We start from the raw sequence: 67,500 nt of genomic DNA on the forward strand, positions 1-67,500 counted from the left end.
TTATTATATCTTCAGGGTGAGTCCATCATCGTAAGCCGTCTACAAGATCTTAAGGGACAAACAGACGTACATCCTTTTCTATAATAGGATAGAAAAGGGACAAAGGGAAAAATATTAAGTATAACAAAAAGTAGAAAAGATAAAAGAAAACATTTTAAAGAGACAAACAGAAAAAATTCAAAATGGAGGAATTTTTTTCAGGTGTAACCTTGGCATAAACTGAGAACTCAAATCTACAGAAGGGATGATTTTATGTATCATCATTTACAATGTACATTAATTTATCGGCCATTTTCCTGCTTTTTTGGGGGGTCACCCTGTCACAAACTGAGAACTCCAATGTGCTGTTTCAAAGATTAGTGGTTGAAACGTTTGGACACTCAACTTATCGTAATTATAAAACTTTGGGGACTAGTATAATAAACAGCCCAATGTCCCCTCCCTCATTGTTACACTAGTGCCTAAAGTTTAAAAGAAACGGTTTCTTATACATTGTTGTTTTAACAACTTTGGGGACTTATTGTATTTTGAACTGTTGGTTCATTAAGTTGATTGTCCAAGCATTTCAAACACAAATTGTAGTCTACAAAGGGGGTAATTTTGTGTATCATCATTGGTAATTACATTAATTTATCAGCCATTGTCTTATCCCTTTAGATCCCTGTTTTTTTTTTTGGGGGGGGGGTGTTGTAACTTTATCGCGAAGTAAAGGAATTAATCACCTTGTCATAAACTGAGAACTCAAATCTACAGAAGTGGTAATTTTGTGTATCATCATTGGCAATGTACATTAATTTATCGGCCATTGTCCTATCCCTTTGGGTCCCCAAAGTTTTAAAATAACTAGTTTTTTGGGACACCCAGTCATAAACTGAGAACACAAATGTGCTGTTTCAAAGATTTACAATCCACTATATAAAGCAGGGACGCCAAAATGTAATAAGTTTCTGACGAATATAAGGTAATAGTTTTGTGGCGCTGAAATTTGATATTGTAATTTCTATTATCTTTCAAAATTTTCATTCTGCATAAAATGTCATCTTAAAATGCCTAAAACTTGTTTGTTATTAAAGCTGTAGGCTTTAAATTTGGGGTATAGGATATACTTGTGGAAATCTTTCAGCAGTTAGATCTATGTATTTATTCAAAAGTTATGGGTAGAATTGTATTTCTAGTTTTACTTTACAATATCTGGTGAATTAAAACCAGTTCTCGGCCATATGTGAAAAATAATGCATATCATCGTAATATTAAAATATAAATCATGATATTAAAACCAGTTTTGTTGGCCTAACCCATCAGCCCCACTAGGTCAACAAAACTGGTTGTAATATTAACATATTTCATTTTAATATCTGTGAAAAGCTGTCTGTCTATGACACAAGCACTACATAAATATTTTTTGTTGGCACCCCTGTCTGTGTCAAGATTTACAGCCCTCTATAAAGTCGCTGTACTTTGTTGTTTAAAACTTTTAGTGTCAAACTAACAACACCTCCCTCCCCCTCCTTAAGCCAGGGATCTAAAGGGATAAGACAATTTGGTTGGTTAATTATGTTGAGTGTCCAAACGTTTCAACCACTAATTTAACTCCACAGAAGGTGTACTTTGTGTAGACTAACTAACTAACAACACCCCCTCCCCCTAGTACCCAACCCAAATGACTTACCACCAGGGATCTAAAGGGATAAGACAGTAGCAGATAAATTGATGTACATCCCTAATGATTAAACACAAAATTACTCCTTTTGTATAATATGAGTAATGGTTGAAACGTTTGGACACTTGACTAAATGCATAAACCATTCAAAATTAAAGGAGAACCATATCGGTTCAGTGGTAAGCAAGTTCCTTGTTGTGTACAAAATGTAATTTTTATATAACATTACTTTATGGATCTAAATGGATAAGACAATGGCTGATAAATTGAAGTTCATCCCCAATGATGATAAACAAAATTAAACCTTCTGTAGTTACAATTAGTGGATGAAACATTATGACACTCAACTCTATAAACTAACCAATCAAAATTAAATAAAACTCCCCAAAGTTGTTAAGCCAAGAAAACGTTTTTTGTTGGACACACACATTACCCCTTCTGTAGATTAAAATTAGTGGTTGAGACGTGTGAACTCGTAATGAACCAACAAATTAAAATACCATAAAAGTCCCCAAAGTTGTTGAGCCAACGAATAAAAAAAAAACATATTTATAAAACTTTTGAGACTAGTGTAATAAACAGCCCAATGTCCCCATCTCTCTCTGCATATACAAACAATTGCTACAAAACAATAATATATGAAAAATCGGGAATAGTCCATTTCGTGGCAATGCTCCTTAAGGGGCGATTCATTGTATTTTTAAAATGGCTTTTAAAAGGTTATTTTAGGTTAGGTTAGGTTATATCAGATTAGGTGATTGTTCTGCAGGGTTAGAGCCCCCTGAAGGTGCTATATAGAAATAGGAGAAAAGCTACTCTGAGAATACGAAAAATTGCCCCTTAAGGGGCGTTGCCAAAAAAGGGACTATACCCGGAAAATCTTTTTTTTTGTTGGACACCATCCTCTCTCTCTTTCATTCTTTTCCGAGAAGACAAACTTTTATTACAATGGCCGATAAATTAATGTATATCGCCAATGATGATACACAAAATTACCCCTTCTGTAAGTAACAATGAATGGCTGAAATGTTTGGACACTCGACTTAATGGACCAACCAATCAAAATCAAAGTTGTTAAGCCATAAACATACAATAGCTACAAAAACAATAAAAATTTAAAATATTGTTTTTTGTTGGTCACCCATATTCTCTCTCTCTTTCATTTTTTTCCGAGAAGACAAACTTTTATTATAAGCTAGGTTGCCGTTTTTAAAACTTAATTTTCATTATTTTCTTTATTTAACAACATTTTCTGCCTGTAAAGTTCTCAACAACCTTGGGGACTCTTAATTAATTTTGATCGTTCATAAAGTTGAGTGATCAAACTTTTCAACCACTGATATTGTAATCTACAGAAGGGGTAAATTTGGGGCATGTACATCAATTTATCGGCCAATGTCTTATCCCTTTAGATCCCTGTGACTATATATTCCCTTCTTCCACACAAGCCCCATCAAGTTGAATAATTGAGTCGTTGAGTGTAAATGGGCAGCTCATAAATTTTCCAACACTCGGCCAGTGTGGCCAAGAGTGCAAGGGCCAGGGCCACAGTCCCAAAAGTATTTTAAATAGTCCTCAAAGTTTTTTAAAAAGTCCCCAAAGTTTTTATAAAAGTTCTCAAAGTTTTTAGAGGAGTCCCCAAAGTTTTTATAAAAGTCCTCAGTTTTATAAAAAGTCTCCAAAGTTTCATAAAAGTCCCCAAAGTTTTTATAAAATTCCCCAAAGTTTTTGTAAAAGTCCCCAAAGAGTTCATAAAAAGTCAATATAAATTCTAGTGAAAATTTTCCGACACTCGGGCAGTGTGGCCAAGGGTGCCAGGGCCAGGGCCACGCGCAGGGATCTAAAGAGATAAGACAATGGCCAATAAATTGATGTACCTTCCTAATGGTTACAAATACAATGTTGCCACGGGTGCCAGGGCCTGGGCCGTGCGCAAGGATCTAAAGGGATAAGACAATGGCCAATAAATTTCCAACACTCGGACAGTGTCGCCAAGGGTGCCAGGACTAGGGCCACGCACAGGGGACTAAAGGGATAAGACAATGGCCAATAAATCTCCAACACTCGGGCAGTGTGGCCATGGGTGCAAGGGCCAGGGCCACGCGCAGGGATCTAAAGGGATAAGACAATGGCCAATAAATTTCTAACACTCGGACAGTGTGGCCAACGGGTCCAGGGCCAGGGCCACACGCAGGGATCTAAAGGGATAAGACAATGGCTGATAAATTGATGTACATCCCAAATGGTGTGGTAGTGTGGCCAAGGGTGCCAGGGCCAGGGCCGTGCGCAAAGATCTAAAGGGATAAGACAATGGGCGTAAATGATGTACATCCCAAATGGTGTGACAGTGTGGCCAAGGGTGCCAGGAAGAGGGCTTTGCACAGGGATCTAAAGGGATAAGACAATGGCCAATAAATTGATGTACCTTCCTAATGGTTACAAATACAATGTTGCCACGGGTGCTAGGGCCTGGGCCGTGCGCAAGGATCTAAAGGGATAAGACAATGAGCGTTAAATTGATGCACCTCCCCAATGATTACAAATACAATGTGGCCATAGGTGCCAGAGCCTGGAGATGCGATCCTCAATTTTCAAATTCTTTGAACGTACATATAAGACTTTTACAGAAATGCTTCGCATCCAGAACTATCTATCTATGCTTGATATAAAGTTAACACTTTATAGAGCAGATTATGAATATTTGATTGATGTGTGCCCCGCAATTATCCAGTAGCAATCAGGCGCAAGACACAATTACTTTAGCTAGGCCCAAGGCATTATTTGTATCCTTTTATGCATTCATAGGCCTATCTCTACCTATATGACACCATATATGGGTAACGCTAGCCTATTCATGGTAATTTGTATGTGATTTGCTAATAGTATATGTTTATTAAAGACATTATGTTTATTGTTAAAGTAACCATGTAAATAATCAGTACAAATATGTATGCCTACAACCATGCCTGATTTACGTCACATATTAACATACAGACATTTAATTGCACAGACAAACACTAAGATCCTGGTCCAAAGCTAATGTTATAGCATGTACCTCTTAAATTTAGTTAGTTATTTATTGACTCTCCTACCATCAACTTCTCTTTCTGGCTTTAAAAGGTAATGACTTAGTTGTTTGGCATGCATTGTAGTTTAAATTTAGGCCCCTTAGTACTTAGCATGAATTGAGCTTAGGCCTTATGTTAGAATTCTAACACTTAGCACAATTCACTGCTTGGGACTTAGGGCACATTTCTGTCCTACTCTACTTATGATTTTAACACTTATCCTGTAAATATTTTCATACTTAACTTATGCACTTGTAATATAAATACACTTTATAAAAACATTTTCCTTCCTTAATACTTAATATACTTATATAATTCTGATCGAATATCAAAACCAACCATTTATTCTTAGATTAAAGCAACATAATACTTCGCGTGGGTCTTTTGTTGAGCTTCCACCAGCTCAACCAAATTCGTATTATACTTGTGGGAATAGAGGGTTAAGCATTCTAAACAAACGAACCGACGATGAGAATGTCTATGTGTATTGCAGTAAAAGTAGGTTTTTAGTAGTACTCATAGAAGAGCGGTCTCCATACATAAATTTGGACAAACGCCCCATTCGCACACACAAGCCAAGCACAAGGATCTAAAGGGATAAGAAAATGATTGATAAATTGATGTACATCATAGATTTTCCAACACTAGGACAATGTGGCCTAGGGTGCCAGGGCCAGGAAATTAATATCCACTGGATTAGAACCAGTCCTAAGCCATACTGAAAAACCAGTATCATATCATATTCATTTTTTTTATAAATATAAATTTAAAATCAGTTTTTATCATCATTGGGGATGTACATCAATTAATCGGTAATTGTCTTATCCTTTTAAATATCTCTCAACTTAGCCACCTTCATTAAGTTGAGCGTTTAAACATTTCAACAACTACTAATTTTAATCTTCAGAAGATGTAATTTTGTGTATCATCATTATGGATGTACATCAATTCATTGGCCATTGTCTTATCCCTTTAGATCCGTCAACTTAGCCACCTTTATTTAGTTGAGTGTTCAAACGTTTCAACCACTGATTTTAATCCACAAAAGGGGTAATTTTGTGTATCATCAATTTATCAGCCATTGTCTTATCCCTTTAAATCCCTGTGGACTTGGCACCTGAGGCTTAAACACTTAACAGATATGTGTAGTAATTTTATGTATCATCATTGGGGATGTACAACCATTTATTGGTCATTATGTTATCCCTTTAGATCCTTGGAGTATTTTAGTTCAAATCCACTTAACAACTTTGAACTTTGAAGACTTAAGTCGAGCGTTCAAACGTTTCAACCCCTTATTTTAATTTACAGAAGGGGTAATTTTGTGAATCATCATTGGGGATGTACATCATTTTTTATCAGCCATTGTCTTATCCCTTTAGATCCCTGTCGACTTGGCCACCTTCATTAAGTTGAGTGTTCAAACATTTCAACAACAACTAATTTTAATCCACAAAAGGGGTAATTTTGTTTATCATCATTGGGGATGAACATTATTTTGTCTTATCCCTTTAGATCCCTGTCTACTTGGCCACCTGAAGCTTAGACGCTTAACAGATATGTGTAGTAATTTTGTGTATCATCATTGGGGATGTTCACCAATTTAACAGCCATTGTCTTATCCCTTTAGATCCCTGTCCTACTTGGCCACCTGAAGCTTAGACACTTAACAGATATGTATATTAATTTTGTGTATCATCATTGGGGATGTACATCAATTTATTGGCCATTGTCTTATCCCTTTAGATCCCTGTCACACTTGGCCACCTGAGGCTTAGACACTTAACAGATATGTGTAGTAATTTTGTGTATCATCATTGGGGATGTACATCAATTTATTGGCCATTGTCTTATCCCTTTAGAACCCTATAGTTTTTTAGTTTTTATATCCACTTGGCAGTGAGGTAGGGGACAATGGACTGTTTATTACACTAGTCTTATAATAACATTTTCTCATTTGTTGGATTAACAACTTTGGGAACTTTTAGTCAATTTTGATTGGTTGGTTTATGAAATTGAGTGTTCAAACATTTCAACCCCTTATTTTAATCTACAGAAGTAGCAATTTTGTGTATCATCATTGGGGATGTACATCAATTTATCGGCCATTATCTTCTCCCTTTAGATCCCTATTCCACTTGGCCACCTTCATTAAGTTGAGTGTTTAAACATTTTAACCACTGATTTTTATCCACAAAAGGGGTAATTTTGTGTATCATCAATTTATCAGCCATTGTCTTATCCCTTTAGATCCCTGTCCAACTTGGCCACCTGAAGCTTAGAAGTTAGACACTTAACAGATATGTGTAGTAAGCCGGGCCATCAATTCTACTTTGGTCAGGGATAAGACAATGACCGATAATTTGATGTACATCCCCAATGATGATACACAAAATTCCCCCTTCTGTAGATTACAATTTGTGGTTAAAACGTTTGAACCCGCAACTTTATGAACCAACCAATCAAAATTCAATAAAAGTCCCCAAAGTTGTTATGAAAACATTATTATAAAACTTTGGGGACTAGTGTAATAAACAGCCCAATGTCCCCTCCCTCCCTGATAAACGTTACTTTTATCCATTAACTTTCAGCAGGGGGAGGTTGCGTGATTTTTATAAAGCAAAGGTTTCGTGATTCGGACAAATAAAAGAACTAACAAGAATGAAAGAAGGAGAGTAAATAGACAGATAGATAGACAGATAAATAGACAGAGAGATAGACAGAGAGATAGACAGATAGATAAACAGAGAGATAGACAGAGAGATAGACAGACAGATAGACAGACAGAGAGACTGAAAAAAAGCCAGACTGAACTAAAGACAGACAGATAGACAGACAGATAGATAGACAGAAAGATAGATAGAAAGATAGATAAACATATAGATAGACAGTTAGATAGAGCAGAAAGGAGAAAAAGTTGAACGAAAGAGACAGAAATAAGTAAAGAAAGAGTGAGAAAGAATAAAAGGAAAGGAGAGAGGGAGATAGAGAGAAAGAAAGAAAGAGAGAGAGTGAGAGAGTGAGAGAGAGACAAAGAGAGAGAGATAGAGAGAGGAGAGAGAGAGAGAGAGAGAGATAGAGAAAGAGAGAAAGATAGAGAGAGAGAACAATAAGAAGAAGCAGCTTATAGTGCCTATTAAAAATGACGTCATACAATACAAATGACCAATGATATGACAAAACATATCATTGGTCAATATGTACTGGCCTATCATTGGTCAATTGTATTGTATGATGTCATTATTTATTAGTCACTATAAGCTGCTTCTTCTTTTTGTTGTCTTTCTCTCTCTCTCTCTCTCTCTCTCTTCTTTCTCTCTCTCTCTCTCTCTCTCTCTCTCTCTCTCTCTCTCTCTCTCTTTTTCTCTCTCTCTCTCTCTCTCTCTCTCTCTCTCTCTCTCTCTCTCTGTCTCTCTTTCTCTCTTTCTCTCTCTCTCTTTCTCTCTTTTCTCTCTCTCTCTCTCTTCTTTCACTCTCTCCTTCTTTAATAGGAGCTGAGATAATAGGGTAGGAACAATTAATTTTGATGTAAATCCTATAATTTTAAAATGTAGACTAAAGAAAATCTTCTAAATGTAATTGCAAAAATCTTCTAAATATAATTGCAAAAATCTTCCAAAAAAATAATTGTTTTCATAAAATCTATGGATATATACGGGTATGTTTAATTTTAATTCTAATCAAAACCCATTTTAAAAATTCAATAATAGTTATTTATAGCATATGATATTATAGACAGCTTTACGCGGATATCAAAATCAAAATTTATAAAGGATCAAATCCAGTTTGATAACCCTTAGGGGCCGATGAAAGGCCATGCTAACAAAACTGGTTTTAATCTTATAATTATTATCTTAATTTCTTACAGAAAATTGTCTATAATTCGCTGCTGTACATGATTTTTCAGTATAACGGAGAACTGGTTCTAATCCAGCGGATATTAATCGGTTTCAAAGCCATATAATTAAAAAATATTGTCTGTTTGTTTATTATTATTTTGTAGCAGACATGGCTTTTAGTAAACCAATAAATGTTATATCATAAAAATTTACTAAAATGTATTTGTTTACAAAAATCCATGTCTGCTACAAAATCAAATTAAACGCGGCATTTCCCATTTTACGCTGTTTATGGGGTGGCAATAGTTTGGTAGATTTTTTTAAAAATAAATAAACAATTTTATAAGAATAGATAGATAGATAGATAGAACATTCGGCTACGCCCCTTAAAATCTAATAAAAACCTTACTACTTTATATAATAGCATTAGAGGCTTTGAAAAATAGCATAAAACCATATGTCCCAACTTAATTCTAAACAATAAAAAGGCCTAAAACCATCGCAGGGCCTATGTAAAGCTTTCATTAAAAGGAGAACTCAATCAGTTTAATTATAGAATTTTTAAGCTAAGGGCAAAAATAATTATATTACTATTATATAAAGTAGTAAGGTTCTTTTTTGTTTGTATTTAAGAATATAGCCACTGAACCGATATGGTTCTCCTGTACAATAAAGCTTCTTAAAGGTCCATGGAAGGTTTATAACTATTTTAAGGGAAGGGTATCATTACCCTCCCAATAGAATTGGCCCCTAGTTTTTAAAATAGCATAAATTATTCTACAGAACTATACAACCCCTAAATAGTATCTGAGTTCCATAAAAATTTATAGCATTAAAATAACAACAAAATAAATATCAAATCCGAACATTTTCCAAATATAATTGTAATCATACCTTATCCCTTTAGACATCGAATTTCGTCTGCTTTTTTTGGTGATACGTTGAATATGTTTATTTTATCATGATTTATTAAATTGTATGTGATTAAGCGATTATTTTACTATATTTATATTCTTATTTACTAAGTATATTTGCGATTACTTTTATTTAATGAAATCTTCCAATTTTTAACATGTACAAAACGGCCTGCTTAATTGCTTCAAGATCCATGTACGTCAGATCTATACAGGAAATAAATGTCTATAAACGAGCTCAAGTTTTCCAAGGAATATATGATTAAAACTCATAGTGCTCCAATAATCCATAATAAACTCTCATTGCCCAGAACGATAAGACCCATTACTTTACTTTATTGAAAATAAATTCATTTTTTTCATTTCATGTTGCTATTTACCTTATATTGATGTATTTAATATCTAATCATAAAAAAGAAAATTTAAATTTATAATTTGATAAATTTAAGAAAACTATGTTTTAAAAGAATTCGATTGTGGCGACATTTTGTGTGTTCAAATATTAAACTAAAATTGTAATCATCATCATTAACCCTTTGGTGATGGTAATGTAAAGAAAAAAATATAATTTAAAAAAATCTTTTAAAAATCATTTAAATTATTAAATATTTACTTTCTTTTAGATAGTAATGCCGGGTGCGGAAAATAGATTTATTGAGAAATAGATATGCATATAGAAAACTAGCCAATAGGGAGATAATTATATCGAGCCAACTCTAGTATATTATATTGGGAGGGGCTGTTTATTACACTAGTCCCCAAAGTTTTATAATAATGTTTTCTAATTCGTTGGCTGAACAACTCTGGGGACTTTTTATTGGATGGGCTAATTTTGTGTATCATCATTGGGGATGTAAATCAATTTATCGGCCATTGTCTTATCCCTTTAGATCCTTGTATATTTATACATGTATTAAGTTATAATTCCGGCGTTAATTGGCATTTGTGAAAAATTAAATACTGATATTTTTTAGTAACGAAGCTACCTACTCTCTAATCAACTTTGTATGTTCGTCAGTCCGTAACGCTATGGGGGAAACGTGATTTTCTCGGCTTCTATTTAAGATAGACAGCTGAAATGTTAAGTGGAGATTCCTTTGACATGTGAAGATTTCCTTCAACTAAACCCCGAACCACTTCATTATGCAATCTACATTTTCCTGGATATTTTGTCTACAGTAGTCCATAAGTGTACAGCTTTACAGTACATTGTTTCTATTTGTTAAAGCAACACATATGATAAAAGAAAAAGATTCTTTTTAAAGTAAAATGCTTATATTTCAATCAAAATCTATATTTTTTTATTTTTTACCGATCCACTTCATTATGCAAATCAAAAGAAAATCAATGAGAAAACGTTGGTTTTGCACTTTTCCCCACTTTTGAAAAATGATTCTGATAAAATAACAATTTTTAAACGGATTTATGCATTAATTATAATGAAAAACAGTTTTAGGTAGATTTTAATGATTTTTCTAAATAAGAAATAATTGAAAAAAAGAAATTCTATCCTTATCACTTTAAAGGACAGCTGCTGACCCCCAGTCTTTTGGATGAAGCTAAATACATGTTAAAGATAAAAATTACCCTGAAAAGTATACAAAAATGTTTTTTGATGTGTTAAAAAAATCCATTTTAAAATCTTGATTTTGAGGATGATGGCCTTTAAGATGCTCTTACTGGTGGTGAAGGTGAGCTAAATGTTATCTAAGTACATGACCATTACAACAACTTGTCTATTAACCTATGTACCATTTTTTGTAGTCATAGCAGCCTCCAGTGGAGCCTCTCGACATGAAATATAACTATTATCTAAAAACTACATTATTTACTTTATGAATTTTAGTAATTAAAATTGCAATTTTTTTCTTTTTTAATATTGCTTGGCTGGAGGCTGCTATGACTACAAAAATTGGACCATAGTTCAATATATAAGTTTTCTTCAAGGGCATGCACTTTGATAACATTTAGCTCACCATCACCACCAGTAAGAGCATCTTAAAGGCCATCATCCTCAAAATCAAGATTTTAAAATGGATTATTTTAACACATCAAAAAACATTTTTGTATACTTTTCAGACAAATTTTTATTTTTTACATGTATTTAGCTTCATCCATAAGACTGGGGTCGGCAGCTGTCCTCTAAAGTGATAGGGATAGAATTTCTTTTTTTTTCAATTATTTCTTATTTAGAAAAATCAATAAAATCTACCTTAAACTGTTTTTCATTATAATTAATGCATAAATCTCTTTAAAAATTGTTATTTTATCAGAATTAATTTTAAAAAGTGGAGAAAAGGGCAAAACAAACGTTTTCTCATTGATTTTCTTTTGATTTGCATAATGAAGTGGATCGGTAAAAAATAAAAAAATATAGATTTTGATTGAAATATAAGCATTTTACTTTAACAGAATCTTTTTCTTTTATCATATGTGTTGCTTTAACAAATAGAAACAATGTACTGTAAAGATTTACACTTATGGTCTACCGTAGACAAAATATCCAGGAAAATGTAGATTGCATAATGAAGTGGTTCGGGGTTTATTTACTGTCTATATTAAAGCATTTTGTATCAAATCAAAATAATGTTGTCATCCTTGTTAAGTTAATAAATTAAGTTTTGCCCCGTATCTTATTTCATGCAATATTAATTATATATCTTATACTTTGTATATATTAAGTGATAGAATTTCTATTTTTATTCCATAAAATTTATTTATCTTAACCGATAAGTAGGTTATTTTTTTATTTAGGTATTTTGCATCTTTGCAAAAAATAATTATTATATTATTATACTTATTACCTATTATATAAAGTACTAAGCTTTTTTTGTTTGTAGCAAAGGATCTCGCTCACCACTGAACTGATATGGTTCTTCTTTAGAGGGAAGCTTTTTATAGGCCCTGAGATGGTTTTAGGCTATTTAATTTTTATAAATAAGCCTGGGTGTTGTTTTAAGCTATTTTCTGCCCTTCCATATCCCTTCAAATGTAGAGAGTCCTTAGATGCTAGGGGCATAGACACTAGTATGTTATATGGATGATTGTTAATGTTCATAGATTAAAGGGGAATGAAAATTTGATCAAATAATTACTTAATTTATCAAATATTTCTGTGTTTCTCTACTATTTTCATCTTTTTTTGTTGATTAGTTATTATTTTGATTACTAGCGGCTTCGCCCCTAGCCTCTAGGGGCTTTGGCCCAAGAGGTATAATTACATCTTTTATTACCTGGAGAATGAGATGCCCCCACTTCACCTTTATTTTAAATAAATAAAAACGAAATTGGTGGGGGGAATTTTTGTTTTTTGGGGGGGTTTGGGGTGTCTCACCCCCCAAGAAAATAGCCTTAAACCACCCGGGAACAGTAGGTATACTCCCTGAAGAGTAAAATCCGATCGGTTCAGTGGTTACCAAGATCTTAAGGGACAGGCGGACAAACATCATTTTACTTTGTATCATAGATAAGGGGGGGGGAAGTTTGTACACTTATAGGAAATGAAATTCAGTATCAAAGTTTGGGAGGGACGTGTGGGCTTGTTTTTAAAGTTATCAACCTAATTCTTTTTGTAAAATCTCTTATATGACTGGATGTACACGGAAAACTTTGAAAATTGAATTTTGGTACTTTCCTTCAAGGGGCCAGTGGAGCAAAAGACCCCCCAAAACACTAAAAATATGAGTTCTGAGCTTATTTTTAGAGATATCAACCTAATTTTTTAAATGTAAACTTTTTAAAAATAACTGAACTTAGTAACCATTACACATTTCATTTTGGGACTTTCCTTCTAGGGGCTTGTGGAGCAAGAGACCCCCCAAAACTAAGAAAAGGAGTTCTGAGCTTATTTTTGAAGATATCAACCTGATTTTTTTCTAAGAAAACTTTTTTAAAATAACTGAACTAAGTAACTACTACACATTTCATTTTGGGACTTTCCTTGTTGGGGCTTGTGGAGCAAGAGACCCCCCAAAACTAAGAAAAGGAGTTCTGAGCTTATTTTTAGAGATATCAACCTGATTTTTTTCAAAGAAAACTTTTTTAAAATAACTGAACTTAGTAACCATTACACATTTCATTTTGGGACTTTCCTTCTAGGGGCTTGTGGAGCAAGAGACCCCCAAAAACTAAGAAAAGGAGTTCTGAGCTTATTTTTGAAGATATCAACCTGATTTTTTTTTGCAAAGAAAACTTTTTAAAAATAACTGAACTAAGTAACTATTACACATTTCATTTTGGGACTTTCCTTCTAGGGGCTTGTGAAGCAAGAGACCCCCCAAAACTAAGAACAGGAGTTCAGAGCTTATTTTTGAAGATATCAACCTGATTTTTTTAAAGAAAAACTTTTTTAAAATAACTGAACTACCTAAGTAACCATTACACATTTCATTTTGGGACTTTTCTTCTAGGGGCTTGTGGAGCAAGAGACACCCCAAAACTAAGAACAGGAGTTCTGAGCTTATTTTTGAAGATATCAACCTAATTTTTTTATAGAAAACTTTTATAAAATAACTGATCTAAGTGACCATAACACATTTCATTTTAGAACTTTCTTTTTAGGGGATTGTGGAGCAAGAGACCCCCCAAAACACTGAAAATATGAGTTCTGAGCTTTTTTTTTTATAGATATCAACCTTATTTTTTCAAAGAAAACTTTTTTAATGCAATTGAACTAAGTACCTAACTGTTACACATTTCATTTTGGGACGCTCCTTCCAGAGGCTTGTGGAGCAAAAGACTCCCCAAAACTAAAAATATTAGTTCTGAGTTTTTTTAAAGATATCAACCTGATTTTTTATAAGAAAACTTTTTAAAATAACTGAACTAAGTAACCATTACACACTCTTGATTACCACTACATTATTGATATCTTTAAAAATAAGCTCAGAACTCATATTTTCAGTGTTTTGGAGGTCTTTTGCCCAACCAGCTCCCAGTAGGAAAGACCCAAAATGAAATGTGTAATGGTTACTTAGTCAACCTGATTTTTTAAAGAAAACTTTTTTAGACAGAACCGTACTAAGTAACCATTACACATTTCATTTTGGGACTTTCCTCCTAGCAGCTTGTGGAGCAAAAGATCCCCCTAAACACTAAAAATATGAGTTCTGAGCTTATTTTTAAAGATATCAACCTGATTTTTAGCAAATTTGTTGTGGCTACGTAGTTCAGTTAAAAGAAAAAAGTTTTCCTTAATAAATCAGCTTACCTAATATCTTTAGAAATAAGCTCAGAACTAATATTTATGGTTTTCAGGGGTCTTTTGCTTTACTAGCCCCTAGAAAGAAAGTCCCAAAATTAAATCTGTAAAGGTTACTTAGTTCTGTTATTTTTAAAAAGTTCCTTTAAAAAATTAGGTTGATATCTTTAGAAATAAGCTTAAAACTCCTATTTTTAGTTTTGGGGGGTCTTTTGCTCCACAAGCCCTTAGAAGGAAAGTCCCAAAATGAAATGTGTTCTGGTCACTTAGATCAGTTATTTTTAAAAAGTTTTCTTTTAAAAAATTCAGGATATCTTTAAAAATAAGCTCAGAACTCCTATTTTTAGTTTTGGGGGGTCTTTTGCTCCACAAGCCGTTAGAAGGAAAGTCCAAAAACTAAATGTGTTATGGTCACTTAGATCAGTTATTTTTAAAAAGTTTTCTTTAAAAAAACCAGGTTGATATCTTCAAAAATAAGCTCAGAACTTCTATTTTTAGTTTTGGGGGGTCATTTGCTCCACAAGGCCCTTAGAAGGAAAGTCCAAAAATAAAAAGTGTAATGATTACTTAGGTAGTTCAGTTATTTTTAAAAAGTTTTCTTTAAAGAAATCAGGTTGATATCTTCAAAAATAAGCTCAGAACTCCTGTTCTTAGTTTTGGGGGGTCTCTTGCTTCACAAGCCCCTAGAAGGAAAGTCCCAAAATGAAATGTGTAATAGTTACCTACTTAGTTCAGTTATTTTTAAAAAGTTTTCTTTAAAGAAATCAGGTTGATATCTTCAAAAATAAGCTCAGAACTCCTGTTCTTAGTTTTGGGGGGTCTCTTGCTTCACAAGCCCCTAGAAGGAAAGTCCAAAAATAAAAAGTGTAATGATTACTTAGGTAGTTCAGTTATTTTTAAAAAGTTTTCTTTAAAGAAATCAGGTTGATATCTTCAAAAATAAGCTCAGAACTCCTATTCTTAGTTTTGGGGGATCTCTTGCTCCACAAGACTCTAGAAGGAAAGTCCCAAAATGAAATGTGTAATGGTTACTAAGTTCAGTTACTTTTAAAAAGTTTTCATTGAAAAAAATCAGGTTGATATCTTCAAAAATAAGCTCAGAACTCCTGTTCTTAGTTTTGGGGGGTCTCTTGCTCCACAAGCCCCTAGAAGGAAAGTCCCAAAATGAAATGTGTATTAGTTACTTAGTTCAGTTATTTTTAAAAAGTTTTCTTTGAAAAAAATCAGGTTGATATCTTCAAAAATAAGCGCAGAACTCCTTCTCTTAGTTTTGGGGGGTCTCTTGCTCCACAAGCCCCTAGAAGGAAAGTCCCAAAATGAAATGTGTAATGGTTACTAAGTTCAGTTACTTTTAAAAAGTTTTCATTGAAAAAAATCAGGTTGATATCTTCAAAAATAAGCTCAGAACTCCTGTTCTTAGTTTTGGGGGGTCTCTTGCTCCACAAGCCCCTAGAAGGAAAGTCCCAAAATGAAATGTGTATTAGTTACTTAGTTCAGTTATTTTTAAAAAGTTTTCTTTGAAAAAAATCAGGTTGATATCTTCAAAAATAAGCGCAGAACTCCTTCTCTTAGTTTTGGGGGGTCTCTTGCTCCACAAGCCCCTAGAAGGAAAGTCCCAAAATGAAATGTGTAATGGTTACTAAGTTCAGTTACTTTTAAAAAGTTTTCATTGAAAAAAATCAGGTTGATATCTTCAAAAATAAGCTCAGAACTCCTGTTCTTAGTTTTGGGGGGTCTCTTGCTCCACAAGCCCCTAGAAGGAAAGTCCCAAAATGAAATGTGTATTAGTTACTTAGTTCAGTTATTTTTAAAAAGTTTTCTTTGAAAAAAATCAGGTTGATATCTTCAAAAATAAGCTCAGAACTCCTTCTCTTAGTTTTGGGGGGTCTCTTGCTCCACAAGCCCCAAGAAGGAAAGTCCCAAAATGAAATGTGTAATGGTTACTAAGTTCAGTTATTTTTAAAAAGTTTTCATTTAAAAAATTAGGTTGATATCTCTAAAAATAAGCTCAGAACTCATATTTTTAGTGTTTTGGGGGGTCTTTTGCTCCACTAGCCTCTTGAAGGAAAGTACCAAAATTCAATTTTCAAAGTTTTCCGTGTACATCCAGTCATATAAGAGATTTTACAAAAAGAATTAGGTTGATAACTTTAAAAACAAGCCCACACGTCCCTCCCAAACTTTGATACTGAATTTCATTTCCTATAAGTGTACAAACTTCCCCCCCCCCCTTGATTTATTGCATGCTAAACTTATTCTAAACTTAGGCATATCATACATTTTAAAGTTCTATTCAAAATCTCTACATAACATATAGTTTTTAGAAGCGAAGCTACTCTATAATTAGCATTGTCTGTCCGTCTGTCAGTCAGTCCGTAAAGCTAAAGGGAGAAGTGTTATATTACCAGCTGTTTTTCAAGATAGACAGCTGATCTTATTTTGTGCGGAGCTAGATAGGTAGATAGTTTGTAGAATATATAGACATTAGTAATTTAGACTCATCATAAATATGTAAATATCCTCCTTGTAAGCTTGTTTCAACCTGGTCTCTATAGTTTTATTAAAATGTTTTCTTATTTTGGGGACTTCTATTAAATTGTAATTGGTTGGTTCATTAAGTTTAGTGTCTAAACGTTTCAACCACTAATCTAATTTGTTGTATCATCAAATTATATGCTATTGTCTTATCCCTTTGAGCTTCTAGTATGGAACGTTCTTTGTCCGTCTGTCTGTTATGCCACAAAATATAAATATAAAAACTTGAGAAAGATTTTTAAATTTTTTCTTTAGTACATACCTATAATTAATTTAAGAAATCCTCATTAAATATTTAAGTATAGTCCCATTCGTGGCAACGCCCCTTAAGGGGCGATTCGTCGTATTTTCAAAATGGCTTTTGATAGGATATTTTAGGTCAGGTTATATTGGGTTAGGTGATTGCCCCGGCCCGGAGGGTTAGAGCCTCCCCGCAGGGGCTAGAAATAGGAGAAAAGTTACTGTGAACATACCAAGAATCGCCCCTTAAGGGGCGTTGCCACGAAGGGACAATACCAAGATTTTTTTACTTTTTCTTTAGGTACCTAATAAATCTAAATCTATTCTTGAATTTAAGAAATCCTAGTTAAATATTCTTATCAATGAGGTTTATTACACTAGTCCCCAAAGTTTAATAAAGTTGGCTTAGTAACTTTGGGGACTTCAGTGCATTTTGATTGGTTGTTTCATAAAGTTGAGTGTTTAAACGTTTCTACCATTAATTTTTATCTACAGAAGGGGTGATTTATACATTTTCATTGGGTATGTACATCAATTTATTGGCCATTGTCTTATCCCCTTTTCTTAAAATGATTTATCGCATTTTCTTTCTTATTTTAAACTGAACATTAGCTCTATAACTTAATTTGTCCTTAATTGATTTATTGTGCTTTGCTACTTATGGATGTTGTCATCCTTGTTGTTTGTTTGTTTGGCCGTTACAATCTCGCTAACTTCTAAAAGTTTTGAGTAAGGCAAGGTTTTCACAGGTTTCGGGATAATTTTAGGCTATTTGAACTCTAAATTTATGTTTAGGATGGTTTTGGGCTTGTTAAAGTCTAAATTTAAGTCTTGAGGTTGGTTTTAGGCTATTTCCCCCCCCCCCCCTTTCACCTATGGATGCTTGGGGTGTAGCTCTCCGCGGATAGCCAGGGCAAATAAAACTGGTACTAATTTTATGATTTTTATTTAATTTCTCGTGGAAAATTGTTTTAAAATGATATGATACATGATTTTTCATTATGGCTCCGTTTTCGAAGCCATTCTGGAAAAATACAATGGATGTATTACTACTTGGATCTTGCACCAGATTTCCATTGGCTTTGATAAAGTAAAACTGACAGCAGGCTAAAATAACTTAAACCCTTATTCCCTCCATTTACCCCATCTCCTTCCCTCCCAATGTATGAACGAACTGACCAATAAAAGAAGTCTACCTACACCTATTGTTATTACCAGAGAGAGAGAGAGAGAGGAGACACTTTGGGCTGTTTATTACACTAGTCCCCAAAGTTTATAATATTTCTTATTCGTTGGCTTAACAACTTCAGGGACTTTTTAATTGGTTGATTCATAAAGTTGAGTGTCCAAACGTTTCAGCTACGAATTTTAATCTACATAAGGGCTAATTTAGTGTATCATCATTAGGAATGTACAACATTTATAAAGAGTTAAGACAATGGCCGATAAATTGATGTACATCCCAAATGATGAAACACAAAAATACCCCTTCTGTAGATTTCAATAAGTGGTTGAAACGACTGGACACTCAACTAAATGAACCAACCAATCAAAATTTGATAAAGTCCCCAAAGTTATAAAGCCAACGAATAAAAAAACATTACTATAGGGGATATTTCTGTGTATCATTGGGAGGGGTGGGGGGGGGACAACATATATTGGAAAAAAAATCTATTCTATATGTTAAGTGTAATCATAGATAAAAATTCAGAGACATTAATTTGTTCCAAAAATGCTTCGCCTCCCCCGAATTATTTCCTCATTTATAACACTGGAAAGAGTTCTAACCACTGCCAGGCATAATATACAATCTTAAACTTTGGGTACCTCTCTCTCTTTCCCTCTCTCTTTTTCTTTCCCTCTATCTCTCTCTCTCTTTTTCTATCTCTGTTTCTCTCTTTCTCTATCTTTTCTTCTATCTCTCTCTTTCTCTCTCTCTCTCTCTCTCTTTCTCTTACACTGGAAAAAGTTCTACCCACTGCCAGGCATAATATACAATCTTAAACTTTGGGTACCTCTCTCTCTTTCTCTTTTTCTATCTCTGTTTCTCTGTTTCTCTATCTTTTCTTCTATCTCTCTCTCTCTCTCTTTCTCTTACACTGGAAAAAGTTCTACCCACTGCCAGGCATAATATACAATCTTAAAACTTTGAGTACCTCTCTCTCTCTCTCTCTCTCTCTCTCTCTCTCTCTCTCTCTCTCTTTCTCTCTTTCTCTCTCTCTCTCTCTTTCTTTCTCTCTCTCTCTCTCTCTCTCTCTCTCTCTCTCTCTCTCTCTTTCTCTCTCTCTCTCTCTCTCTCTCTCTCTCTCTCTCTCTCTCTCTCTCTCTCGCTCTCTCTTTCTCTCTCTCTCTCTCTCTCTCTCTCTCTCTCTCTGTCTCTCTCTCTGTCTCTCTCTCTCTCTCTCTCTCTCTCTCTCTCTCTCTCTCTCTCTTTTATACTGGAAAGAGTTCTCTCTCTCTCCCTATCTTTCTTTTACACTGGAAAGAGTTCTAACCACTGCGAGGCATAATATTCAATCTTAAAACTTTGGGTACTTTGGAGTTTTGGGATCTACTGCAGATCGCGGTAAAATATTCCTGGTAACGAATATTTCCAAAAATCTATGAATTTTAAAGGCTGCTAGCTGCCAAACGGTAAAACGTACAGATCATACCCGCACACCATTTTAAGCGTCATAAGAAGGCCTACAAATAATCTGAAATAGCCATAAATCAATAATGCATAATTATCTCGCAGTGCTGAAAAATGCGCGAAAAAGACCTATTTTACGCGTTTTTTCATCAGTGAAGCTATCCCTGTGCATCATTGGATCTTGGCTATTCCAGATTATTTTAATATTTTATCGTGAACTGCAGTAGATCCGAGTTTTGTTATGAATAGGAATGAGATACATGTATAGTAACTTAGTTAGGTATATGGGTACCTATTGTATTTATATTAGGATGTGCTGTGCTTTTATGGATGTTGTCATCCTTGCAGGGGTGTATATTCTGCATATGATCGGTGGCTAAAGGATCCCTATATTAAAGTTTTATTATGAATAGGAATGAGATACATGTATAGTAACTTAGTTAGGTATATGGGTACCTATTGTATTTATATTAGGATGTGCTGTGCTTTTATGGATGTTGTCATCCTTGCAGGGGTGTATATTCTGCATATGATCGGTGGCTAAAGGATCCCTATATTAAAGTTTTATTATGAATAGGAATGAGATACATGTATAGTAACTTAGTAAGGTATATGGGTACCTATTGTATTTATATTAGGATGTGCTTTGCTGTTATGGATGTTGTCATCCTTGCAGGGGTGTATATTCTGCATATGATCGGTGGCTAAAGGATCCCTATATTAAAGTTTTATTATGAATAGGAATGAGATACATGTATAGTAACTTAGTAAGGTATATGGGTACCTATTGTATTTATATTAGGTTGTGCTTTGCTTTTATGGATGTTGTCATCCTTGCAGGGGTGTATATTCTGTATATGATCGGTGGCTAAAGGATCCCTATATTAAAGTTTTATTATGAATAGGAATGTAATACATCTATAGTAACTTAGTTAGGTATATGGGTACTGTACCTATTTGGGTATTTTGGGTACCTGGTGGAGTTTTGTTATGAATAGGAATGAGATACATCTATAGTAACTTAGTAAGGTATATGGGTACCTATTGTATTTATATTAGGTTGTGCTTTGCTGTTATGGATGTTGTCATCCTTGCAGGGGTGTATATTCTGTTTTGGATTGGCGGGAAAACGGGGGGGGGGGGGTTAAATATGTGGGAGGGGTAAAAAAATAAGTACCTACAGTAAAGAGTATTGAAAACATTTTTCCCAATTAATTTCACTTCTTTGGGAGAAAAAAATATGTGGGAGGGGTAAACAAAATGAGTAAATTAAATATTTCAAGTTTCACCCTCCTTGGAAAAAAACTAGATGGTTGGGGGTGGGGGGGGAGACATGAAATATTTTGTAGTCGAGGAAAAAAGAATCTTGTGCAGAATATACATCCCTGCATTTAAGTTGTGCATCCTTGTTAATGGAGAGAGGGGACAATGGGCTGCGTATTACACTAGTCCCCAAAGTTTTACAACAATGTTTTCTTATTTGTTGACTTACCAACTTTGGGGTCAATTACGGAATTTTGATTAGTTAATATAATGAGTTGAGTGTTTAAACGTTTCAACCACCAATTTTAATCTTCAGAAGGGGTAATTTTGTGTGCCATCATTAGGGATGTACATCAATTTATCGGTCATTGTCTTATCCCTTTATATTCCTAAGTTTTATATATTTATCTATTGCATCGCATTATAGACAGCTTTCCGCGGACATTATGCGGATAGTATGACTGAGAACCGGTTCTAATCCAGCGGATATTGATCGGTTATGGTATAAGATTGTATATTTGATGGCTGCAGGTTTCCAGTTTCCCAAGCTAAATTTACCACCTCAAGGAAAAATCTCTTGTAAAAACTAGTGATGGCAATCCGTCGAATTTTTGGGCCGGATTCGGATTCCGGATTCTTAAAGAATCCGTCAAAAAAAGTGGCGGAGTCCTGCGGATTCCGGATTCTTATTTTTGGCGGATTCCGGATTCTAGCAATATTTTAAAAGGATTTTTTTTTAAATTAAAAAAATTACCTAAGTGCTACATATATCCTAAAAATCAATGTTATTGGTGTTCTCTATAATTCACTTCCGAGAATCGAACCAGATTTTAAAAGATATTATATATAATGATGAAAATCTTTCCCTTCAAAGAGGAGGAGTTGAAAGAAAAAACTGAAGACGCTAAGTTTAGCCTATCAAATAAGAATCCGGAATCCGTTATTAAAAATGGATTCCGGATCCGGATTTGGATTCCAAAATTGGCCAAAAATTGGGCGGATTCCGAATACGGATTGCCATCCCTAGTAAAAACGAAGCTTTTCTATTAAAGGAGGAGAAGGTTGCGCTTAAAATCCGTAAAGGTTGTGAGTTTTAAGTTAAAAACAGTACCTAGTAGAACGATAAAAATTTGTCTATAGTTCTTTTCAATAAGAAATACATATATTTAGTGAATATTATCGTTCTGCTACTATTTTTAAGCCTTAAAACTCACACCTTTACGGATTTTTTAGCGCCATTTACTCCACCCTTGGTTCTCCTTTACAGGGTAGCTTCTCATAGACCATTAGAAGGTTTTAAACTATTTTTGAAAAAACTCTTCCACCAAATTTTTTTCTTTCTTTTAAATCTAAAATTAAAAATGAGGGATAGTTGCCAAAACCTCCCTCCCCCGTAAAATGTTTTTATATTTTGTCCCCCTAGAGGCCTCTAGGGGCGTAGCCGCTAGTAACAATTTAATTTGTCTTATCTTTGTCTTTACCACAATCACAATGTTGAAATGTTATTAGTTTAATCGAAATATTTCTGATAGTTATTCTTAGCATTGTATTAAAAACAGTTTTCCGCGGATATTAAATTGAAAAATCATTAAATTTAAAACAGAATTGTTAGGCCCGAGGGGCCACGGCTAACAAAACTGGTATGAACTTTTTTTTAGCTTAATTTTAATATTTGTTGAAAATTGTCTGTAATACGATGCTATTCATAACTTTTCAGTATGACTGCGAACCGGTTCTAATCCAGCGGATATTAATTGGTTTCGAAGCCATACTGGAAAAGTAAGTAGACAATTTGAAAGAAATCCCAACATATATATATTTAAAAAAATTTAAATGCAAAGTTTTTCTATAATTAGGTTCGGTCAGTCCTTTTGTAACGGATTGGTTTTTTCGTTAATTTAGGCATGTTATAATTGTCCTATAAATTTAAAACTTTGCATGGTGATTCCTGTAGTAGTTAGGTACGTTTTAGAAAGCGTAGCAACTCTGTAATCGTTACTATAATGTCCGTACGTCCATTTTAAACGTGTGGATTTTTTTACTTTTTTAACAACAAATTTTTATGTGATAAAATCATTTAATCGATCTGATTTTTTGTATTACTGATTCCTATTACAATAAGGTACAAAATTTTGAGCGAAGCATCTCTATAATCAAGCTTTTATGGATGTTGTCAATGTCATCCTTGTTGATATATAAACATTTTAAGATTTTATCTCACTCCCAGGGGATATAAAGGGATAAGACAATGGACGATAAATTGATGTACATCCCCTATGATGATAACCAGTATTACCCCTTCTGTAGATTACTGTTATTGGTTAAAATGTTTGGACACTCAACATATATAACCAACCAATCAAAATTCCAAAAGGTCCCCAAAGTTGTTCAGCCAACGAACAAGAAAACATTATTATAAAACTTTGGGGACTAATGTAATAAACAGCCCAATGTCCCCTCCCTCCCTGGCTTTTATCTCACTCCCTGGTATATCAAGGGATAAGACAATGGACGATAACTTGATATACATCCCCTATGATTATTTACAGTATTACCCCTTCTGTAGATTACATTTAGTGGTTGAAACGTTTGTACACTCAACACATATAACCAACCAATCAAAATTCCTATTAGTCCCTAAAAAGTTGTTAAGCCAGCGTACAAGAAAACATTATTATAAAATTTTGGGGACTAGTGTATTAAACAGCCCATTGCCCCCTCCCTCCATGGCTTTTACTTCACTCCCAGGGGATATTTAAGGGATAAGACAATGGACGATAAATTGATTTACATCTGAATGTTGATATACTTACTAATAAAAAGTTACCTACCTTTTTTGTAGATTAAAATTATTGGTTAAAAAGTTTGGACACTGCTATTTGGGAATAAAGTAATCAAAATGCAATAAAAGTATATTTTCCAGCATGGCTAAAAACCAATTAATATCTGCTGGATTAGAATCAGTTCTCGGCCATACTGAAAAATCATGTATAGCATCATTTTACAGACAATTATAGACAATATTAAAATAAATCAATATTAATGCCAGTTTTGTTAGCCCGAGCCTTTGGCCCTACAGGGTTAACAAAACTGGTTTTAATCTTAAAATTTTTCATTTTCAAATCCATGGAAAGCTGTCTATAATACAATGCAATAAATACCTACCTTTTATCTTATTCCTAAACTGGCGTCTACGCCCCTATAGGCCTTTAGTTTTTAATGGAGGGTGGTGGTACACTCCTCCAAAATAGTTATAAACCTTCCTGGAACTTATAATTAGCTACCCTGTTAAGAAGAACCCAATCGGTTCTGCGGTTAGCGAGATCATTTGGTACAAACAAACACACATCCTGTTTCTGATGTAATGTGTTTCAAAGAGATTTTTTACTCAGTTATGGAAGTGAAACATTTCTGAAGAATTATTATTCTTGCCCCTCACATTATTACCCCATGAGCAAAAACTATTTATCCACTATGTCAGGTAAGCATAACCGATTAGATATCCGCTGGATTAGAACCGGTTCTCAGTCATACTATCCGCACAAAGGCCGCGGAAAGCTGTTTATAATACGATGCTATAAATAGATATATAAAACTCAGGTACCTAAAGGGATAAGACAATGGCCGATAATTTGATGTAAATCCCCAATGATGATACATAAAATTACCCCTTTTAATTAGTGAAACATTGGGACAGTCAACTAAACGAACCAAGCAATAAATTCAATAAAAGTCCCCAAAGTTGTTAAGCCAACGAATAGGAAAACTGTGTCACAAAACTTTGGGGACTAGTGTAATAAACAGCCCATTGTCCCCTACCTCTCTGTAAATTAAGAGTAGAAAAGAATATCTTCCATGAATTAGAAAGATCATGTTAATTACCTACCTATTAAAATAAAGGGTGTCTTCCATAAATTAGATCATGGTAATTAACTACCTATTTAAATAAAGTGTGTTTTCCATAAATTAGATTACGTTAATTACTTACCTTTTAAAATAATGGGTATCTTCCATGAAGTAGATCATGTTAATTACCTACCTGTTAGAGTAAAGGGTGTCTTCCATGAATTAGTTCATATTAATTACCTACCTATTAAAATAAAGGGTGTATTTCATGAAATAAATCATGTTATTTACCTACCTATTAGACAAAAGGTTTCTTCCATGAATTAGATCGTATTAATTACCTACCTATTAAAATAAAGGGTGTTTTCCATGAATTAGATCATGTCAATTACAAATAAAGGGTACCTTCCATGAATTATATCATGTTAGCTACCTATTAATATAAAGGGTATATTCCATAAATTAGATTACTAGACTAAAGGGTGTCGTCCATGAATTAGATTTTTGTTTCTTTTCTTTTTGTCTTCTTTTCCTGTCTTGACTTGATATTTTTGTCAAAGTTTATATATTTTCTATTTTATTTTCATTATATTATACTGTTTTTTTCTCTTTTGCTATGAAATTTATTTTCCTTATTTAAGATAAGAAAATGAAGCCCGAAGGAGTTGTGAGTATGCTTGACTACAGACAGATGACTGGGGAACAGGTCATGCAGGAGGCAAAACAGCTGATTCAGGTACAAACAGCTGACTTTATATACAAACAGCTGTTTTAGATAAAAATAGCTGTTTTAGGTACTAACAGCTGTTATAGGTTAAAACTGCTGATATAGATACAAACAGCTGTTTTAGGTTCAAGTTTGATAAATTTAGTTGTTAGGTACTATATATATATATGTTTTTTTCTGCATTTGTTCCATAATCTTTTTGGTTGGTGCTTCTTATGGAGGTTGTCATCCTTGTTGTATTAAAGAGCAAAATTATTTGACAAGCAGCCTTGAATAGCCAATAGGGGACAGGATACATCATGAGATCTAATTTTTATGTATCTTAATGATTACATGGTCTAACGCCCTTCAAACAACCAACCTTTTGATTGCATTACTTTTGTCTGGAATTCATAACTGTAATAAGTTGTGCCTGTTTGGGCCAAGGAATTTTCTCCTTGTTGATGTCTCAAACCTGACATAGCAGCAGAAAGAAATTTTTACTTGAAAGATAACATCTTTTCTTGTATTTATTCAAAACCTAATAATATCCGGTGGATTAGAACCTGTTCTTATAGCCTCGGTCAAAATAGCCTCAGGACTAAATAGCCTTCAGACAAAATAGCCTTCCTAGCTACAGGAGCTCGTCTCCATATCCATATAACCTAACCTAACCTTACCTAAAAATTGTAAAAACAATATTAAAAATTGTAAAAATCTACCAAACACTTTTTGTAAAATCCACGAATTACTAAACTTGTTATGTATTAACATTTGAGGCTATTTTTCTTAGGTAAATATCCTGAGGCTATTTCGTCCAAGATCTAAAAGAACTGGTTTTAATCTTATAATTGTTCATTTCTTATCTGCAGAAAGCTGCTTATAATACGATGGGAGATATAACTATGCCTGATTTCAGGATTGTAAAGTGATCTACGACCGGGTTGGATCAGTGAAGCCCAGTGATGTCAGTTTTGATAATGTTCTGGCCCCCCTGCTAGAAGTTGACCGGGACAGCTACACAAGGGGTGTTACTTTACAGGTACTAATAGGTGATATAGGTACTTACAGCTGATACAGGTAGAAACATCTGACATATGTAAAAACAGCTGTTTCAGGTAGAAACAGCTGTTTTGATAATATTCTGGCTCCTCTGCTAGAAGTTGACCGAGACAGCTACACCAGGGGTTTAACTTTACAGGTACAAACATCTGATATATGTAAAAACAGCTGTTTCAGGTAAAAACAGCTGTTACAGGTAGAAACAGCTGTTTTGACAATGTTCTGGCTCCTCTGCTGGAAGTTGACCGGGACAGCTACAAGTTTTATTTAAGTCAATTGGAACATTTTACCACGTAGCTCCTAAACTATACTATATATGACTGACAGACAGACAGACAAACACTATAAATATAGAATATATTTGCATATGTGAAAGGAATAGTCACTCAAGATTTTAGCTGTTTATCTTCACCGTGAAAATCACTTTTCCCCCATAGCATTATTGACTGACAATTTTTTCTATAATTAGGTAGGTCCATCTGTATGTAATGGTGAGCTATTTTCATTAACTTACCCATGTTAGAATTGCACTATCATAGTGATTTCTGTAGAAGTTAGGTATGATTTATAAAGCATACCTAGCAACTCTATAATTGTCACTAGAATGTTGAAAAAAAATTGAAAGTTTTGAAAAAAGTACTCTAAGGTAGTATTTGGTTCTCCCACCAATTCAACATTTTTTTCTCTCAATGCTCTCTCATAATTTCTATGGCCTTGGGGTACCCAAAAATATAAGTTACCAAACTTGTTAGGTGGTGGGGATGGTGGCGCTGGCACAAGAGGTGAGAGACTCGAGCTCTTGTCATTTCTATGGTCTTGGGGTACCCAAAAATATATAGTACCCAATCTTTTTAGGTGGCGGGGATGGTGGCGCTGGGCCAAGAAATGAGAGACTCGAGCTATTGTCATTTCTAAGGTCTTTGGGTACCCAAAAATATAAGTCCCCAAACTTTTTAGGTGGTAGGAATGGTGGCTCTGGCTCAAGAGGTGAGAGACTCGAGCTCTTGTCATTTCTATGGCCTTGGGGTACCCAAAAATAAAAGTACCCAAACTTTTTAGGTGGCAGGGATGGTGGCGCTGGGCCAATGAGAGACTCGAGCTCTTGTCATTTCTAAGGTCTTTGGGTACCCAAAATATAAGTCCCCAAACTTTTTAGGTGGCGGGGATGGTAGCTCTGGCCCAAGAGGTGAGAGACTCAAGCTCAGAGGCCGAGAAGATGATGGATGAATTCAGGGACACATAGGGGACACAAACAGTTAATATCCGCTGGATTAGAACCGGTTCTCAGCCATACTATCCGCATAATATTCGCGGAAAGCTGTCTATAATACGGAGCGATTTATAATTATAAAACTCAGGGATATGAGGGGATAAGACAATGGTCCATAAAATGATGTTCATCCCCATGATGAAACATAAAATTACCCCTTCAGCAGATTAAAATTAGTGATTGAAACGTTTTGACACTCAACTTGATGAACCAATCAATCAAATTTCATTTAAAGTCCCTTAAGTTGTTAAGCCAAGAAAACGTTATTATAAAACTTTGTGGACTAGTGTAATAAACAGCCCAATGTCCCCTCCCTCCCTTGTTAAGTGGGGGGTCTAAAGGGATAAGACGATGGCCGATAAATCGATCTACATTCCCAATGATGATACACAAAATTACCCTTTCTATTTGTTCCCCATGTTGACTTGCTCACTCTAGTGTGGAGATGTCGATTACAAAATAAAGCTCTACCATTGGCTGATTTTTAGTCACGTGACAAAATAAAGCGCTACTATTGGCTGATTTTTAGTCACGTGACAAAATAAAGCGCTACTATTGGCTGACTTTTGGTCACGTGAAAACTATTTGTTCCCCATGTTGACTTGCCTACTCTAGTGTGGAGATGTCTATGAGAAAGGATATATTCGACAATCTTCTGGCATTCAGTGCCACTAATGAAGCTGCTAAACTAAAACCTGAATTAAAAAGGTAAAATTTCTTGGAGGCTATATAATATAAGATAGAGGTCTGATTTTTCTTGTGTAGATTCCTATAATAGCAAGGGTTGTTTGACCATTTGACAACATTGGCAGTCAGACTGCTTCTTAACTGCTTTGTAGCCGTTTTTATAAATTAAGTGCTTCTAATGAAGCTGCCAACCTGAAACCTGAATTAAAAAGGTAACATTTCTTGGAGGCTAGGCAAGATACAGTTCTGATTTTTTGTGTGTAGATTCCTATAACCTTAAGGATAGTTTGACCATTTGTCAACAATGGCAGTCAGACTGCATCTTAACTGCTTTATAGCTGCTTTCATAAATTCTGTGCCACCGATGAAGCTGCCAACCTGAAACCTGAGCTGAAAAGGTAACATTTCTTGGAGGCTATGAAAGACAGAGGTCTGATTTTTGTTGTGTAGATTCCTATAACCTCAAGGGTTAATTTACCATTTGACAACATTATTAGTCAGACCGCTTTTTAACTGTTTTTTAGCCATTTTTATAAATTCAGTACCACTAATGAAGCTGCCAACCTGAAACCTGAATTGAAAAGGTAACATTTCTTGGAGGCTATGAAAGATACAGGTCTGATTTTTGTTGTGTAGATTCCTCTAACCTCAAGGGTTGATTGATCATTTGACAACATTGGCAGTCAGACTGCTTTATAGCTGATTTTTAGCCGTTTTTATAAAGTCAGTGCACTAATGAAGCTGCCAACCTGAAACCTGAATTGAAAAAGTAACATTTCTTGGAGGCTATGAGAGATAGAAGTCTGATTTTTGTTGTGTAGATTTCTATAACCTCAACGGTTGTTTGATTATTTGACAACATTAGCAGTCAGACCGCTTTTTAGCTGCCTTTATAGATTCTGTGCCACTAATGAAGCTGCCAACATGAAACCTGAAATAAAAAGGTAACATTTCTTGGTTACTATATAAGATAGAGGTCTGAATTTTCTTGTGTAGATTCCAATAACCTCAAGGGTTGTTTTATCATTTGACAACAATGGCAGTCAGACCGCTTCTTAGCTGCGTTTTAGCTGCTTTCATAAATTCAGTGCCACTAATGAAGCTGACAACCTGAAACCTGAGTTTAAAAGGTAACATTTCTTGGTTGCTATGGGAGATAGAGGTCTGATTTTTGTTGTGTAGATTCCTCTAACCTCATGGGTTGTTTGACTATTTGACAACAATAGCAGTCAGACCGCTTCTTAGCTGCTTTATAGCTGCTTTCATAAATTCAGTGCCACTAATGAAGCTGCTAAACTAAAACCTGAATTAAAAAGGTAACATTTCTTGGAGGCTATGAAAGATAGAGGTCTGATTTTTGTTGAGTAGATTCCAATAACAGCAAGGGTTGATTTAACATTTGACAACATTAGCAGTCAGACCGCTTCTTAATTGCTTTGTAGCCGTTTTTATAAATTAAGTGCCACTAATGAAGCTGCCAACCTGAAACCTGAATTAAAAAGGTAAAATTTCTTGCAGGCTATGCAACATAGAGGTCTGAATTTTGTTGTGTAGATTTCTATAACCCCAAGGGTTGTTTTACCATTTGACAACAATGGCAGTCAGACTGCTTCTTAACTGCTTTGTAGCCGCTATAATAAATTCAGTGCCACTAATGAAGCTGCCAACCTGAAACCTGAATTGAAAAGGTAATATTTCTTGGAGGCTATGAGAGATAGAGGTCTGATTTTTGTTGTGTAGATTCCTATAATAGCAAGGGTTGTTTAACCAACACACCCCACCCGAAGGCGTGTTAGGTTAGAAAAAACCCCCCGTGGAAACGGTTTACACAAGCTGTACCGGGACCTTATGGTAGTCTCAGAACATGCTTTCCCTAAATTGAGTTAGTAGCTTCCCATAGTAGATAATTTTAAAATTACTTTTTGTGATCAAATTTTACTTTTATTTTTAGAGTACCTTCACCAAACCTCCTTTAATGTCTTATTTTTTCTTTCATGTTCATCATGCAAATTCCTTCACATCACGGTTGAACTGACAGATATTGGAGCTTTCTAAAAAGGTATCTAACAATTTTCTAGCTCTAATACTTTTTGAGATATCTTATTTCAAAGTATTGCTATTAAATCATCTTTTACACATGAAAAAGGTGAAAAATAAAATTAGATATTTTTAAGAAAATTACAAGTATCTTCATATAAATCTCTCTAGTATCGCTTAAAATTGACCAAATTGGACAGTTAAGGTACCTAAACCTATCTACATTCAATGGAAAGTCCAAATTCATACTTACAAAGACTATATAAGCCAATAGGAGTAAGCTGAAGTGATTTTTAAAAATACTAAAGGAAAAAAAAATTCCTGTTTTTTTAAATAAATTGATATTTAATAGACTTTAGCAAGGATTTTAAGGTAAGTTATGGTGTATAAAGTTGTCACTTTGTAATTAGAAAGCCAATAAAACACACTCATCTGATATTTTGAACAAATAGAAACATATCTAAAAAAATAGACATAATCATTGTAAATAAACTAAAAATTGATTAGAACTTTAAGCATTTCCAAGCAGTTTACAACTGTAATTTACTAATTCTAGTAATTTTTATCTAAGAATAGTTTATTGGGCTCTTAAATTCTTTACAACCTTATGAAACAAAATTATTTTTTGCCACCTTAACTAAGAAAACATAGTAATTAAAAGACTTTCATGGATGATCTCACATATAATAAAAGAAACAATTTATTCTTAGGCAACAATTTTTTGTTAATATACACCATTAGTTATTCTAAACTAGTACTGAGATGTTTTAAAATATTAAATTATTATCAGATATGAGTTTCGTGTTCCTTAAAACACCTTTTACATTCAAAAAAAATGTCCTACAAGTGATTTTTAATTAAAATTAAATTACTCTTGTTTCTTTAATATTACATTTTAGCATCCTCCTGTCAACTTATAAAGTGTTAAAAAGTATTTATTTGGATTGTCCATTGAATGTAGATAGTTTTAGGCACCTTAACTGTCCAATTTGGTCAATTTTAAGCGATACTAGAGAGATTTATATGAAGATACTTTTAATTTTCTCCAAAATATCTAATTTTATTTTTCACCTTTTTGTTGTGTAAAAGATGATTTTACAGCAATACTTATAAATAAGATATATCAAAAAGTATTAGAGCTAGAAAATTGTTAGAGACCTTTTTAGAAAGCTCCAATATCTGTCAATTCAACAATAATGTGAAGGAATTTGCATGATGAACATGAAAGACAAAATAAGACAATAAAGGAGGTTAGGTGAAGGTACTCTAAAAATGAAAGTAAAATTTGATCACCAAAAGTAATTTCAAAATTTTCTACTATGGGAAGCTACCAACTCAATTTAAGGAAAGCATGTTCTGAAACCACCATAAGGTCCCAGTACATCCTATGTAAACCGTTTCCACGGGGGGTTTTTTCTAACCTAACACGCCTTGGGGTGGGGTGTGCCAATTAATAACCCTGGCAGTAAGGCCGCTTCTTTATTCTTTTTAAAAAATTAATCTCTGGTGAGGCAAAATTGTTTTTTTAAAAAAAATCTTCCAAAATCACATTAAAAAATCTACAAAATCTTTTGTTAACCCCTTTATGATTTTAAAAATTTTTGTAGATTTTTTATGCGATTTTGAACGATTTTTTTACAAAACTAATTTTGCCTCACCAGTGAATAGCGAACCTAATTTTTTTTTATAAAGAATCCACCTCAGTTTGACTTAATAAGCGGATTTGACTAAATGCCAACACACAACTTAACTGAAAATACTCGAAACAAGGATGACAACATCCATAAAAGCGAAGCACTGAAACGGTAGGACAAACGGACATTAACACTTGTATAGTGTCAGAACTGAATAATAATAATATAAATGTATAGAAGTCAAAGCAAAATTGTAAGTAAATTTGTTGAAAAACTGCTTGATTCAGGATAATGTTTATGAACATACTTAAATTTTTAGGACTTGATTATAGAGTTGCTTCGCTTATTACATTATACTTTGTTGTCCCAGGAATCAATATATCAAAAATCAGATCAATCGGATGATTAGATCACATAAAAATTTGTTGTTAAAAAAGTAAAAAATCAACATGTTTAAAATGGACGTACGGACATTCTGGTAATGTTTATAGAGTTGCTATGCTTTCAAAATCGTACCCAACTATTAAAGGAATCACCATGCAAAATTTGAAATCGATAGGACAAATCTAACATGCCTAAATTAACGAAAAGAGCTATCTGTTACGGACGGACCGATCCTAATTATAGAAAAGCTTTGCTTTTAAGAATGACCTTTCTTTGTATAGATACCTGGACAAGATGATTATTGAGGGAAAACGAAATGGGTTGAATCTGCCTGAAGAAGAGAGAGAAAAGGTCAGGACAGGGATATTGTGTGACGTCATCAGATCAGCTGTTACATCACTTGAGCAGCTGTTTTTTACCTTTACCTTTAAAAAAATTTTATCGGCGGTAGAAAATGGCGGTTAACGGCAGGAGCGGCGGTCAAATAACCGTTTTTTAATTTAATCTATTTATCTGATCCTCCATAAAATGTTTTGTACCAATATCTTCAAAAGCACAGGTGAAGTACTGAATTTTTAAGATATACCTTGATAAACGAGAATTTAAAAAAATACACCCTGCATGGTTAGCTATAATGAAAACATTTTTTGAAATTAAATGATTCCAAATATCATAATTCGGCGAGGAATGTAAAAAGTAACTTAGGCTAGTTAGTATAGTTTTGGAGCTCAAAACCGAAGTTTTGGTCAAATGGTTCTTGAGTAAACTTTACTATTTTCATCAAATTTTCTGGATATTTCTGGTTTTCATTGCCTTTCAGGGAAAACTCTTAAATTGAATTAATTGCCCGTTGTCCCCTCCCTTACTCCCTGCATCCATAAATATCCCTTCACCGCATCAACTAGGTGAAGATAATCAAGAAGCGTATTTCTGAGCTGGGGGTCAACTTCAACAAGAACTTGAATGAGGATACCAGCCATGCTTACTTTACGGTAAATGCTGTTCTATTGGCTGATTTTTAGTCATGTGACAAAATAAAGCCCTACCATTGGTTGATATTTCTGAGCTGGGGGCCAACTTCAACAAGAACTTGAATGAGGATACCAGCCATGCTTACTTTACGGTAAATGCTGTTCTATTGGCTGATTTTTAGTCATGTGACAAAATAAAGCCCTACCATTGGTTGATATTTCTGAGCTGGGGGCCAACTTCAACAAGAACTTGAATGAGGATACCAGCCATGCTTACTTTACGGTAAATGCTGTTCTATTGGCTGATTTTTAGTCATGTGACAAAATAAAGCCCTACCATTGGTTGATATTTCTGAGCTGGGGGCCAACTTCAACAAGAACTTGAATGAGGATACCAGCCATGCTTACTTTACGGTAAATGCCTTTCTATTGGCTGATTTTTAGTCACGTGACAAAATAAAGCCCTACTATTGGTTGATATTTCTGAGCTGGGGTCAACTTCAACAAGAATTTGAACGAGAATACCAGCCATGCTTACTTTACAGAATGACTTTTTGTAAAAACAAGGATGTCAACATCCATAAAAGCCAAGCTATGAAATTCAAAGTCAATACACAAATATAGTGTCAGAACTGAATAATCAGAATATAAAGTAGAAACAAAAGTAAATTTGTTTTAAAACTGTTTAAATACAGGATACTGTATATTTAATAAGGACATACTTTCATTTTTAGGACTTGTTTATAGAGATGCTTCGCTTATAACATTGTACCTTATTGTAATAGGAATCAGAATGTCTAAACTTTTTCACCATTAATTTCTATGTTTAGAAAGAGGAGCTAGTAGGAGTACCTGAGGACTTAGTGAACAGTTTTGAAAAGAATGATGAAGGTATGAAGTCCCTTAAATATCTTCAAAAATCTTCAAATATGTAAATATGCATATTTTGTTTTATAAGTTTACCTCTAATTCTTCAAAAAAAAAATTTTATTTCATTTTTACCTGTGGATTCCAATTCCAAATTTTTTAAAGATAGGAAAACTACATCCCTAAAGGCAACTTTTTTTTGTAAAATAACCAATCCTCTCACTCCTAAGACAAAGTACCTATATAATCACTTTTTACGCAAAAGTGTAAAAACTTCCCCTTGATATCAGGGAGGGAGAGGACAATCGGCTGTTTATTACATTAGTTCCCAAAGTGTTATAATAGTTATTTCTTTCATCGTATTATAAACAGCTTTCCGCGGATATAGAATGTACAATTATAATGTTAAAACCATTTTTTTAGCCCCGAGATGCCGAAGGCACGGACTAAAAAACTGGTTTTAATCTTATGATTGTACATTTCTATATTCATAGAAAACTGGATATAATACGATGCTAGACATAGTTTTTTTTGTATGGATGAGAACCGGTTCATATCCACCGGATTCGAATGAATACGAGATTAACGATTTCTAGTTTTCATAAATTTAAAGGTTTTGTGATATTTAATGTTAATTTTTCTGACCCTGCTCTATAGTTAAAGATACTTGTTATTTTTTAAGGTAAACTAAAAGTAACAATGAAATATCCACATTTCTTCCCTGTGACTAGGTACCTACTTTAGTTTTTTGATTGATTGATGGATGGATTGATTGATTGATAGATTGATAGATTGATAGATTGATAGATTGATTGATTGATTGATTTATTTATTGATAGATTGATAGATTGATAGATTGATAGATTGATAGATTTATAGATTGATTGATAGATTGATTTATAGATTGATTTTTAGATTGATTAATAGATTGATGATAGATTGATTGATTGATTGATAGATAGATTGATTGATTGATAGATTGATTGATAGATTGATTGATAGTTACTGAAAGTTACAATGAAATACCCACATTTCTTCCCTGTGACTAGCTACTTACTCATTTTAGTTTTAAGTAGGGTTGGGCATCCGGATATCTGACCATTTTCAATATCCAGTTGGATACTGGATATTCAAACTATCCTGTTACCGGATATCCGAACGGATATCTGGTAATTTGCCAGATATCGGGAAATTTTCAATATCCGGCCGGATACCGGATATACGGGATTAGAAATCCGGTATCCAGCCAAACCCTTGTTTTTAGTAGTGAAGCTGCTCTATAATTCACTTTGTCTGTTCATAACACTAAGAAAATTATGATTTTCTCGGCCGTTTTTAAAGATAGACAGCTGAATTTTTTTGGGAAGATATAAATATATAAATATTCAAAAATATAAATACTTATTATTTTATACAGGTTCTGCTTATTAAGTTCGGACGCTCCACAATTTGTCCTACCAATATATTGCTTCACTTATAACTACTTTAAAATCGCGGTTGTGCTGAAAATTGGGATTATAGTCAGCTTTCCGCGGATATTATGCGGATTATATGGCCGAGATCCGGTTCTAATCCAGCGGATATATTCAGGAAATGTAAGAATCCGGACACAAGATTCCAAGCGGAGAAGTTGTTCCAGTCCAGATGTAAGGAAGAAAACACCAAGATTATTGAAGAAATTATTAACCTCCGCCAGGGATATATACATTCTTTCTGTTAGGGTTAAAGAGTTAAGAGTTAAGACTCTAGGGGGCTAGGTGTCGCTTCGGGTACTAGGTAACTAGACCTCTCTCCACGCACCTTGAAACATACATACAATACTTATGATTGCGGTGTAAAGCGTCCATTCACCCATCAGACAACCAACTCTCTGAGATGCACGACCTTTGTCTGAGAAGTCCCAACTGTGCATGGTAGCGAGTTGCGCCTGTTTTGGGCCAAGGCATTCCCCTCACTCTAACTATTTCCGTCGCGCATCTGACATAGTAGCAATGGGAACCATTTTTAACGTCTTTAGTTATGACGCGGTGTCGGGCCGAGATTCGAACCTATCACCTTCCCGGCGACGAGCGGATGCGCTACGTGTTGAGCCACGGTCGCGGGTTTCTGTTTCTGTTAGGGTTGGGCCGGATATCCGGCCATTTTTAATATCCGGCCGGATCCGGATATTAAAACTTTCCGGATACCAAATATCAGGCTGATATGTAATGCCAGATATCCGGATTTCTGGCTAATATCTTATGCTGGATACCCGGTTATCTGGTCGGGTATCCGATAATTTGCCGGATATTGGGCAATTTTAAATATCCGGTCGGATACCTGATATCCGGCATCATAAATCAGCCGGATATCCGGTATCCGGCATTATAAATCAGCCGGATATTGGGTATCCGGAAAGTTTCAATTTAAAGATTATTGAAGAAATTATTAACCTCCGTCAGGGATATATACAATATTTATCATTTTCCGACACCATTGGTTGATTTTCAATGACCCAGTTATCAGAGAAAGATGGGACAATGGGCTGTTTATTACCCTTGTCCCCAAAGCAGGGGTGTATATTTTCAAATTTGACTTTGCTGAGGGGGGGGGGGGTAAAAAAATTTAAAATATGTGGTTAGGGGAAAAAAATGTAAAAATTAAGAGAACTGAAAGCATTTTTTTCCATTTTTCTCACCTTTTTAGTGAAAAAACTAAAAGAATATATGGGAGGGGGGATACTATGAATTAAAAAATAAAGAGTTTTGAAAATATTTTTCCATTTTATTTCCTTCCTTGCTGGAAAAAACTAGGAGGGGGAAAAAAAATAAAACATTTGCAGCAGGGGAAAAAAAATTAATCTTGTGCAAAATATACACCCCTGCCCCAAAGTTTTATAATACATTTTCTTTTTCATTGGCTTGATAACTTTGGGGATTTTTATTAAATTCTGATTTGTTCGATCATTAAGTTGTGTACAATCATTTTAACCACCAATTTTAGTCTTTAGAGGGGGTAATTTTGTATATCATCATTGGGGGTGTACTCGACATCAATTTATCGGCCATTGTCTTATCCCTTTAGATCACCGGAAATGAATGTATATATATATTTAATAGGACCAGGCTAAAATATTAGGATATGAGAACCACGCTGCCTATATACAGGTGAGCAATCCATCCTATTGGCTGATTTTAAGTCACGTGACAAAATATAGCCCTGCTATTGGTTGTTATTCAGTCATATGATAAATATAAAGGCATCCTATTGGCTGATTTTAAGTCACGTGACAAAATAAAGTCCTGCTATTGGTTGATATTCATTCATATGATTAATATAAAGGTATCCTATTGGCTGATTTTTAGTCACGTGACAAAATAAAGCCCTGCTATTGGTTGATATTCATTCATATGATTAATATAGAGGTATCCTATTGGCTGATTAGGATATGAGAATCATGTGGCTTATATACAGGTGTGTCATTCTTGTGTGTGTGTGTGTATGTGTGTGTGTGTGGGTTTGTGTGTGTATGTGTGTGTGGGTGGGTGGGTGGTCTTGTGTGTGTATGGGTTGGTTTGTGTGTGTGTTTGTGTGTGGGAGTGTTTTGGTGTATGTGTGTGTGTGGGTGGGTGTGTGTGTGTGTGTGTGAGTGTAGGATATGAGAATCACGCTGCCTATATACAGGTGAGCCATCCAGAGAGAGAGAGAGGGGGGACAATGGGCTGTTTTTATGATCTATTGCCCCATCTCCAGATCAATGGATTTATTATTACTTGGATTATATTCCAAATAGTAAAGTTCTAGGGTTGGACCGGATACTTATTTGTCCGGTATCCAGCAAATTACCGAATAACCGGATATTGAAGTGGAAAAAAAAATTCTTTTTAAAAAATCAGCCGCTTTGTAGCTGCCAACTGCCGGTTTCAATATCCGATATCCGACCGGATATTAAAAAAAACCCTAAAGTGAACTCTGTAGCAGGCTAAAATATCGATCTATCCCATCCCCCTTCTGTACCCCAACCCCTCCCCTTTCACTGGATAAACAGCTTAACCAATAAGATCAAGTAGATATTGCAACCTAAATTAACGACAATTTTTCTCCAGTCATAATAATCACTTATACCTATTCTACATCTATTTCTAGATCCTTACATATACATATTATATTATTTTAGGAGATTCGTATGGCCAAGAATCCCAAGACTGTGAAGAACTTTCTGAGCGAGCTGGCGGTCAAACTTCAACCCTTGTGGGCCGAGGAGAGAGAGGTCATGCTAGGTAAATAAATTTATGAGAATTTGATCCATCTATCTGCCTATCTATCTATCTATCAATCTTTCTAACTATCTATCTATCTCATATAACTATTTTTAATTTATCTAACTAACTATCTAGCTAGCTATCTATCTAACTATCTATCTAACTATCTACCTATCTATCTATCTTTCTGAGCGATTTGGCGGTCAAGCTCCAACCCTTGTGGTCCAAGGAGAGAGAGATCATGCTAGGTAAATAAATTCAGGAGAATTTGATCTATCTGCCTATCTATCTATCTCATTAACTAACTATCTATCTACTTATTTATCCATCTATCTATCTATCTGCCTATCTAACTAACTATCTATCTAAACCTATTTATTTATCTATCTATCTAGGAATGAAGAAAGCTGAGTGTGAAACCATGGGCCCGGAATTTGATCCATCCATCTGTCCATCTATCTTTCTAACTAACTATCTATCTATCTATCTAAGAATATATCTATCTAACTATCTATCTATCTACCTATATATCTATCTATCTATCTATCTATCTATCTATCTAGGAATGAAGAAGGCAGAGTGTGAAACCTTGGGCCTGGAATTTGATCCATCCATCTGTCCATCTATCTATCTAACTAACTATCTAACTATCAATCTATCTATCTACCTATATATCTATCTAACTAACTTTCTATCTATCTAGGAATGAAGAAGGCTGAATGTGAAACTCTGGGCCTGGAATTTGATGGGAAACTCAACTATTGGGACCTCAGATACTTGCAGGTCAGTGTGTGTGTGTGTGTGTGTGTGTGTGTGTGTGTGTGTGTGTGTGTGTGTGTGTGTGTGTATGTGTGTGTGTTTGCGTGTGTGTGTGTTTGTGTGTGTATGTTTGTGTGTGTGGGGGGAGGGGTGAGGGTGAGTGTGTGTGTGTTGTCAGCCATAGTGAAAAATCATGTATAGCATTTAGCATTACAGACAATTTTACGCGGATAGTAAATTAAATTATTATAAAATTAATACCTATTTTGTTCAGAGTCTAGTTGAGGAGAAACAGTATGCTATAGACCAAGAAAAATAGGATTATAGTCAGTTTTCCGCGGATATTATGCGGATAGTATGAGACGAGAACCGGTTGTAATCCAGCGGATTCACAAAAATATTTTATTTCAGAGTCTAGTTGAAGAGAAACAGTATGCCATAGATCAAGAAAAGTTAAAAGAATATTTTCCAATGGAGATTGTCACAAGGAATGTGATTTACTTTAATATTTGTCAGGGATCTAAAGGGATAAGACAATGGCTGATAAATTGATGTACATCCCCAATGATGATACACAACATTACCCCTTCTGTAGATAAAATTAGTTTTTAAAACATTTGCATACTCAAACAATTAAAATTTAACAAAGTACCCAAAAGTTGTTAAGCCAGGGAATAAGACAACGTTTAAAGTAAACATGTGCAGAGGATTGTTGGAGATATACCAGCGCATCCTGGGCCTCAAGTTTACCAAGCTTGATGACATGGAGGTCTGGCATGATGATGTCCAGGTCTACAAGGTCGAGGATAACTCTAGTGGACAGGTAACTTAATTCCACACCTAAAAACACTGAAAATGTTAGGTCCTCTGATGTTTCTAGAATGGAGTGTCCCAAGGTACCATATTAGGCCCTTTGGTGTTTCTATAATGGAGTGCCCCAAGGTAGCATATTAGGTCTTCTGATATTTCTAAAATGTAGTTCCCCAAGGTAGCATATTAGGTCTTCTGATATTTCTAAAATGGAGTTCCCCAAGGTAGCATATTAGGTCTTCTGATGTTTCAAGAATGAAGTTCCCCAAGGTAGCATATTAGGCCCTTTGGTGTTTCAAGAATGTTTAGTAAAAAAGGGTCTAAAGATTTGAACATTCTAAGCTTGATGACATGGATGTGTGGCACGATGATGTCCAGGTCTACAAGGTTGAGGATAACTCCAGTGGACAAGTAGCTTTCAATATAGTTTGGAAGATTTTGCTAGGTCAAGGACAGAAATGCTAGATTTAGCAAGATTTTGCTAGGTTAAGGACAGAAAAGCTCTATTTTGTGACATTTTGCTAGGTCAATGACAGAAAAGCTATATTATGCAAGATTTTGCTAGGTAAAGGAAAAAGAAAAACTATCTTTAGCAAGATTTTGCTAGGTGAAGGACAGAACAGCTAGATTTAGCAAGATTTTGATATGTGAAGGACAGAAAAGCTCTATTTTGTGACATTTTGCTAGGTCAATGACAGAATAGCTATATTTTGTGAGATTTTGCTAGGTGAAGGACAGAAAGGCTATATTTTTTGAGATTTTGTTAGGTAAAGGACAGAAAAGCTATATTTTGTTAGGTAAAGGACAGAAAAGCTATATTTTGCTAGGTGACAGACAGAAAAGCTATATTTTGTTAGATTTTGTTAGGTAAAGAACAGAAAAGCTATATTTTGTTAGGTGAAGGACAGAAAAGCTATATTTTGTTAGATTTTGTTAGGTAAAGAACAGAAAAGCTATATTTTGTTAGGTGAAGGACAGAAAAGCTATATTTTGTTAGATTTTGTTAGGTAAAGAACAGAAAAGCTATATTTTGTTAGGTGAAGGACAGAAAAGCTATATTTTTTGAGATTTTGCTAGGTGAAGGACAGAAAAGCTAGATTTAGCAAGAATTTGCTAGGTGAAGGACAAAAAAAGCTATATATAGTATGATTTTGAAATGTTATGGATGGAAAAGCTAGATTTAGCAAGTTTCGAATCATTATCAAAAATTTTTTTAAAACTGAAATCACATATTTTTATTTCAGGTGTTGGGTTATTTTTATCTTGACCTGTATCCAAGGGATGGTAAATATGGACATGCCTGTATGGTACAGATGCAGCAGGGCTGTCTTGATAACAAAGGTAAAAGGCTTTTAGATTGACAATGAGGTCCTCTGATTTTTCTAGAATGGAGTGCCCCAAGGTAACATATTAGGTCCTCTGATGTTTCTAGAATGGAGTGCCCCAAGGTAGCATATTAGGTCCTCTGATGTTTCTAGAATGGAGTGCCCCAAGGTAGCAAATTAGGTCCTCTGATGTTTCTAGAATGGAGTGCCCCAAGGCAGCATATTAGGTCCTCTGATATTTCTAGAATGGAGTGCCCCAAGGTAGCAAATTAGGTCCTCTGATGTTTCTAGAATGGAGTGCCCCAAGGCAGCATATTAGGTCCTCTGATATTTCTAGAATGGAGTGCCCCAAGGCAACATATTAGGTCCTTTGGTGTTTCTAGCGTTAAAGTGCTCTAAGGTAGCATATTAGGTTCTCTAATTTTTCTAGAATGGTGTGTCCAAAGGTAGCATATTAGGCCCTCTGATGTTTCTATAATGGCATTGTGACATCTAATACATCTAATAGACTTCCAAAAATCTGTTCATTACATTTTTTTCCACAACTTAAATGGTTAAAACTGAACTTTTCAATTGTCTGGACTTTTCTAGAAAAACCCGGATTTTTGCCAACCCTGGTTCTCAGCCATAATATGATATTATTACAGGTGAACGGCAAAAATCCGTGGTGGCAATGATCTGCAACTTCTCCAAGTCGACAGCGGACAAACCCTCGCTGCTGGACCACAAGGAGGTCGAGACTTACTTCCACGAGTTTGGCCATGTGATGCACGGCATTTGTTCTCAGGTATTAAAGTTTTATACTGGAACCTAAAGTTGGATACTGGTACCCAAAGTTTTGTACTGGTACCCAAATTTTTACTGGTACCCAAAGTTTCTCAGGTATTCCTTATACTAAAGTATGGGGATCTGCGTACTGAAGGATAAGGTTATTCTTTATATGGTAGCTTCTCATAGGTCCTGGGCAGGTTTATAACTTTTTTGAGGGATGGTACCATCACCCTATCAAAAGAAATATATGGGTGAAGCCGCTATTAAAAAGTTACAGTAACATGTTTTTTTTGTCTGTAGCCAAGGATCTTGCTAACTGATGCTAAACCGATATGGTTCTCCTTTACAGACAAGCTTGTTGTATGTGTGTGCACCCATTTAACCAATAACATGGCCAGATTGATCTGCCACTGTTTTTTATATTGGCAGATTTAGAGAGTATGTATCTTATTCTAGATAATACATATTTATTTGTCACATTCTTTGTTCTCAAGTATCCACTGGATAAGAAACAGTTCTCAGTCATACTATCCTCATAATATCCCCGGAAAGCTGTCTATAATACAGAGCTTAAAAATTTAATTATCTTAGGCTGATACAAGCAAATTCTTTGGCACCCATGTGGAGAGAGACTTTGTGGAGGCTCCCAGCCAGATGTTGGAGAATTGGTGCTGGCAAGAGGAATCCCTCAGCCTTATGTCAGGTAATTCATGTACATCCTCAAAGATATTAAACAAATTACCCCGTTGAAAGTAGCATGATTGTTTCTTCTGATGTTTCTAGAATTGTGTGTGTGCCCCAAGGTAGCATATTAGGTCCTTTTGTTGCAAGACCCATGGTTTTGTAGACAAAGTGAATTTAACACTGGGTAATATTTGGTCAATGGACCCTTCTAATAAACCCAGCAATTTATCTTTAATAGCAGCAGAGGAAATAAAAATATATATAAATTGAAAATAAAGCTATTTGTCTTTCACCTATGAGCACAAAAATTCCTTTGCACATCACAAATTTTAACTTTGATTCATAAAATTTTAAAATCTGACCAAAAACAACAAGATATGTGGAAATAAAAAAAGAAAAAAATTGTAACTTCTAGACTCAACGTTAATTGTAATGAAGTCATCTAATGCCATGTTGTCTGAAAGGATTTACTTCCTGACTTCTTTTTTCTTCTCGAATGATTGATATACACAATTAGGGATTTAACATGAATACAGTTAGGACAACCAGGGATTGATATCATTACAGGAAGTAGGGGCATCGTAGCTCAGTGGTAACGCACTGAGTTACGGTGATGAGAGTTCGAGTTCTAGTCCCCATGTGGCAACTCGAATTTCTCAGTTGAATAAATTCACATAACTTCCCCTGGTTGTGTAAGAAGGGGATTATTGAGTAAGTTTGGATACTTAATAGTCACGTACATAATATCAGTACTACCCTTATCCCAAGCTCCTCTGCGGAGAGCATCATTCATTACGGTGATTTAATTTGAGACACCTGCCATACTGGGCAAGGGTGAGGTAATAATGAGTAGCTCTCATGATGAGGTCAAGTCATAATGTGCTTGAACGTGGAGTTTGATAGCCCTAGTGGCTATACAAAAGTGTCTCAGCCTACTCCATGACTACTTAGGTCAAAAACCTAAGAGACTATGGCTAATCAATCAATCAATCAATTACAGGAAGTTGTAATCAAACATATAATATAATAATATATTTTGTTCAGGTCACTACAAGGATGGAAGTGCTCTGCCTGCTGAGATGTTACACAAGTTGATCCAATCCAAGAATGCCAATGCTGGCATCTTCAACCTGAGACAGATCCTGCTAGCCAGCTATGATCAGAAGCTCCACTCAGGAATGTAGATTATTCATGAAAATGCCCATTCTTATGATTTTAGAATGGGGTGCTCCAAGGTAGCATATTAGACCCTTTGATGTTTCTAGAATTGGAGTGCTCCAAGGTAGCATATTAGGTTCTTTGATATCTTTAGAATGGAGTACCCCATGTAACATTTTAGGTCCTCTGATGTTTCTAGAATGGAGTGCTCTAAGGTAGCATATTAGGTCCTATGATGTATCTAGAATGGAGTTCCCCAAGGTATCTTATTAGGTCCTCTGATTTTTATAGAATGGAGTGCCCAAAGGTGACATTTTAGATCCTTTAATATTTCTAGAATGGAGTTCCCCAAGGTAGCATATCAGGTCCTCTGATATTTCTAGATTGGAGTGCTCCAAGGTAGCATATTAGACCTAGATGTATCTAGAATGGAGTACCCCATGTAACATTTTAGGTCCTCTGATGTTTCTAGAATGGAGTGTGCCAAGGTAGCATATTAGGTCCTCTGATATTTCTAGAATGGGGTGCCCCAAGGTAGCATATTAGGTCCTATGATGTTTCTAGAAATGGGGTGCCCCAAGGTAACATATTAGGTCCTCTGATATTTCTAGAATGGAGTGCCCCAAGGTAGCATATTAGGTCCTCTGATGTATCTAGAATTAGAGAGCCCCAAGGTATCATATTAGGTCCTCTGATGTTTCTAGAATGGAGTTCCCTAAGATAGCATATTAGGTCCTTTGATGTTTCTAGAAATGGAGTATCCTAAGGTAGCATATTAGGTCCTTTAATGTTTCTAGAAAGGAGTGCCCTAAGGTAACATATTAGGTCCTCTGATTTTTCCTTGTTTTTTTCCAGTGCCACACAAAGTTTATCTACATGTTTCTAACACAGGATCCCAGAATGTGTATACAGCGGCAGAATGGGAGAGAATGCACAAGGAAATGTTTGACATGTCCACCATTGATGACACCAACTTTGCTGCAACCTTTGGACACCTCGTAGGGTATGACGGGCAGTATTACGGCTACATGTGGAGCGAAGTCTACTCTCAGGACATGTTTGAGGCTAGATTTGCCAAGGAGGGAGTCATGAATGAGAAAGCTGGTCTTGATTACAGAAACAAGATTCTGGTGCCAGGTAAATATATTTAACTGATTAATATCCGCCGGATAAGAGCCGGTTCTCAGCCTAGTATCCATATAAACATTCATCTATCCATCCATCCATCCATTTATCTATTGATCTATTATTCCATCCATCTATTTATTCATATATCTGTCAATTTATCCATCCATTTATACATCTATCCATCAATCCATCTATCAATCCTTTTATTTATCTATTCATCCATCCATCCACTCATCCATCTATCTATCTATATATCTATCTATCCATCCATCCATTTATTCATCTATACTCTATCAATTTATCCCATCAATTTATACATCTATCCATCCATCCATCTATCAATCATTTTATTAATCTATTCATCCATCCATCTATCTTTCTTTCTATCCATATTAACATTCATCCATCCATCTATCTATCTATCCATTTTTTCATCTATCTATCCATCCACCCATCCATCTATCAATCTATTAATTTACTCATCTATCCATCTATCTATTGATCTATTATTCCATCCATCCATTTATTCATCTATACTCTATCAATTTATTCATCTATACTCTATCAATTTATCCATCAATTTATACATCTATCCATCCATCCATCCATCTATCAATCCTTTTATTAATCTATTCATCTATCTATCTTTCTTTCTATCCATATTAACATTCATCCATACATCCATCCATCTATCTATCTATCAATTTATTTATCTATATCTTTATCCAAGGTGGATCTCGGGACGCTATGGATCTTCTTGAAGATTTCCTTGGCCGTTCCCCCAACCCAGAGGCTTTCCTCAGAAGCAAAGGACTGGATACCATCCAACAGACAGCTTAGAACCACTGGATTAAAACCGGTTCTCAGCCATACTAACCGCGGATATCATGATCTATTAGTTTTTTGAAATAGCTCAAAATTCATCTTAAATCTTTTTTGTGTATTAATAGTTGAACTGAATTCACTTAAAATTGAAGTTTACTTATTAATGATTGTATTAAATAAAAATTGTTTTGATGTATTTAAAAATATTGTAGTCCAACTTTTGTTAACTTTTTATAGTGCTTTTTTACGAGTGGGAATGTAATATAATTATTTTAAACAAGGATGATAACATCCATAAGTGGTGAAGCGCATAAAATCCAATAATAAAGTAACAGGATGTCTGTCTGTTTGTACCGAAGGATCTAGCTAACCGCTGAACCAATATGGCTCTTCTTTGCAGGGTAGCTTCTCCTAGGTCCTGAGAATGTTTATAACTATTTTTGGGGGGAGGGTACCACCACCCTCCCAAGAGAAATCGCCCCTAGTTTTCAAATATTTACACGTTTATTTAATAATCAAAAGATACTAAACAAGGTATAAAAGTCAGAGATCTAAAGGGATAAGAAAATGGCCGATAAACTCCATGTACATCCCCAATGATAGATACACAAAAGGGGGGGGGGGGCGTAATGACATAAGCTCTTAAACCGTGAGCAAAATGGTCTAAATATTGAGCTAGACCCTTCAAACTTGGTATATAAGCTTAGTCCTATAGGTATTACATCTAAATGGCAAAAAAATCCAAAAATTTTTATTTTTAGGTTAGGTTAGGTAAGAAAAACCCTGCGGAAATGGGGTTTTTAGGCTTTTTTTGGTCTATTTTGATGTGGAAACTTGCCTTAAATTGTCTTTTCTTAGGGTTTTAACTTAAATACACTGTATCTATTCATATGGACATTATTTAAGATGATTCAGCAAGTCGGGGACCGACCCCAGGGGGCTAGGTGGGTAGCCCGCAGGGGTTAAGTTCATTTTTCCCAATATATTTGTTGTGATACATCAAATTATAGGTTTTTTAGGTCAAGGAACTCAAATTCAGAGCTAAAATAAGCATTAGACTAATCTGAAGCTAGCCCCAGCGGGCTAGGTGGGTAGCCCGCAGGGGTTAAGTGCATTTTTATTAATATATATCTTGTTATATATCAAACTATAGGTTTTTTAGGTCAAGAAACTCAAATTCTGAGCAAAAATTAGCATTTGACTAACCTGAAGCTAACCCCCCCGGGCTAGGTTGGTTTTCTGCAGGGCTTAAGAGCATTTACCTAACTTAACCTAGAAACTTACTTATATTTTTACAGGTTTCTTTCTTGAATAAACTGTGTCTATTAATGAAGACTTTATTTAAGATGATCCAGCAAGTCGGGGACCGACCCCAGCGGGCTAGGTGGGTGGCCCGCAGGGGTTAAGTGCATTTTTTCCAATATATATGTTGAGATACGTCAAATTATAAGTTTTTTAGGTCAGTTAACTCAAATTCAGAGCTAAAATAAGCATTAGAATAATCTGAAGCTAACCCCAGCGGGCTAGCTGGGTTGCCCACAGGGCTTAAGTGCATTTTACCTAAGCTAACCTAGAAACTTACATTTATTATTTTTTTAGGTTTTTTTTCTGGAATAAACTGTTCATTCATGAGGACCTTATTTCAGATGATTCAGCAAGTCGAAGACCGACCCCAGCGGGCTAGGTGGGTGGCCTGCGGGGGTTAAGTGCATTTTCCTTAATATATATGTTGTAAAAAATCCAACTATAGGTTTTTTAGGTCAAAGAACTCAAATTTAGAGCTGAAATAAGCATTAGACTAATCTGAAGCTAACCCCAGCGGGCTAGATAGGTAGCCTATAGGGCTTAAGTGCATTTTACCTAACCTAACCTAGAAATTTACATTTAATATTTTTTTTTAGGTTTTTTTTTCAAATAAACTGTCCATTCATGAGGACCTTATTTCAGATGATCCAGCAAGTCGAAGAACGACCCCAGCGGGCTAGGTGGGTGTCCCTCAGGGGTTAAATGCATTTTTTTTTAAAAGTATGTGTTGTCATACATCCTACTATAGGTTTTTAAGGTCAAAAAACTCAAATTTACAGCTAATAAAAGCATCAGACTAATCTAACGCTAGCCCCAGCGGGCTAGGTGGGTTGCCTGCAAGTCTTAAGTGCATTTTACCTAACCTAACCTAGTGTGGTATCCGCCGAGGATCAATGGCAGACACCGGAGTTCAATTAGATTACGGCAGTGTGACAGACGTGGACACCTTACTATAGAGAAGCTACGCTTCTCTAGCTTTCACTAGATAATGATCAACATCTACTTTCAGTTGTCACTTTATTGAAGGGTTAAGAGATACTGCAGTTATATACAACAAACAATAATTACATGGATAGGAATAAATAATCATAACATAAAAGCATAAATAATACATATACAATGGTCAGTTTGGGCAATAATGATTCCCCCATCCCTGGAAAGGGTGGGGGAGAATTAAGAATACAGTTAACCATAATAAACATGACAGATTCAAATCATTAATTCTAAGCGTAGGGAGGGGGTCACTAGACCCCTTCCCCAGGACTCGGGGGAGGGCCATTGACCCTCCACCGAACCCCAGATCAGGGGTGCCATAGACATGGCTCACGGTTGCCGAATACCACAACTCTCCCCTCGGAAGGCTGGGAGATGGTTTCCCTACCAGACTTCCGACAGTGGTTGAGGCCTTCGGCCCGCTCCTTAGGGCTAAAATTATATACAAACGATAATGATTCAATGGAATCCTAGTGGTGAGTATCTTCTTAGGGTTGATGGGCTCCCAATGTGGGATAGAAGGCAGAGGCTGCCTTGGGTTGGATACGTTGGTCAGCGCCGGCAGGTATCAGGTTTGGTGGTGGCACATTTGTTGCTGGGACGGTCAGCAGTGGGACCTGCGGGTTGTTGTTGGCAGCGGCTGGGGCACTGGCTGCCAGGTTGAGTGTCTGAGCAGCGGCCTGTCCTCCTGAGGGGCCGCGGGGCCTGCCAGAAGGCGGTCCTGGTCTACCTGGGCGGTCATGCCCGCTGTCCGTTGATTTCATAGACACCATTTCCTCGGCTGCTTCCCTGCCGATGGGAATGGCATCCCAGTCCACTGAAAAGTCCCGGGACTTGGCATGGTTGAGCCTGGCTCTAGCCATCGCCTTCTTATACAAGGCTGGGTGGTACAGAAACACTTGTGATATCGCATTCAGGGCTGCCCGGACTCCTCCTTGTGCTGCTGCCAGAGAAATGATGGTGAGGTCCCCCAGCAGTTTGAGGACCAGCAGCAGCAAGCACAAGATGGCGGCGCCATCTCCCCACTCGTGGATGGCTTGTCTAAATCCTGCCCAGACATCCAGGGCTGCCTCTCCTTCCTCCGCCAGTCGGTCAATGTTGTAGGACACGATCCCATGGTCTCCTGTGGCCGAACAGCTGCCTTGCTGAACGCAGGAGCCATAGGATAGGCCGGTCAGCATGGCACTCTTGTATGCTGGGAACGCCAGCAGTTGTTGCCAGTCGTTCAACTCAGCCTGTGAATACAAACCACCTGAACTGAAGTCATCTAAGGGGTCTGTCAACAACTGCTTAGGCGTATCCAGCGGGGGTGGCCTTTTCTTGGGAGCAGGGGTTAACTCTATCCAGCCTTCCTCTGCGTGCACAGTCAGGGGGTAGGTGGAGGAACAGGGAATCTTGGTGGCGTGCTCACTGTATACCCGCGTCACGGCGTCTACAAAACCTGTGGGCTCCACTGGCACTTTGTCCCAACACTCCTTGTGTTCGCGGACAACATACTTGTGCCTTTGGCAGGTCAGCTGCAGCAGGATGTCTCCCCTCAGTACCGAGAACGTGCTCCCCTGGACACGCACCGGGTGGGCCGGATCTAGTTGCTGGAGCTTCCAGCAGTTGGCCGCTACTTCTTCTGCTGCAGTGCTCCTCATGCGGGTTTCCAGGGTGAATCCAATATAACCTGCATGGATCTGTGCTTGGAGGGGAACGTCAACATCCCTGGCCGACACTCGGGGCAGCGCAGCCGCGGCTGGGTCAGCTGCCACAAACAGCGCTGGATGGTTGGTGGCATGGGCCTCGAAGTCGCAGTTCACAATTGAGGTGGGGCTGGTCATGTTGATGAAAAACTGGGCCTGATGGTCAACCAGATATGCATCCCTCACCAGGCTGGGCTGGAGGCTGCGGATCAGCCTCAAGGGGCAATCTCTTCCCAGGTGGTCCCACACGTAGGTTGCTTCCCCAGTGATACAGGACAGCTCTGAATGGGGACAATCGAGGGTCAGGTGGTCAGACTGGGACTCCACCCGTCCATCCTCCACCACACAGGTCTCCTCCTTGACCAGCAGCCGCCGCTCCTGGAGCACTAATTCATTGCGGTAGAGCTGGCCCTCAAAGTGGACGTCCTCCCCCTCGCAACCCACCCCCTCGGGGCTGTTGACGAGGGCGCCCACTACATCAACGGTGAAGAACAGGGGGTGGTTCAGCTGGAACGTCAGTGGCTGGGTCTTGCCTGGCAACGTGTATACTCGGTTCCTGGCCAGGTCTCGGCACGCTTCTGGGTCTATCTTGGTTGGCCTCATGAGGGTGGGGACCGAGGTCACCTTGAGGTGACCCCATACCCCACACCTGAATGTCCACTGGGACACGGTGAGCTGACAGCTGAACCCAGTGGTTTCCCTCACCTTGACTTGCTGCAGGACGTGGATGTCGTGGCCCAGGGGCACCTCCTGGTGTAGGGGCTCCGTGTCACACATCTTTTCTTTGTTGTAAGACGTGACATGGGTGGGGTTGGCACAGTCCCACCCCACCAGGACGTAGCTGGTTGTAGGCCACACGGCTGCCAGCAGGAGGCCCCACAGGACCATCCACCAATGGGAGAGGCTTCCAGGTAACCATCTTCCTCGTGCACGCGGCTGGGGATCTCCGGCTCTGGTCACGGCTGCTTCTTGGGGCTGGACACGGCTGGGCTGCTCCTGGCTAGACACAAATTTCCATTGAGCGTTATCTGTATGCGGCCGAGGCACCCCGATACCCTCCCCAATGACAGACTGGCAAGCGACTGGCACTTGCCTGGGTGTCGGCTCCCCTAGCCCTAAATGCTCCCTTCCTTGGTCCAAGGCATGCCCAGTGGCATGGGGCTGAAGTGCATGTGGCACAGGCTCGCCCTTACTCAATGCCCTCCCCTGCCCTAGGAACTCAGGTGCATGTGGCACAGGCAAGCCCTTATTTTCCCAATTTTCAATCTCCCCAGCCTCAAGTGCAGGGGGCACAGGCAAGGCTGGGTGTTTACAAGGTTTTGGATTCAATACATTTAACAAATTCAACTTATCCTGATGGTGAGCCGCTGGGTTCCCTTGGCTGGTAGAGAGCTCTGGATGGCATGTAGCTGGACTCTCCCTGCAGGCTGGTGGCGCTGGCTGGCTTGTAACTGGGCTCTCCCTGCAGGCTGGTGGCGCTGGCTGGCTGGGGGTGACGGGTGTCACCCCTTCCTCTGGGACCGCTGGCTCGTTCCAGGACTCAGGTCTCCCGGTGGCGGCGACGGTTGTCGCCCCAGACATCAGGTTGGAGGCTGGCTCGTTCCAGGATCCAGGTATCTCGGTGGCGGCGACGGTTGTCGCCCCAGGCACACGGTGGGAGGCGCTGGATAGCACCCCCCCATCATCCCAGGTGGCGACGCCGGGTGGCGTCCCATACATCGATGCAGAGGTGCTGGCTAGCACCTCCTGCCTCTCTCGTTCAGCGGCTGCCAGGGCCTCCCCATACACCGTCTCAGGGACGCTGGGCAGCGCCCCTCCACTCTTGCTGGGTAGGCTCAGTCGGGCAGGTTCCATCATGTTGAGGCTGAAAGGCTGGGGCCTCAGCACCTCTGGCTCGGCTATGTTGTTGGGCTGTATCAGCTCTGGCCCCAGATGGTTAAGACTGAAGCCTAGGCCAACCCGGTTGGGTTCAGCCGCGCCGCCCAGTACGTTGATCCTAGCTGGGACAGTCCCGAACTGCGGCATCCCATCGGCTCGGTCCGCAGCTCTGGAGGCGGCTGCTTGCGGTGGTGGTGCTGGGGGCGCGCTCCCTTCCATATGGGCCACTCTGCTGGGCTTCCCTGGAGGGGCACCTTTGTCGGCGGTGCGCCTGCGGCTGGCTACCTGGGCCCAGTCAGCTCTACACTCGGCCGCCGTGTGGCCGTCATAGTGGCAACGCTCACACTTGGCAGAACGGTCACGGCGTGGCTGGGTGCGCCTCTCCTCTAGGCTAACTTCCACAGGCGTTGGACAGTCTCGAGCTCGGTGGCCTCTCCCCTGGCAGCGGTAGCAGCGGCCTGGAACCTTGTCATCTGGAGCGACCTTCCCCATCTGGTGGAGACCCGGAGCCAAGGAGCCAATCTCCATTGGCTCCGACTCGTCATATTGGGGCAACTGGATGCAGGCAGATCCAGTCAGCCCGTCGGTCGAGTCCACTAAGCACACACCTTCCTTCAGCTGCTTAGTAACCATGGTCACGGTGAACATGGCCTTGCGAGTGTACTCAGGTACACTCGCAATTTCATGGTTCATCATGAGGCGTTTTACATTGGCGTTACGAATTCCACGGTTTAATTCGTCCACCAACAATTCAAGATCCTCATGATTGTAGGCGTCCCTATACAAGGCGCACTTTGTTGATATGTACGCCTGTATAGGTTCTGTCGAGTGTTGCTTGTAGTCCCTAAACGCTTGTTTAAGCGTTTGGGACTCAAAAGCAGGGCGAAATAACAATTCACACTCGGTCTTGACCTGCTCGTAGGTCAAGGCTTGGCCTGCCTCGCCAAACAGATGGGACGCCATTTCCGCCGCTTGCCCTACCAATGACAGTAGTAGGGCGTTGCGGCGGTTGAGGGAATCATGAGGTGGCACGCGGTAAGCCGCCCATGACATCTCCAGTCGGCGGATATGTGCCGACCAGGACTGCTTGGGCGGCCCTCTATACTCCGGCAGATTGCTCAGCATCAGCTTGCGGTACTCGGCTGGGGCCGGCTGAGGGTCATCCTGGAGCCATCCTGGGGCTTGGTCACCTCCTGGGACTTGATGCTGGTCCATTAGGTCAACGGTGAAACGGCGGGCACAAAGTTATACAGGACTACAATGAATGGGTTGTCACTTGAGGCTTCCTAGCCTAACAGCCAACACTGTTTGTATCACTAGGTTGGGAGTTTTAGTTGCAAAGGTATAACTTAGCTGTACTTATCAATAGTTAGGTGTTGAGGTAGATAGATGTTGAGGGTCTGAACTGCTGTCAGGAACTGATTGGGTTTTCCCTTATCACACTAGAGCTAGGAGGAAAGAAACTTGCAATTCTTTATTTGCTAAAAATACCCCTGTTAGATGCTATGGAGTAGCTCTGCTCTGGTGTGAAAGTGTGTGTGTGTGTGGAATCTTCTGTCCTTGTAACGCGCGTTCGCGCCGTCAAATCCGCGCACACGGGGAGAACGCGCTCTCACCCCTCAGCTCGCTCCCTCATTGGTCCGCTTCGTCCGTTGGATTTATGATGTTTTCCGCACTTTGTTGCGCTACCCGTGAATGGCGCTCTGTATATCCGATCGCTAGCTCCACACTACAGACGGACTTAGCCTAGTGTGGGTAGGAAGGGGGAAGCGCGTGAGGGGACGGGGGTAACTCCGTCCGTTCCCACTGTGAGGGAGGGGGTAACTGTGTGCTGGTGTAATGGGGCCTCTGCTTCTTAATCTTAGGCTTATCTGTTATATAACCCTGATTGTATTTGTCTTCAAATGGAGAGGGGCCCCCTCCCCTTCCCTTGGAATAAGGGGTGTATTTGTTATTGTGCTGTGGGCTTGAGATTGTTTTGATTATATTACATCTAACTTTTATTGCTGTCCTTATCACAATTGCATAACAGATTTGTTGACCAACTCTGTTCTATTTTTAGCTGTTATCACAATAAACAGTAATCCAAGCCTGTTCTATTCTTAGATTTATCACAACACAACAATTTGTTTGCCAAGCTTTGCTCATAAATCTATTGTTTGGTCATCACATTAGGGTGGTAATCCCTGCAAATGTGATATAATATCTGTCTTCTAGATGGGTGGCTGCGTTGTAGCTTCTCAGGATACTCGGGGTTGACGTAGTTTTTCTCTGTTCTGGTGCACTACACCCGTATGTTAGCTCGCAGCTTGCAGCTATGTGGCATGTTTCAGCCTATCGGCGGCAGGGAATGTCCCGTCCTGCTAGCGCCACTGGTTCGGATCCTGCTATTTCTTGCAGTAAAGTTGGCCTATTTTCAGCCGTCTACACGTATTTGGCTTGTTTCAGCCGGTCCGCAGGCCTGTTTCAGCCCTTTTGGCGCTCAATTCTCCGTTAGATATCAGCGCTGCTCGCGGTTATTCGTCAGATTTCGCTGTTTTGCTTCCACAACTGCCGGATGCAGAGTTAAACTTTGCTGTCCAGGGTGGGTAATTCAGGTTGCTTGCGTCAGTTTTGCCAGATTCACTGCTGGGAGTACCTTAGCCTCAGATGCGCGTCTGCTCTACACTTGTGGTTCGCCGTAATCTCACACAGCTGTCACCAAAGTTGTGGTATCCGCCGAGGATCAATGGCAGACACCGGAGTTCAATTAGATTACGGCAGTGTGACAGACGTGGACACCTTACTATAGAGAAGCTACGCTTCTCTAGCTTTCACTAGATAATGATCAACATCTACTTTCAGTTGTCACTTTATTGAAGGGTTAAGAGATACTGCAGTTATATACAACAAACAATAATTACATGGATAGGAATAAATAATCATAACATAAAAGCATAAATAATACATATACAATGGTCAGTTTGGGCAATAATGATTCCCCCATCCCTGGAAAGGGTGGGGGAGAATTAAGAATACAGTTAACCATAATAAACATGACAGATTCAAATCATTAATTCTAAGCGTAGGGAGGGGGTCACTAGACCCCTTCCCCAGGACTCGGGGGAGGGCCATTGACCCTCCACCGAACCCCAGATCAGGGGTGCCATAGACATGGCTCACGGTTGCCGAATACCACACTAGAACCTTACTTGTTTTTTATGGGTTTTTTTTCTGGAATAAACTGTGTCTATTTTTGTAAACATTATTTAAGATTTAAGACCCCAGCAGGCTAGGTGAGTGGCCCGCAGGGGTTAAGTGCATTTTTAGTTGTCATACATAAAATTATAGGTTATTTAGGTCCAGAAATTCAAAGGGGTAGTTTCACGAAATGCATTTAAACTTAATTTAGTGAACTGCATATTTTTTCCTGGTTAATTGGTTAAACTACATTTATATGGCATATATTTGAAAGAATTTAAATTTTGATAGTACAATGTTAGTGGTGGAAGAATTTAATATGCTAATGGGATACAATTTTTAAATTTAATGTATACCACATACCACGAAAAAACTAGCATCAGGTTGCTATTGTGTTTTTTTTAGCTCCAAATTGACTTTAAAAACCTATAGTTTGATGTATAACAACACATAATTTAGAAAATTTACCCCTGCAGGCCACCCACCTAATCCGCGGGGGTTAGGCTTAGGTCAGTCTAATGCTTAAAATAGCTCTGAATTTGAGTTTCTTGACATAAAAAACCTATAATTTGATGTAAGACAACACATACTTTAGAAAAAATGCACTACACCCCTGTGGGCCACCCACCTAGCCCGATGGGGTCGGTCCCCAACTTGCTGGATTATCTAAAATAATGTCCTCATTAATAGACACAGTTTATTCAAGGAAAAAAACAAAAAAGAATAAGTAAGTTTCTAGGTTAGGTTAGGTAAAATGCACATAAGCCCTGTGGAAAATCTACCTAGCCCGCAGGGGTTAGCTTCAGGTAAGTCTTATGCCAATTTTAGCTCTGAATTTGAGTTTCTTGACCTTAAAAACCTTTATTTTGATACATGACAAGATCTATATTGGAAATAATGCATTTAACCCCTGTGGGCCACCAACCTAGCCCGCTGGGGCTAGTTTCAGATTAGTCTTATGCTAATTCTAGCTCTGAACTTGAGTTAACTGACCTAAAAAACTTATAATTTGATGTATCTCAACATATATATTGGAAAAAATGCACTTAACCCCTGCGGGCTACCCACCTAGCCCGCTGGGGTCGGTCCCTGACTTGCTGGATCATCTTCAATAAAGTCCTCATGAATAGACACAGTTTATTCAAGAAAAAAACCTGTGAAAATATAAGTAAGTTTCTAGGTTAGGTTAGGTAAATGCTCTTAAGCCCTGCAGAAAACCAACCTAGCCCGGGGGGGTTAGCTTCAGGTCAGTCTAATGCTAATTTTCGCTCAGAATTCGAGTTTCTTGACCTAAAAAACCTATAGTTTGATATATAACAAGATATATATTAGAAAAAATGCACTTAACCCCTGCGGGCCACCAACCTAGCCCGCTGGGGCTAGTTTCAGATTAGTCTTATGCTAATTCTAGCTCTGAATTTGAGTTAACTGACCTAAAAAACTTATAATTTGATGTATCTCAACATATATATTGGAAAAAATGCACTTAACCCCTGCGGGCTACCCACCTAGCCCGCTGGGGCTAGCTTCAGATTAGTCTAATGCTTATTTTAGCTCTGAATTTGAGTTCCTTGACCTAAAAAACCTATAATTTGATGTATCACAACAAATATATTGGGAAAAATGAACTTAACCCCTGCGGGCTACCCACCTAGCCCCCTGGGGTCGGTCCCCGACTTGCTGAATCATCTTAATTAATGTCCATATGAATAGATACAGTGTATTTAAGTTAAAACCCTAAGAAAAAACAATTTAAGGCAAGTTTCCACATCAAAATAGACCAAAAAAGCCTAAAAACCCCATTTCCGCAGGGTTTTTCTTACCTAACCTAACCTAAAAATAAAAATTTTTGGATTTTTTTGCCATTTAGATGTAATACCTATAGGACTAAGCTTATATACCAAGTTTGAAGGGTCTAGCTCAATATTTAGACCATTTTGCTCACGGTTTAAGAGCTTATGTCATAACGCCCCCCCCCCCCCTTATTCCTTAATATTAGTGGTTGAAACGTTGGAACACAAATTACAACTAATATGAAAGTGCTATTATAATACTTTGGGGACTAGTGTAATAAATAGCCCATTGTCCCCTTCCTCCTTTTTCTAGATACAAAATTTTTTTTTAAAAATTTTATTTCCTTTGATAAGCTTAAATAAAAATTAATTGTTAGTTTAATTCTTCTAAATGATAAGTTTCGTAGTCTTGTAGTGAGAGTGTCTGTCTGTTTGTATGTCTTTGTGTCTGTTGATCTAAATGTCTATATATCAATATGATTTCTATCTATATGTCTGTCTATCTATCAATTTGATTTCTATCTATCTATCCAGCCATCTATCTATTTAAAGATAAACTTATTTCCTTTGATAAGCTTTATAATGAATATTAGTTTAATTCTTCTTAATGATAAGTTTCGTAGTCTTGTAGTGAGAGTGTCTGTCTGTCTGTCTGTCTGTTTGTGTGTCTGTTTGTCTATCTGTTTGTCTTATCAATCTATCAATATGATTTCTATCTATCTATCTATCAGTCTGTCAATCAATATGATTTCTATCTATCTATCTCTATCTATATATCTATCTATTCATCTATCTATCTAATATTTTCAGAATTAAAAACAAAATGAGCAAATTTCGTAGTCTTGTATTTAAAGTAGATGCGCCTGCGACCCTAGCAGAGTGGTATACCAATATTCTGGGCATGTCCGTCAGTCAGGTCATTATCCGATTAATATCCGCTGGATTAGAACTGGTTCTCAGCCATACAATCCGAATAATGTCCGTGGAAAGCTGACTATAATACGATGCTTTAAATAGTTATTTAAAACTAAGGGATCTAAAGGGATAAGACAATAGCCGATAAGTTAATGTACATCCCCAATGATGATACACAAAATACCCCTGCGGCCCTAGCAGAGTGGTATACAAACATATTGGGCATGTCCGTTAGTCAGGTCATTATCCGATTAGTATCCGCTGGATTAGAACTGGTTCTCAGTCATACTATCCGCATAATGGCCGCGGAAAGCTGTTTATAATACGATGCTTTTTAAAAACTCAGCTATTTAAAGGGATAAGACAATGATAGATAAATTGATGTAAATCCCCAATGATGATACACAAAATACCCCTGCAGCCCTAGCTGAGTGGTATACCAACATATTGGGCAGTCAGGTCAGCCGATTAATATCCGCTGGATTAGAACCTGTTCTCAGCTATACTATCCGAATAATGTCCGCGGAAAGCTGTCTATAATACGATGCCTTAAATAGATATAAAAACTCTAAAGAGATAAGCCAATGGCCGATAAATTGATGTACATCCCCAATAATGATACACAAAATACCCCTGCAGCCCTAGCTGAGTGGTATACCAATATTCTGGGCATGTCCGTTAGTCAGGTCATTATCCGATTAATATCCGCTGGATTAGAACAGGTTCTCAGCCATACTATCCGCATAATGTCCGCGGAAATATGTCTATAATACGATGCTTTAAATTGATATAAACTCTAAAGGCCGATAAATTGATGTACATCCCCAATGATGATACTCAAAATACCCCTGCGCCCCTTGCTGACTGTTATACTGGATTAGAACAAGTTCTTAGCCATAATATCCGCGGTAAGCTGTCTATAATACGGTGCGATAAATAGATATATTAAACTCGGGAATTAAAAGGGATAAGACAAAGGACGATAAATTGATGTGTATAACCAATGATAATACACAAAATACCCCTTCTGTAGATTAAAATCAGTGGTTGAAAAATTTAAACACTTAATTGAACAAACCAATCAAACTCCCAAATGATGTAAAACCAAAGTATAAGATCGAAAACGTTGTCCAAAATTGGAGTGCCCCAGGGTAGCATATTAGGTCCTCTATTTCGTTAGTCATAAGTTTGGGTATAGTTCCTTTCGTGGCAACGCCCCTTAAGGGGCGATTCGTCGTATTTTTAAAATGGCTTTTAATAGGTTATTTTAGGTTAGGTTAGTTTAGTTTATATTGGTTTAGGTTGTGGCCCCGCAGGGTTAGAGCCCCCTGCAGGGGCTAGAAATAGGAGAAAGCCTACTGTGAAAACACGAAGTTAAGTATCGCCCCTTAAGCGGCGTAGACAGGTTAAAAGGTACTATACCCATAAGTTTTCATGAAAAATAATCTTGTATTTATTTTAGATTTCCAAGGATGTATATGAATGTGGATATCCAAATCAGGAATAAATCCGTAATAAATCCGATTAATATCCGTTGGATTAGAACCGGTTCTCAGTCATGCTAACCGCGGATAATGTCTGCGGACAGTTGTCTATAATACTATGTTATATATATAAAACTCAGGGATCTAAAAGGATAAGACAATGGCTGATAAATTAATATAATAAATCCGTCAATCTGCAAGTTATACAAAAGAATATAGGATATACATATATACTATGTGGATATATTGACATGGGAAAAATTGTTGCCAATTTAGCTTGCTTATATGGACCTCTTTTATTGGTTAATTTGTTCATCCAGTAGGAGGGGGGTGGATGGATGTTATCATTATTTTAGCCAGCTGCAAGCATCACTTTATCAGAGTACATGAAAATGTGGTGCAACATCCAAGTAATAATATATCCATTATTATACTATTATATAAAGTACCTAGTAAGCTTTTTTTGTCTTTAGCGAAGGATCTCGCAAACCAACAAAAGGGGTGAAAACAGGGGTTTTGTAAACAGGGTCTACTAAAAGACAATATAAGAAGGGACTATACTCGAGTTTTCTTTACGGATTTTAAAATCTTTGTTAGGACCTAAAGTTGTCATTGAGAAAATCAACTGAGAATTCCACAAAAAATTCATCAGGGTAAGATTTCTATAGCCCATAGAAGATATTTTACAGTGATCTAAAGGGATAAGACAATGGCCGATAAATGATTATACACAAAATTATTTCTTTTGTAGACTGCAATTAGTGGTAGAAATGTTAGACACTCGACTTAATGAACCAATCAATAAAAATTCAATAAAAAGTCCCCAAAGTTGTTGAGCCAATGAATAAGAAAACGCTATGATAAAACTTGTGAGGATGGTCATTCTTACTGGGAGTGTGGAGATACCCTCGCCCAAAACAGCTAAAAACCTTCCCTGGACCTTCAATAAGAAGGTTCAATGTAAAGGAGAACCATATCGGTTCAACGGCTAGCAAGATCCTTCCCTATAGACAAAGAAAAACTCGCTACTTTATATAATAGGATTATTAATATTTCTTCATTCGTAGGTAAATAAGGGGGGGGGGGTTTAATGCAACCATCTCGTAATCAGTGAGCAAATGGCACTTACAATTTGAATTTTGATCTGAAATTTTGCATGAGTAATCCTTGGTAGGTCTATTTTCCCTAAATTGAACAAAAAGTTGGAAAAGAACCGGCTAACGGTTGGCGGCTCAGCAGTTTAGCCATTTTTAAACTATTTTCAAGACAAATTATCACGAAACCTATTTCCACATAATACTCTTTGCTTCTCCAAAACGTTTTCAAACGGTTCTTGCCGCTAGTTGCTGGTACTAGAAATCTAAAAATGTTTTTTTGTATCATTTCATATGATTTAAAGCAAAAATATGTTTCAAAAAGTTGATTCCTACATAATTTATGGCAGATTTGCCCTAAAAATAGCCAAAAAGCGGCTAAACGGCTGAGCCGTTAGCCGTTACTTTTTCAACTTTTTGTTCGATTTAGGGAAAATAAACCTACCAAGGATTACCCATGCAAAATTTCAGATCAAAATTCGAATTCTAATTGCCATTTGCTCACTGATTACGAGATGGTTGCATTAACCCCCCCCCCTAGATATACCACACTTTTCTGGGATCTTGCTGAGTCAAGTATCAACTGTTGGGAATATTAAAGGATGACTCCATGCAAAATTTGAGCCGGATCCGGCCAAAACCGGCCGTGAATTTTATGAAAAACCGTTTTTTTCCGGTTTTTAGGGGGTATCTGTAAATCGATTCAGCTGGAGCAAAACCGGTTAGAGGTACAAAAAATTTTACTTCATATGAAATTTAGCCAATGCAATTGCCTACAAAAATGTACTTCATCATCAACTTGATTGGACAACTCTTTCCCCTCCTAAATGTCCATTAAAACCTCGGAAACGGCAAAAATCGCCAAAAATCACGCCTTCGGCGGCAAATAACGGCTAAACGGTCAGCCGGAGGCGAATGAAACATAAATAAAGAAATGTCTGCCTCAAAAAGTTGTTCAACATCAAAGAGATGCTTGAAGTCTCTAAAACGACTCCTTCTCCTCCTTTAAGGGGAAAAACTGAAAAAACGTGATTTTCAAAAGTATGCCCACTTCCTGGGTGTGGGGGGCACTGAACCCGTCACCCCAGGGTCACCAAATATAAAGTCTAGGCGGCCCACAATGCTGAATTTTCACCAAGTGAAAGTCTTGTGTCATTATCTTTTATGAGAAAAAAGTTATTAATTAATTAAAATTTCAAATTGTGATTTTTTGATGGATTTCTTTGATGAAATGACGGGCTGGTCAATTTTTAGGCCATTTTTTGCGGTTTTTGGGCCGTCACGCCCAAACGGTTTGAGATAATCTCACTAGACCTTTTGCCCAACCTAAGTCTGGTTATTTGTGAGGTCTAGGAAAAAAAACAGACTTACGCAAAAGATTATAATTATAATCTTTACACAGAAAAATGGCACGAGGTGAGGGTTTGAGGGGGCAAAATGAGCCGACCAGCGATTTTTGACGGCACGCAGCGACGTCGTGCTTCATCCAATCCGGGATTTTTTTTTCTTAGACCTTACAAATAACCAGGCTTAGGTCGGGCAAAAGGTCCCGTGAGATTATCTCAAACCGTTTGGGCGTGGCGGGCCGAAAACAGCAAAAAATGGCCTAAAAATTGACCAGCCCGTCATTTCATCAAAGAAATCCATCAAAAAATCACAATTTGAAATTTTAATTAATTAATAACTTTTTTCTCATAAAAGATAATGACACAAGACTTTCACTTGGTGAAAATTCAGCATTGTGGGCCGCCTAGACTTTATATTTGGTGACCCTGGGGTGACGGGTTCAGTGCCCCCCACACCCACGAAGTGGGCATACTTTTGAAAATCACGTTTTTTCAGTTTTTCCCCTTAAAGGAGGGGAAGGAGTCGTTTTAGAGACTTCAAGCATCTCTTTGATGTTGAACAACTTTTTGAGGCAGACATTTCTTTATTTATGTTTCATTCGCCTCCGGCTGACCGTTTAGCCGTTATTTGCCGCCGAAGGCGTGATTTTTGGCGATTTTTGCCGTTTCCGAGGTTTTAATGGACATTTAGGAGGGGAAAGAGTTGTCCAATCAAGTTGATGATGAAGTACATTTTTGTAGGCAATTGCATTGGCTAAATTTCATATGAAGTAAAATTTTTTGTACCTCTAACCGGTTTTGCTCCAGCTGAATCGATTTACAGATACCCCCTAAAAACCGGAAAAAAACGGTTTTTCATAAAATTCACGGCCGGTTTTGGCCGGATCCGGCTCAAATTTTGCATGGAGTCATCCTTTGATATTCCCAACAGTTGATACTTGACTCAGCAAGATCCCAGAAAAGTGTGGTATATCTACCCCCCCCCCCTTATATATTTACAGGATATTAGAGGATTTTTAAAAATAATTTCAAAGATTTTCTACATATTTTGTAAATTTTTAAATTTGCTTTGAGAGATATAAAAACTACAAAGGGTTTCCGTAAAGTTGTGAGTTTTAAGACTTTAAAATAGCAGTAGAACTCTAAAATTTTGTATGGCAGTTGCTCTAATATGGTACAATATAGAACTGTGAAGAAACGGCGGCAAAACAGCTTCTAACGTTTTCTTATTCGTATGAATTTTGATTGGCTCATAAAGTTCAACCCCTAATTTTAATCTACAAAAGGGGTAATTTTGTGAATCATTATCGCTTTTGTTTATAGGATTAGTGTATCTATGTATCTATCTATCCATCTATCTATCTATCTATGTATCTATCTATCTATTTATGATCTATTTATCTATCTATCTATCTTATCTATCTATCTATCTTATCTATCTATCTATGTATCCAATCCATCTATCTATTTATCTATCTATTTATGTATCTTCGTCTATGTATCTATATATCTATCTATCCATCTATCTATCTATGTATCCATCTTCTATTTATCTATGTATGTATGTATGTATCTATCTATCTATCTATCTATCAATGTAACTATCTATCTATGTATCTATCTGTTTAGGATGAGTGTTTACTGGAAGATTGGGATTGGCTTGGAGGATGTTTCATTGGGACAGAAAAAGATTTTATCCAAAGGTGTTCAAGTCACTGAGCCACATCAGTTCCAGGTTGCAATTATTGGTTGAAACGTTTGAACACTCAAATAAATATGAACCAGCAAATCAGAATTCACTTTTGTCTCCAAAAATGTTAATTAACGAATAAGAAAACAGAAAAGCACAATCTTGAATTTAAGCAGTTTTACAACAAATTTACTTTCAATTTTGCTTTGACTCTTATATACAATTATTTATATTCTGATTATTCAGTTTTGACACTCTACTCTACAAGTGTTAATGTCCGTTTATCAGGGTTTCAGATCTGCATTGATTGTATGCGGACCGGATCCGGATCCTCAAAATTTGGTCAGTGCGGATCCGGATCCGGATCCTTGACAATAAAAAAAAATCACCAAACTTTTCAGAAAAAATTCTCTTTAATTCGAAGTCAAAAATACTTTTAATTTTCAAGTCTGAACCTAAACCTTAAAGATTGGCTCTCATCAAGAGAATGTCTGAGATTTTATATACATTTAGGTAGATTTTTCCATTTTTTCTGCATTTTTTTGAGTCCAAGGATCCAGATCCGGATCCTTGGACTCAAAAATATGCGGATCCTTGCAGATCCGGATCCGGAACCCTGCCGTTTATCCTACCGTTTCAGAGCTTCTCTTTTATGGATGTTGTCATCCTTGTTTGTTTAGGAAATTGGATTTCTTTGTCATCTGAAGGACGGGGCTGGATTTTCTCTGGAACTACTACAGGTAACTCCCTTCTATTGGCTCGATGTTTAGTCACGTGACAAAATAAAGCCCTGCTATTGGTTGATATTTGGTCACGTGACAAAAAAAGCCCTGCTATTGGTTGATTTTAGTTCATATGGTAGATATGAAGGCTTCCTATTGGTTGGATTTTTAGTCACGAGACAAAATAAAGCCCTTACTATTGGTTAATATATAGTTGCCATCTGAAGGACTACCATACGATTAATAACCGCTGGATTAGAACCAGTTCTCAGTCATACTATCCGCATAATATCCGCGGAAAGCTGATCATAATACTATGCTGTAAATATAAAAAGAACTTTTACAAATAACTCCCAGAGAAAGAGAGAGAGAGGACATTGGGCTGTTTATTACACTAGTCCCAAAAGTTTTAGAATATCGTTTTCTTATCCGTTGGCTTAACAATTTTTGGGACTATCATTGAATTTTTATGGGTTGGTTCTCAAAATTAAAATAAGAATTACAACCAGTTTTATTTACCTAGTTAATTTTATACTTTTTCATTTTGATATCCGCGGAAAGCTGTCTATAATAACTATTATTTTCTAGGACACTTTTGAGAAGAATTTTGTAAAGCCTATGGAAAAACCAGAATTGCCGTTAGGTGAGTCTTAACAATTGTTATTTATTGCATAGACAGCTTTCCGCGGATGTAAAAATGAAAGATTATAAGATTAAAACCAGTATTGTTAGCTCCGAAGGCCCGGGCTATCAAACTGGTTTTAATTTGATGTTTTTAAAAATTTTTATATTTGTGGAAAGTTGTCTGTATTACTATGCTATTTTGTATGTTATCTCAGTATGGCTGAGAACCAGTTCTAATCCAGCAGATATTGATCGGTTTTGAAGCCATACTGGAAAAGGGATTATTTTTTACAGAGATATTAAGGATAAGACAATGGTCGATAAATTGATGTACATCCCCAATAATGATACACAAAATTAGCCCTTCTTTTTTATTTAAAAAAACGGGGGAAGGGGTTTCTGTGCTCGACATGGCATTTTTAGGAATTTCCTATTAACAGAGGAAAATTTGTCGCCAATTTTGATTGTTTGCTAATTTCAACCTCGTATATTAGTCAGTTCGTTTTCTTATTCGTTAGCTTATTAACTTTGGGGACTACAGTGAAATTGGTTGGGTAATATTCAAATGTTTTAATTGTATTCTATGTAAGGGGTAATTTTGTGTATCATTATCAGGGATGTACATCTATTTATCTTCAATTGTCTTATCCCTTTAGATCCCTGAGTTTTATATATTTCTTAATAACATCGTTTTATAGACAGCTTTCCACGGACATGATGCGGATAGTATGACTGAGAACCGGTTCTTATCCAGCGGATATTAATCTGTGTAACTGTGTGTAGGTCAGCCTGGCAAGATTGGACAAATAACCATCAGATCTTCCAACATTGAAAAGGAAAAACAAGATATCATATTATGTACTCTGATATTCCTAAAGGAGTGCCCCAAGGTAGCATATTAGGTCCTCTGTTTGTAGAATTCTGTGTCCCAAGATATCATATTAGGTCATCTGATATTTCTAGAATGGAGTGCCCCAAGGTAGCATTTTAGGTCCTCTGATATTTCTATAATGGAGTGCCCCAAGGTAGCATATAAGGTCCTGTTATGTTTCTAGAAATGGAGTTCCCCAAGGTAGCATATTAGGTCCTCTGATGTTCCTATAATGGAGTTCCCCAAGGTAGCATTTAAGGTCCTGTATTTTGTAAGGCATGGCACATTGAAAAGACTTTTTTTATGCCTTTTGTTGAGGATGTTCTAAACGTTTAAGAAACAAGTTGTTAAAAAAAAAGTTGTAGCTTATTGCCTCTAGTTTCATTTCTTACTCTAGCAGATTTTTGTCAGATCACTTCATCTATAATTATCTTCGTTATGATGCGATACATGATTTTTAATTAAACCGGTTCAAATCCAGCAGATATTAACTGGTTTTATAGCCATACTGGAAAATGATATCTTGTTGTTTTTTTGGGGCCCAGACCCTGGCTTTGTATGAGAAAAGTTTGGGAATGAAAATGTTATCCATACAAGAAGTAGAACAGTATGGCTTCACTCTGTACTTTCTAGCATTTACAGGTAGATGTGTGTTTGTGTGTGTGAGTGTGTGTGGGTGTTTGGGGATGAAAATGTTGTCCATTCAAGAAGTTGAACAATATGGCTTCACTCTGTACTTTCTAGCATTTACAGGTAGGTGTGTGTGAGTGTGTGTCTGTGTGTGATTGTGAGTGGGTGTAAGTGTGTGTGAGTGTGTTAGTGTGTGTCTGGAGTTGTGTGTGTGAGTATGTGTGTGTGTGTGAAAATGTTATCCATCCAAGAAGTTGAACAGAATGGCTTCACTCTGTACTTTCTAGCTTTTACAGGTAGGTGGGTAAGTGTGTGAGTGTGTGTGTGAGTGTGTGTGGGTGTTTGGGGATGAAAATGTTGTCCATTCAAGAAGTTGAACAATATGGCTTCACTCTGTACTTTCTAGCATTTACAGGTAGGAGGGTGTGTGTGAGTGTGTGTAGGTGTATGTGTGTTTATGTGAGTATGTGTGTGTGTATGTGTGTGTGTTTGTGTGTGTGTATGAAAATGTTGTCCATACAAGAGGTAGAACAATATGGATTCACTCTGTACTTTCTAGCATTTACAGGTAGGAGGGTGTGTGTGTGTATGTGTGTGTGTGTGTGTGCGTGTGTGTGTGAGTGGGTGTGTGTGTGTGTGTGTGTGAAAATGTTATCCATTCAAGAAGTAGAACAATATGGCTTCACTCTGTACTTTCTAGCATTTACAGGTTGGAGTGTGTGTGTGTGTTTGTGTGTGTGTGTTTGTGTGTGTTTGGGTATGAAAATGTTG

At 37.2% G+C, this 67,500-nt stretch overlaps 2 protein-coding genes across 3 annotated transcripts in view; both read left to right on the forward strand.

Moving 5' to 3' along the window:
* Window positions 1-19,165: 19,165 nt before the first annotated feature.
* LOC145306839 (thimet oligopeptidase-like) lies at window positions 19,166-46,756 on the forward strand. 2 transcript variants are annotated; one of them, XM_080149147.1, is made up of 24 exons: window positions 19,166-19,253; window positions 21,883-21,916; window positions 24,742-24,832; window positions 25,839-25,933; window positions 26,823-26,945; window positions 28,122-28,196; window positions 28,672-28,686; window positions 28,864-28,943; window positions 33,259-33,328; window positions 33,883-33,969; window positions 34,779-34,839; window positions 35,498-35,546; window positions 36,406-36,509; window positions 37,912-37,961; window positions 38,972-39,074; window positions 39,760-39,839; window positions 40,227-40,301; window positions 40,519-40,638; window positions 41,870-41,966; window positions 42,598-42,737; window positions 43,313-43,424; window positions 44,450-44,578; window positions 45,452-45,700; window positions 46,422-46,756. In XM_080149147.1, exons 1-24 carry the CDS (start codon window positions 19,189-19,191, stop codon window positions 46,529-46,531), a joined length of 2,214 nt encoding a protein of 737 aa, XP_080005273.1. In that variant the 5' UTR covers window positions 19,166-19,188; the 3' UTR covers window positions 46,532-46,756. The 2 variants fall into 2 exon arrangements, with proteins under 2 accessions (XP_080005273.1, XP_080005272.1); XM_080149146.1 differs by lacking the exon at window positions 28,672-28,686 and having other exon boundaries at window positions 28,849-28,943.
* A 13,586-nt stretch (window positions 46,757-60,342) lies between these two features.
* The window catches only part of LOC145306856 (uncharacterized), an 11,471-nt gene continuing 4,313 nt past the window's right edge, over window positions 60,343-67,500 (forward strand). The window contains exons 1-6 of the mRNA XM_080149178.1: window positions 60,343-60,405; window positions 63,822-63,927; window positions 64,563-64,622; window positions 65,193-65,247; window positions 66,012-66,062; window positions 66,643-66,741. Of these exons, the coding sequence (XP_080005304.1) occupies window positions 63,823-63,927; window positions 64,563-64,622; window positions 65,193-65,247; window positions 66,012-66,062; window positions 66,643-66,741 (370 nt within the window). The 5' untranslated portion in view covers window positions 60,343-60,405; window position 63,822. The remainder of the gene's footprint in view (window positions 60,406-63,821; window positions 63,928-64,562; window positions 64,623-65,192; window positions 65,248-66,011; window positions 66,063-66,642; window positions 66,742-67,500) is intronic.

This window comes from Acartia tonsa, chromosome 15 (genome assembly GCF_053477335.1).
Source record: "Acartia tonsa isolate MP-2025a chromosome 15, ASM5347733v1, whole genome shotgun sequence".
Lineage (NCBI taxonomy): Eukaryota > Metazoa > Arthropoda > Copepoda > Calanoida > Acartiidae > Acartia > Acartia tonsa.

What these genes read in the sequence shown, in the direction of transcription:
- LOC145306839 (XM_080149147.1), top strand. Translation starts at nt 19,189, where the DNA reads ATGCTTCGCCTCCCCCGAATTATTTCCTCATTTATAACACTGGAAAGA. An exon ending in TTTTGAAAAGAATGATGAAG is followed by an intron (nt 34,840 to 35,497) that starts GTATGAAGTCCC and finishes TTATTTTTTAAG; the next exon opens with GTAAACTAAAAGTAACAATG. An exon ending in ATCCCTCAGCCTTATGTCAG is followed by an intron (nt 43,425 to 44,449) that starts GTAATTCATGTA and finishes TATTTTGTTCAG; the next exon opens with GTCACTACAAGGATGGAAGT.